Source organism: Zosterops lateralis (genome assembly GCF_965231275.1).
Source record: "Zosterops lateralis genome assembly, chromosome: 5".
NCBI lineage: Eukaryota > Metazoa > Chordata > Aves > Passeriformes > Zosteropidae > Zosterops > Zosterops lateralis.
In genome coordinates, this window is record NC_139766.1 from 66,780,385 (window position 1) to 66,852,473 (window position 72,089).

The window sequence follows — 72,089 nt, forward strand, 5'->3', positions numbered from 1 at the left end:
TTGCACGCATGCTGTGACATTCTGATGGACTCCTAAAAAAGCTCTGTTACAACCTGAGCCTTCTTCTCACCATCCCTTGAAGCCCTTAAAAGGGTGTAAGGCCCCTTCTGGAAGTGCACGGTGATAAAGATACTGGGGAAGTCCTGATCAAATTTGGTGTAAAATGTATGGGTGGCTTCATCCCAGGCTGTGAAAGGGAATTGCCACCCTTTCACAGGTTTCATTTTTGCAGCCAAGGTATTTATCCAAGGTCAGAGATCTAAGAGAGGAAAAGGCAGATACAACTGTCTTCAGTCCCTCATACAGACACTATAGTTTCTTCAGAGTTCTACTGGGATCACAAAAACCTTGATTAGAAGTGTTGATCTGAACACCAGCCCTGTGCAATTTGAGAGAAAAATGCAGATACAGTGAGTAATTCATACTAGTCAGTATTCTAAGGACTTGGAGAATGAAACTTCCAAGTTTAGAATTCAAATATAGAATCCAAACTGAAGACATATATAATGATTAAATCATGCAAGTTGGGAGGCAATAATCTGAGAAAGGACTTACTCTGGGTATCTCATTAAAAAAAAACAAATTTGGAGTGGAGCGGGGCACTTGCCAGCACATAGATCTAAATTTGGAGCTCAGCTGAAGCCATCCAACGTGAAAAATCAATGTCTTTTTGCTCATGCTTCCCGAAATGTTTAGGCTGCAGAAGATGAAAAGCAAACTCAACTTTTTCGACCATAAGATAAAGTAATAATAAAAGAAGACTCCAAAGAGGATGTGTAAAAATGACAAAACTAGCCAGGCTGCCACTTTCCAAAATGCTTTTTCATATGTGTGAAATGAATTAGGGATTTCCCTAAGTTTTCAAACTAATCCTGAATTATAGCATTGGTGGCAGGTGATAGCATCTCTCCCAGTAGGAACTGAATCAGAACAATGATGTTCGGTGACAACAGAAGATCCCCATACTTACCATTACAAATATGGGTTAAAATCTTAAAACTTTGACATTTATTTACTTTTTTATTACTGTCGCTGATGTTGTTGCCTCTGTACAAAAATTGTGGACCAGTTTGAGACCATCCACTTGAAGTCTGTTCCTCTTTTAAATGATCCACAATGACCATTCATCATATTTCATGTAATATCCCAAAATCACAGAATGGTTTGGCTTGGAAGGCACCTCAAAGACCATTTTGCTCCAACCCTCCTGCCAAGGGCAGGGCCACGTTCCCCTAGACCAGGTTACTTAGAGCCCCATCCAGCCTGGCCTTGAACACTTCCAGGGATGGGGAATCCACCATAATACGCTTCTCCTACTTGACTAGGGCAAATATTCTAGCTGTGTAAGCAGCCGGAGCTGAAAATGAGAAGTCTTACAGCAAGAGTGCTTTGCAAGGACATGGATATGCAGCACTTGGATGCCCACCCCAGCCTCGTGCCCCTCAGAATTGCAGACACCTGCCAAGCACTCTTACTGGAAGAGTGCTGCTCCTGCAACCTGGTCATTCATTAGCCTTTTGCTTCTCCCTCAGAATCTGCAGCAAGGGCTCTTTTAGTTTTCGGCAAAACTTTGAAATTTCTTGCCAAAGTCTTTCAATATGAATGGAAATTTCAGTTGTCTGGGAATAGACTCATATTTTGCCTTGGACCCTCCTCCTTTATGGATGCAATTTGTCTTCTAAAGTTACAGTTACCACAAAAATCTCAAAAAGTTTGTTTTGCAAAGCATGCCCCTGGTGGTTTCCTTACAAAGCATGAGAAATTATAACAAACCAAACCCTTACCACTGTGGACTTGAACACTGTGAGATCGATTTCTTGTCCTCTTTGAATAATCCAGGTTTTTTTCTACAATATCTAATTTCACAGATAGAGGTGATAAGGGAGAGATATGGAAGATTTACTGGTAAAACTCTGTCTCTCAAATATACCTGTAATGGTACTTGGGAGAACAATTCTACTACTGTTATTTTTTCTTTCACATGCAGGAGCAGTGGCAGAAATACATAATGTTATTTCACAGTTACATTTTGGATTTACTTTAATAATCTCAAAATATGTGTGACTTGCTGGACAATCCTTCCCAGAGATAACACCTTCCTGTCCGCCTGATCTTAGATATTTATCTTTATTTTTTTTTTTTCTTCTCAAACAGGCATGCTAAAGCTTTGTGGAGTCAACAAAAATTTGTCAGCATTTGTGTTTAAGATGTCTTGGTAGTTTTGCTTTTTTTACTATTTCAGACCAATTCTCTTTAGCTAACTTGTCCCTTATCTGCAAGCAAAGCAGTTCAATTTTGCAAGAATAATAGCAGAGACCTTTCTCCAGGATTTCATCACTCAGATTTTCAGGTTCCACTCTCAGAGAAATTAGTTTGAATGAGATAACTGTTACTATAATTACCATGTCATCATAATTTCTGGTTACAACAGCAACTAACTATCATCTGTACACTGAATTACAGCAGCATTACTGGGAGATTAATTTTGTCTTCGGCTTTTGGGTTTTTTAAAACCAGAAAAGTAAAATAGAAATCCAACACAACCAAAACCAAGAAAAATCCTAGCCTCCACTTGCAGGTAAGCTCTGAGGGGGCTAGTTTGCATTAGCAAAGTTAAATAAATAAACAGAGGAACTTCTGGCTTGATTCAATGAGCCATACTTAGACTCTTACAAAGCCACTGTTGAAGGCCTGTTTTTGCAGAACTGCCACACTCTGCAGGTCATAAGGACAAACTCGGTCCATAAAGGAAAGTATTTTAGGTTTAAAAAACAGAAGGAAGAAAAAAAGTGCTGATTTGGGCATTCATAATCTCTATGGCACTGCAAACTGAAAATGCAGTAGCTCAGGCAGCATGTTTTTTGTCAGACTGCTGGCCTGCTTTTCTTTAGGGGATCTGGAGAAGTATGGAGCTGTGTGAAAGGAATTCCTCATATCCAAAGCTTTCTGTCTTTGCAGCTCTGCTGATGTGGCTGTTCTGCACTAGTGTCACCTGGGGGCTGAATGAATGGACTAACAAATCCAAAGGGTGGAACTGGGGTGAGCTGGCAGCTGCCCTGCAGTACCAGGTACTGTCTCTCAGCAGAAATTGCCCAAAATTCTTATCTATTGTAAATTCCATGTCCTTAATTAGTGACACCCAAACCATCAGGATATGGGCTCAGCCTAGGTCTTGGTCTCAGCTGTTAACAGTGATTTGTGAGAGATCAAGAGGGCAAGGTCAGTGAGTCTCCTGTGAGACTTTTGTGGGCTTTTCTCACTATTCCTACATCTTCAGCCATAGTAGCATTTTTCTACAAAATCAGAGTGATGGCAGGAGGTAAGGTTGACCAAAACTGGGTTGGGGGTACCATATCAGGTGTTCTGGTTTTGGGGTCTCTGCAGCATTCCTTCCTCACAGGAGCTGTGACTAAGAGAGGATAATAAAGTACTTCAGTTGTCCAGTTTAAAGAGGAGACAGAGAAAGATATTTTTTCATTGTGCAAATTTTTGTTCCCCCTTCCTGAGGGACTGGTGTAATTAACATTGATTTCTTTTGCTTTCCATCTGTAATTGCTGGAGAAGCTCTGATGGTGGAATTTTAACCCTTCCATCTTTCTACAGCCTTTACACTGACCTTAATGTTTCCCATGAGAAATAAGGGAATTTACTTAATGTCTTTGTATGGGGCTAGCCATGGGTTATTGAAAATGACCTATAGTTATTGTGCCAATGAATAAAATGTCACAAGTAATTTTGGCAAACCTAAAGAGCAAACTAATTGAAGGACTTGTCATTGAAAGTCAGAAAAAATCATCTGTTTTTAATATCTACCAGGGCTCAAATTCAGCTTTTATTTCACATATAAAGACATTGACTCTGAAACATACACACTGCTTTCTAGAACTACTTATGGTACAATTTTTCAGAAAATTGCATTAAACAATCTGATCGATAATCAAAGTGATCCAGATTAAAACTTAAAGACAAATTGTTTTGCTAGTTCCTGCTTTGAAAGGAATTTTCAGCTTTTGAAAGGAACAGGCTTTTCTTAAAAAAAATATATATTTTTAGGGGATATCTAGAAAAGCAAGATTAGCAAAACCACTGTGCAACTGGTGATGTAGGATTTTTTTATTCCCTGGGCCACATGTGCCATGGAACTGCAGGAGTTCCATATCCTTAAAGATGGCTGGTCAGAAATCAACAAAGTGTAAATAGAGAACATCCCCTGATTAAGAAGGCTAAGGCATCTGTGTGTCTACAAAGTGATTGTTGCTGGTTTTGCTTATGGTACCTTTTAATGGACCTGAAGAACCAAGAAGCATCAGCTTTACACAGAAATGAACGTCTTGCAATGAGAAAATTTTTGCAGAGAGTGCATCTGTTTGCTGGTAAATGAAATCATTCTGCTACCTACACACTGCCCAGCACCTTTTGCTTTTTAAAATAACTTTGAACAAGGGCCTGGCTGATGCAGAATTGCAGGTTTTCATTTGACATGAAGTTTTCTGACAGTTTATATCATTTATTCTTTTAATGCGAGTCATGAAAATCAAGCTGTTACCCCCACCAAGATTTCCCAAAGAACAAAGTGTGAGAACAAATTCTTTCCAGCCTTACACCAAGGCAATGGGGCTGACTTTCCAGCGCCTGTATGATGTAAGCGGGAGTAGTTTGGCTTTTGTTGCATAGCGTGTGTATATAAATATATGTATGTATGTAATAGAGATGAATGTAAAAATGTCAGCAAGGGAATATTTTAGGCTAAGTGTCAGGAATTGTTTCTTTGCAGTGAAATCTTTTATGATGGAGAATAGTTTCTCCATTGGGAGGAATGGTGGGAGCTTCTTTACTCAATTAAAAACTGGACAAACCTCTCAGAACACAGCATGGAGCAGTTTTGTGCTGGCAGAGATATGAGCTAAGCACCTATGAGCTCTGTTCCACCCCCAGTTTCCATGAAAGATAGATGGATAGTTTGATAACCCTTGAGGCAGTTTTAGCAGCATAGTGCTAATGTAGCTCTTATCCTTGCCAGACCAAGTTTTCAAAAGACATTTGGACAAACTCTGTCTGAAGTGGTTCATAAATTACACTGCATTATATCAGCAAAACTCTCCTCACTTCAGGGAGGTGACTTCAGCAGCAAGAAGTCAGTGTGTCCACTGGGATTATTGTTTTTACTCCTGAGGAGTTAAACCCCTGTGAAAGATTTTCCTGTGTACCAATGGAAGAGAGGTTACCAGGAATGTGTTAAACATCACCCAGACTGAGCCTGCCTGTCACCTTCCTTTGCATTTTCTCTAAAAAGTGCTTGGCTCAGGGAATCCCTTTGGTGAGTGTTAGAACTGTCATTGTGCCTTGGCCCCACCACCACAGGAGAGAGGATTTGTTTGCTTGGAGGGGAAATAGGGAAATAGTGGATTTTACAGAATGAATTGGAAAGGAGATTACACCTGATCACAGAGGCAGAGGAATCTTAGAAATTAAATAAGAGCATACAGATGGAAACATTTCCTGTTGCTGGTATGGACACTTTTATAGAGAATTTAAGCCACCTAATACTTGCCTTTTTGTTAGGTTTGCTTTTCACAAATCCTCTAAAAGCAGTTTGAAAGTAGTGATGAGAACCAGTGGATGGTGTTTACAAATGGCCATGAAGGCAAACAGGGAAGGGAAGTTGTTCTGTACAGTGATTTCTCTTCATCAGAAGATGTCCAGGTTTTCTATCTTTTCACTTCAGGTGTTTGGAAGTGACAACTCTAAGTTATATTTAAGCAATATGTCTCACAGATAAATTCTGGGTAACTGATAGATGTTTTCAGCCAGAGACATTGTCCCAGCTTAGAAACTCCAGCAATGAGCAAGGAGAGAGTGGAGTGTCTGCATCCCTTTCAGTAGAGACTTCTCATTGCTACAGGACAATAATTAGTGGTTTATGCTGTGTTGTTTTGGTTTTGTTTCTTTTTTAAAATATTCTTATTAAGATTTTAGATGGAATCTTTCAAAGACTTGTATGGTGCACTTGGATCGAAGATTCCTTTTTGAATCTCTGAGCAAAATGAAGAACTGCTGTTAAACTCTGTCCTTGTCACTAATTCTGAGTCCACGGGCAAGTCTGTGTTTTATGTGTGTAGAGCATATGGCATATGACAGGGTTGTGCTTCTAAGTGGAGAGGGAAATCAAACGTAGTCATTGCCAGGAGTTCTGTTTAAAGTAGATCCTGAGGGGTGTGGGATACACCTGTACAGTAATTATCCATCAGAGCCCCACCAGGAGCTGCTTGAGCACAGGTGTTTCTCATGGTGATTTTTGTTCTCTCTTTCAGGTGGAGAATGTATTGGCTGGTGATGCTGCTTCTCACTCTGTCTCTCCTTTTCCACAGCTGATCTGGAGGTCAGGATTTCCACCATGCTGAAAGTGGCTAAAACACCAGGTAAAGATGAAATATGTTTTATTATTTAAACTATGTTTGGCCCTGGTTATTGAGGAACTGAAAAGTAGGTTATTTAGTGAAATGGTTTGATGGGATTGTATTGGGGTAGAGTTACACAAGGCCAGAAAGGCTCAGGTGAAGAGTGTGAGGTGCATGAGAAAACAAAATGTTTTCTATAAGATAATTTTATGGATTAATCTTAGAGTAAGGTTATTTATTTATTTAAATGAGAGGTATAGTTAATGATAATTAATTTTAAATGAAATCAAGAAGGGTAAAAAAGAGGGTTGCATTGGGCCCAAGTGAAAAAGAGGTGTGACTACTTACAACCTTTATTAGAAACATTCACAAAGCCTCTAATTAATCAGATTCAATGTTTAGAGCCATAATTCAGTTGTAGCAATGTTTCCAACAAGACCATTGCTGCTCAGTGCTGTGCCTCAGGTGTTTTCAGAGCAGATGAGAGACATCTACTTATGTAACTTCTCTTAACTCATAAGAGTACTTTTTTGGATAAAAAGAGGAGGAAATTTGAAAGATGAAGTGAAGGTCTTAATGAATAAATATTATTATATAAATACTCAATACTTATCATGCCTAAGATCTGACAGGACATAAACTCTGCTGAAAAATCTTGTTAGGTAACCTGCCAAAAGCTGAATATATCCTAATACGTCATTTGTCTTCTTACAGTCATTTAAATCCCATGAACAAATACAGGGCAAGAGGGAAAAAAAATCTTAGTCTGAACTATTTTTAGCTGCCAGTGTGTGGCAAGGAGATTTTTCCAGTGCGCTGGAGGTAAAGAAATGGACAGGGAGAAGGGAAGCTTGGTGTAACTCCAAAAATTCCTTTTATTTATTTATTTTTTAATGGCACAAACCAAGGACTGGAGAAGCAGTTGGGAGCAGGAATCACTCTGCCTGCAAAAAAGGCCTGGATAGGACCAGCACAAGTGAGGAAAGGAGGCATCCTTGGAGGGATTGGTGTAGCCAGTTCACAATTCTTCATGAGGTTATACTGGGAAAGTAATAAATATATGCATTAAAAGGACTACTCTATGTACAGCCTTCTTCAAGCCTCTTTCTTGGAGCAGAAATACTTTGTATTAAAGGAATTGTCTGAGGCAGCAAAATGAAGCACTTTGAGCCTGTTTTATGAGCCATCTCTGTCTCCCTCTGGCTCTCTCTCCATACATATCAGTGTGTAACCTATTTTAAGTGCACAGTGTTTGAGCTCTAATGCCATTTGAAAGTGTTACACTTGGCATGTCAGGATTTCCAGCACTCCAGATTAAAGCCTGGGTCCTTTGGAAAGGGGAGATGCCAGTCAATCTGGTTTGCGGCACAGGTTATGCACCATTTGTAAATTTTTAAATCATATTTCAGAGCTGTGAAATGATGCCCTTTAGTGCTCAGCCTGCTGTTTCCATCAGCTAACTGGCTCTGTTTGAGCACTGGGAAAGCTGATAATTTGGGGATCATCGCTCTCTCCTTCACAGAAGGCGTTGGGAATTAGGAGAATATGAACGGGGTTGGATGGGTTGCACATGGCTGCAGATTTCATATGGGCTGTGAGGCTTGAGAAGGATCACAATCAGCAGGCAGCAGTGCTGGGGGGCCCTGATTTCACTCACAGAAAGGCCTCCAGTGAAAATTGTGAGGTTTTCCTGCAGTGCGGTAAGAGGTGCCAATTAATCAGCCAGAGAGATTGGGAATCATCTAAATTAGAGGTTTGAAAATAATCTAAAATAAAATAAATTGAAAACACTTGGAGAGCCTTTAGCCTGTTGGGCAGGGAAAGAAAGCTTGCAAACAGGTCTTGTTGCTGAGTTGAAATGACTGGTTGTAGCATTCACTGATTCTAAAGTTTTGAGGGCTTTTTATCTGAATATGTTTTGCCTTCTTTTGGAGAGGATTTGCAGAGTGAAGAATTAGTCAATTTTCATAATCTCATATTTTAATAATAGCTGTCTGAACAGCTGGGGACTGTTTTGCCCTGCATGAGGAAGGAAATGGTACTGCTGCAAGGAGGAGAGGAATTCTGCATGGAAGGGAAGTGTTCTCAGCTGGAGAGCCAAGCTGAGACCAGCAGCCTGTGGCTTCCTGTAGACCATGCAGCTGAGGGTATCATTGCAATGATGCCACTATGGCACTGACAGCTCTCCTGAATTATTAACAAAACATGAATATCAAACAGATAAAGAGATTTATTTTTTTAAAAAACCCAACTGCTTTAAAGTGGAAGTGCAGAGTTTATAGTACAAGGGTTCCTGGAATATTTTCCTTGATATCTTCTGACAGCTCTTTTCATTGCTGCTGATCTAGTATTCCTTCCTCTTTATTGCTGCTGAAAAGATTGTTTTTAGGAGATAGAGACAAGCTTTGGGATTTCTGCTGGCAAAAATAAACACACAGTGTCCTCACGAAGTAATAAGTGAATAGGATCCTATTGTAAATATTTTGCAAGAGGGAGATGGGGTAGGGACTGAGGCACAAGGAGCAGAACGCGTTTCCTGAGGTCAGCCTAATTTAGTGCAATAAAAATCTACCAAATACCTAATGATAGATTTCTTCCATACCATAATGTATTTATAAAGATACTCCTGATACTTATGAGTTTAATGTTAAACAATTTAAAAAAAAATCTCTTTTTCTAATTTTTTCCTACCTTAGAAGATTGTATTTTAAAGTCAGCTTTAAACTGTCTTGATCTAATTCTTAACTTCATCACCCTCAAGTAACACTTATCACCACAAAGAAAGCTTTTAGTATTTTATAAAATGGTTGTTTTGGGAAAAAAAAAAAGAAAAAGAAAAAAAAAAAAAAGAAAAAAAAAAGAAAAAAAAAAAAAAAGATGTTTTTCCAAAATATCAGTTCAGCAACTTGCAATGTAGCAGTCTAAATTTTGGAGAGCATCAGGGACTTTGATTTACATGGGAAGCATTTTATGAAAAGTAATTTTAGGGTACCCTTAGCATTAAAAATAGCATTTTCAATATGTCTGTAAGGATAATATTAATATTAATTTGTTGGTGTTAATATTTTGTAAGTATTTTCCATCTCATCAAGTACCCTGAAAAATTATGTTGTCATTTCAATTTTTACCCCTGAAATTTCTTCATGGGCCAAAATATGCTGGCTTTGACTTAGGCCTGACAGTAAGAAAGAGATAATTCTAAATTTACCCCAAAATGACACTTGTTTTGCTCAGCTATTTCTCATGTGAAATATCAGTCTGGGGCCTGTTTTCTAATACAATTTGGCAAAAAACCAAGTTCCCCCTAAGGCTGGCATCCAGCTTTTGGAGATCAAGAGATCTCAGATCACAGGAGATAAAATGGTATTTTCACCCCTGCAGAGGCTGTTGAGAGGGGAAGTGACAAGGTGACTCCTCAGTGGGTTAAAAAATCAAGCTGGAGGTGCTGCATAAGACCCTGTAAAATTTAGTCAGATTAAATTATTGTTATTGCACCTCTGAACCTAAAATCTTCTAAGCAATGAAGCTAAAAAAAAATATCCCTAGAAAATCCTTCCTAGCCTGACTCTGTTCCGTTTCTCTCTGCTTTGGATTTACTGGGCTTTCTTTTGTTCTTTTTTTCCTCTGAGGAAATTCAGCTCTACCGAATTACCCTCAGTAAATCCTAAATCTACTGTGGGAGCTGGGAGAGCTGGATGAGGTGCACTGATAATGTTTCCTGCAGAGCAGGGAAGGACAAGGATGACACCATTTAGCACAGAACAAAGCAGCATCGAGGTTTTTAGTGTGGTTGTTGCGAATCTCTTTGGGATTCTAACTCTTTTTTCTTTTTTTTTTAATTATTTTTTTGTACAGTTAATCTGTGTCAGTGTTTGATGTTTTTGGTTAGTAGGTTTCAATTCTCCTCCTGTGTCAGCAAAGGGGTTTGTGCCAGAAATTTCAAGAAGCCTTTTTCAACTACCTGGAGTGGAGGGGGAAAACCTGTAACAGAGTAAAAAGTAGAGAAAGAATTCCACATACCCACCTAAATTTTTCTTATTCTCCAGGGCTCTCTCTTTTCCTTCTCTTGGTGCTGAGAATATTTTTTCTTTCTGCTGTATCCTTGAGTAGCTCTCACCTAATGCAGTTTATCTTGCTAATAAATTAGTTTTAGTTTTAAGTGTGTTTGTGACACTGCTGGGTCTTAAAATTGATGCTAAATGCCCACAGTTCATAAAACTTAATCTTAGAAAATGAGAAATTGATCCTCATCTTGTTTAAGTGCTCAGATACCATGGTGTGAAAAAATAGATAATAATTATGTGTGATTTTTAGTCCTGTGCTTTTATCTTCCCAGGGACAGGTACTTTAATTTTGTAACGAGTAAAACCAGAAAGCTTCAGTTTGGATTGACTTTCAATTGACTGGTGAGAACCAGGTAAGATTTTTGCCAGAGCTCTGCAGAGCTGAGAGATTTCAGTGGTAGCTGGAAATAGCATGGGGATGGTGGTTTTGAAACCTCTCCATTGAGTGGAGCATAAATAGAAAATATTGTCACTTCTCACTGTGAAGAACTACATCAAAATTTTCACTTTTATTTGTACAAATTTTCAGTTTTATCCTGGAAAGTTTTGTAAGAACAGTCAATTATTTCCATTTCTTGCTGAAACTGGACAAGTTCATGCTCCCCATTGCCATGGAGTGCTTTTGCTTTGGCAGGAGTAAATGCAGATAAATTTAATCAGCCTTCACATCCCTGTGAAGCTTTTGATTAATTTCTTTCTTGGGGTAGAGGAGCAGCTAAGAGCAGTTCAAGCAGTTCAGATCACTTAGTCAGGACTCTATCCTTGGGGCCAGAAGTAGCTTTTATAGGAAAACCTAAGAATCTGACCAGTGACAATTATTTAAAGGTGACTAATAGTCACCTGTGGTTAACAATCAAGATTCTGTGTAAGGAAGAGAGGATCAGCAGCTCTGTACTCCCTGGTCAACCTAGAAGGATTTTCAGGTTTTTGCAAGCATGAAAACAAAATTTTGAAATCTCTGAAACAAATTTTGAGGTGAAAGAGGTTGCATTTTTTTTTTTTCTGTGGCCGTCCAGTACCATGCTGGCTTAGTGAGGCAGTTCCTTGGAATGTTTTTTGTTTTGTCCTGGTGGTTTATTTTTAAGCTCCTGAGCTCATTTTCATGACAGTGTATGGACTCCAAGGTTTCAGTTCCTGACTGGTAATCACCACTTCAGGATTCATTTTTTTTTTTGTGAAGAATTAACACAGAAAAACATTAATATTTATAAATGTAGAATATAGCACATAGAGAAAAAAACCTGTCACCTTCTTCTCTACTCATTTAGGCTCACGAGTTGTCCCTACAGAGTTGGAGCTCGTCTTTATTGTCTTGGATAGGAGTCTCATATCATCATATCATTTTTCATGATAAGCTAAAAATGTATTTGGGAACAGAAAGACCTGTTTGTTCTGGAATAGGAATTTGAGGCTGTCTTCACTCAGCTGCAACTTATCCCCATGGCAAACACAGCCAGACTATGGGAAACAGTTATGTCCCTGAATCTAACACCTCTGTTTGATTTTATTGGGGTCTGGTCTTATTCCCCCAGCATCAAAGTGCCAGGATTCAAAATAAATACTGGTGAGTAGATGAGAGTGAAAAAAAATAAGCCAGAGGTTCTAAATTTGTTCAACACCCACATTGGAAAGCCAGAGCAACAAGTGAAGTTAAACAATAGAGATTTCAACACTGATGTGAGGGGCAGGAGGGGAGCTGGCTACAATTTTGGAGCTGCATCACAGTTAAACCCTGTTTTGTTAGGGACACAAGCAAGCTTGCTATTTTTTGCTGAAACATGGGATGGGAACTTGTAAAAAAATGTGCAATTTTTTTGTTTAGCTAAACACTTCCAAGAGCAATGAACAAAGATGGACAGCTATTAGAGGACTTTATGTATTTTAATGTTACAAGTGGGAACTGCAGGATTAAAAACAAAGACATCAAAATGCCATATGCTGGTTTTTGTCTGTTACAGAATCAATTCAGCTGCTTGTAACTTTAGGTTCTTATTACTGCAGAGGTGAAAAATGCAGCCTTTGTGGGCCTTGTAATCAGTTCCAAAACCTTGGATCCTAAGCCACGATGCACTTAAATGCTCTGGGATCCTTGCTCTTTATCTTCTTGGAGGTAAATCCATGAAAGAAAGTGCACTAATTCTTCCATATGTTTGGCCACGCTCATTCCCCTCCTGTTCATGAATGTTCCTCAATGTTTTCCCTGCCCATGGGCTCCCTTTAGCCCTGTGCTTGTACCTGATGGATGATCCTGGAATCTCTGTTCTCTTGGGCTCCCAGCCTAACCTTGAAGCCTTCAGGTGTCACATACATTCAGTGCCTTGGAATTTTTTTTTTTTTCCATTTTAATCATCCGTCATCAATCTGTTAACAATCCCTGCATGTTTTGTTTCATCTCAGGAAACATCTGGAATAGCCATACATATTTAGTGGTTTTTTGTTGAAAGGATTTTTTTAAAATTTGGTTTCATGTGTCATTTTTCTTCTTTCATATACCTTGCTTAGCTACCTATTTTAACTTATATATATGTTGGGTCATGAATTTGTAAAGTGGAACCTTGTTCTGCCATCAAATAATGTGTATAAAGAATTGCTTATTTACACGGCTTTTTAGAGTAAGTCTTCTGTAGTATTTAAGGGTTATTTGACACAACTTTTCAAAACCAGTAAATATACAAAAAATTCGTAATGTTTTAGAACTGACCAACTAATGTGACTAGGTACAGAGTTAACAGTGCAAATGAGAAAAAAGTAAAACAAAAAAAGCCCTGCTAGATAAAAAGCTGAAGGTAGAAATGCAGAGCTTATCTAAGTGCATCATAGTCATACTAGTTTTTGATTAAAAAATAATTATAGTGTCTTTTGTAGAACAGCTGATTTCATAGAACTCTTTGATGGGGAAAAAAAACAAAAACACAAGAAGTTGATTAAGAGTTTGTATCAGTTCTCAAGCCTTCAAACCCTGTTCTGGAGGAGAGTGCTTTGAGAACTAAGCTAAAATATAATAGATGATGTTAAATGGACCGAGAGGGGGAAGGTGTTAATATTTTCCTTGAAGTGATGCCACACACAAGATTCTTGCCAGTGCAAGAATCTAAAGAAGGGCCATAAAGAGGACAAAAATTAAATGAACTTTGGACTAGGGAATTGGGGAGTCCTATTTCTGACATGGTTTGCCCCAAGGAGAGGAGAGAGGGTGAGCAGCATCTGCATCTTGTGCTATCAAAGGCTTGAGAGACAGAAACACCCCTGAGCACCTCAATTTGATGGAGTCCCTGTCAGTTGAAGGAACATTATTTTAACCTTGTCACTGCCTGTGCTGCTGACACCATGGATGTCCATCTACAAAAATGCTGAGCCTGTGTTTAAAACTCTCTGAGAGCTCTATTTGTTGTGTCCCTTTCGTTTGGTGGGTTATACAGTTTGGTTTTTTTCTCCATGGCTCCTTTGAGGAGAGATGATTTTGTAATTTGAACCACAGGCAAATCAGCTATCACTCTTGGCTAGTGCATTTATGGGCTTTGGTCTTGAGTTTTTCTGTTTTCACTGGAGTCAGCTTAGGTTGTATTAAGCTAATCTGGTTCTAAAACTTGCTCATCTGTCTCGCTTGCTCCTATGTTTTAGGGGGGATCTAATGTCCCTGTAACCATTAAGATTTGGCCACGTCCTGTTCCGATGTAACAGCTCCTCGGAGCTGCAGGAAGTTTTATTTCTGTTGCACATCTGCAGTGAGAGCCAGGCATTTGAAATCTGAGCCCCTTAAGGGCCCATGTCTCGGAGATATTGATCATCTCCTGCAACTCTTCGTCTGCTTTCAATTCCCCTCACAGCCAGCGGGAGTCGAGGCTCTCTGCACTTTGCAGGATCAGACTCTTGGAGGAGGTTGTCTGCCTCTGCCTTCAGCTGGCTGGCTGATCTCTCATCAGATGGCTCCATGTGTTATGGAACATCCCAGATATTCCTGCTGTCAGCTGAAGGCAGAACAATATCTACATTGTCTGAGCTCAGGCTGAGAAGTTGCTAAGTGAGAGAGTGTCGTGGTTTGAGAGCAAAACGAGTGAGAGGCTCCAAGTCAGAAATACAATTTAATAAGAAGAAAGGTAAAAAGGTAAAAATAAAATAAAATAAATGCAATAACACAAAAGATCGCTGACAGAGTCAGAATACAACCTAAGCAGGATGGTGGGAGCAGTCCAGGTGAGGTGCTCTTCCTGAAGCAGTGATCCTGTAGAAAGGTCTGGTAGCTCTGGTCCTCTGGGAATCCAGTAGGTAAGGGCTGCTTGTACTGTCCCAAATACGAAATTATATCCAGGTGAGAATGCTTGGCTCCTCTCCCTGGGTGGAGCATCTCCCAATGGGATGAGGAGTGTGAAGTGGGTCCTTGATGGCCCATTAACAGAGATAACCCCTGGAGGGAGTTACCTGTGAGTCATGGGCCAGGCGTTGATGGGCCCTTAGCAGAAGACAGCCCAAAGGAAGGGGGCCTGGGAAAACACTGCCCCACTTGGTTTAACAGTTCATGAAGATGGTGATAGAATAAATACTTTATGTACATCCTACACTGCAACCCAGGACAGAACGAGCTGGAGTCGTGGATTTCTGCTTTTTTAGAAACTTGCATGTGAGACTTCATTTTAGAATATTGCTTGTATTGAGAAGGACTTTGGTCTTCTAGGAATTTTTTTTCTGTTTAGTTATTTAATAGTTAAAGCAGGTTAATAATTAAAGGTAGAATTAATTTCCAGGTGGGGCTTCTATCCTGCTCAGACTAGCAATGAAACAGGGAGGTGACTTGAGAACTCCACCAGCTCTCTGAGATGGTGGAGACAGCTCATGTGCGATAAGGTCCCAAAAGAATCTTCAAAAAGAATTGTGAATATTTAGTATGACTGGCAAGGAGAACTGCATCTGAGCCAGTGGGAGGTGAGGAGGGAGAAAACGTCACCTGAGCACAGCCTTTTTTTTTTAGTGGAGGGCTAAAGAAAAGATTTTTAAAACCAGGGCCCCAAATTCTAACACTTTTGAGGATATGAACCTTTTACCTGCTTCTCATAGAATTTATGAATAAAGAAAATTATTGACATTAACACAGGAACATTTTTACAGGAGGTGAGAGTGGATAACTGTGCATAACTTTGTTATAAATGGGCGGAGATAATATTTTTCTCCTTAAAATGCCTTTATTAATCAGCTCTTACAATGGTGGCTCGAGGGGTTTTGGCAGCCCGGTTTGCTCTTGAGGAGGAGGGTCCTGGTCAGCTCTGCAGCAGGAAGTTCAGCAGGGCTGGAGAACTCTTCCCTTGTCGGGAGTGTTCCCGGAGTTCTGAATTCTGTTTGTTTGCCTCAGGGTCTCACTTCTGGTTTGGTACTTTAAAGTTACAGTGAGTTACAAAAACTGGACTAACCAGTTCCACTGATGCTCTAGGGTATACATAGCCCAGTATTGGTTCTTGTGGGCTTAAATCTTACTTAGGTTTATTTTTATAAGGGGTTTTTGGTGTTAAAAAGGGTCCCAAGATGCACCTGGGATTTCTAATTTGCATATTCTACGGGGTCTGGGGCAGGGGCTGCAGCAGCCTGCAGCAGCTTTGTGGTTGTTTCGCAACAGTTATCGGCGAGCTGGTTGTGCTTGGGGAGCAGGCGTCTCGGAGGTTTCGATGGTGGCGGGGGGGTGTGTATGCTTTTGGCGGCTCTGCAGTGGGAGCGGTGTGGGAGCGGGGCGGGCGTCCCGTCGGCAGAGATATGCTGCCGCGGCAGCGGCCCGGCGGCCGCCCGGGGATGCGGCTCTCTTCACGGGAGCCCGGGGACGCGCTGCCTCATCGGCGTGGCCGCAGGATGAGGCTGTGGTGAGAACGGAGCGAGGCGGGCCGGGCGCTGAGGAGGTGCGGGGCCGTGCGGACTGGCTTCTTTGAAGGTAGCAGGCGAGCCCGCTCCCGGGGTCTGTGTAGGCTTTTTTTAAGGTGGTCTGGAGTCTGGGGGGGGTTCAGGCTCTCTCTTTCAAGGCAGCAGGCAGTCTACTCTGGGGTCGGAGGGAGGGGGCCTGCGGGTGGCTTCTAAGTGACCAGGTAGCCCCCCCTTCACTGCCCCCCCGGGGTGAGGACCACGGAGGTGGCTTTTTACTGTTACATTATAATTTAAGATTATTACATTTAAAATATTAATACACTTGTTCTATGACAATCAAGGGTTTCAACTTTTCAAATCTTTAACATTTCTAATTTTCATTTTTATCAACTTCATGGATCCTTTTTTCCTTACATTCTGTGAATAAAAGATTTTCTGAAAGGAGACTATCCTATAACCCAAGTTCTACTTTCTGCATGATTCTAACACTTAAACAGTGAATATAAAATAAAAAAAAAGCAGATAATTTAAGGCACATAAAAGGCTTATTTTTAGGAATCTGAAGCACCTTTCAAACGGAAATTGCACGGAACCTCAAAGAAGCAAACCCAAACTACCCTACAGTAGGAAATAAAAGTCAAAGGAATTATTAAACTGTTGAGCATCACACTTACTGAGTAAACTTCTTTCCTCCCCTACTTGCACAGGGCTGTTTTGAGTACACTCAGCACACACTTTATTCTCCAGGCCTTCATTCCCAAATGGGACAGGATGCTCTTAGTTGCCTTCCCAGTCAGAGCTTTGCTCTTGAGTTTTTCTGTTTTCACTGGAATCAGCTCAGGTTATATTAAGCCAAAGTGCACAGTGCATTGGACAGGTGAAAACTGGCAATTTGAAAGTATGATGCCTTTTCCAGAGACTGGATCTATCCTTATCCCAGGCAATTATTTCGGCAGTGCAGTTTCCGTTTTCCAGGCAGCAATGCTGCCAAAGATTTTGATCAGTCAGGGGCAAAAAATTCTGCTAAAAAAGTTAAAGCTAAATCAGAAGTGTGTTGAAATCAATAGGTGGATGTGGAACAGTAAACACAGAAAAGTAGAAATGTATCTGCTACATCTTTGCCTAGTTTTTGTTCTTTTGGTGCAGATATCTGCTGTGCCTTTGCAGATTCAATATTGATAGTTTAAAAGGACAATAACTTGTCTGTGCAAAAGTTACCTGCAGTCTGATGCACCTATTGTCAAGTAGCCCTTGTAAAGATCTCTGCAGCTGACCAGGATTTTTCTGAATGAGTTAAAGAGCTGTTGCATATTTACTGAATCTTCTGATATGGAAACTTTTCTGTCAGAGCAGAAATTATTTATTTAGGAAACCTCCTAACTCAATCTGAGTTTCCTTGATGTGGAAACAAGGGTGTGGGAAGAGTGGAAAGAGGAAATGGTGCATGTCAGTCTCCCTGTTTCGAAGTTTCCAGGGCATTTCCAGGTTTGCATGTGAAGCCAAGGATGCTCCTGGATGCTATGATGTGGTTTTAGTTACAATTGACCCTGGTGTGGGGTCCATGTCCTAGATATCAGTGCTCTTTCTTCAGAAATAATTTTCACAGTGGTTTTATGATTGCTTCACTGTCCAAAACAGTTATTCTAAACTCTCTGAGAAAAAAAAAAAAAAAAAAAAAAAAAAAAAAAAAAAAAAAAAAAAAAAAGGGGCTTTTATATAAAGAAAATATTTGAAAACCTAGGTGCAGCTCGGTCTTGCTTTTCCCCAGCAGGAAGAAATATTCCTGCTTTTAAACAGTTTTGAAAGCTGCAAGAAAGCCTTGGTTGTATTTCATCTGTCAGTGAAATTAGTTCTTGTTGTTAATAAAACCTGATCTTTTAGACTGGGTGTTTAAGAAATTACTGTGCAGCAAATATAACTATCAGTGTGGGAACAGGGGTTGGCATTAAACTTCTGTGTTTATCAGAACAGATACAGAACCTAACCACATGGAGAAAAAGGTGACTTTATTGGTAGAAATGTGGGCACTTCTGTGATTAGTTATGAGTTTTCTGGATATTTCTGTGATGCATTTTGGTTCCTGCCTTGTTTTAGGCTGTATTTAACTGAATTCATGTGTCTCTCTGATGCCCCTGGGACTATTTATTTGGGTTATTCATGTCCCTAAATATATTAAGAAGTCCTCGGGGAGGTGTTTCAATAACAAAATAAAATAGATTTGAAATAAACCTAATTAATTAAGAATTTTATTTTTCATTACATTGTATTGATGTAAATCAGATCCTGGACAGAAGTGGAAACAAAATGATAGAGATGGTGGCATTTCCTGTAAGATTTCTGGTATGGTGCTTGTCATCAGATAAGGAAGATCAGAATTTTAGCATGGCTATGTAGACATTTTAATATTTGAAAGACAACTCCAGAAAAATACACAGAGGAAAAAAGAGATAACAGCTTAAATAAGGAATCTTCCCAGTATTGTGTCCAAAGAGAAAATACAGCAAAGTTGTATTTGGGAAGTACAAGACTTGTTTTGACTTTGCCAAGTTATGTAGTACTTAACCTGGTATTTCCAGAGGAATAAGGGTGCTTTTGTTCAGGCAGTGGAATCCTAGCATAGCAGAATTTGGGTTTGAGTCCTGACTCTTAAAGATGTGAAAATTAGGCTTAAGGATGATTGTAGTATTTTGTTCATTTTATTGGAAAAATAGGAATCTAAAAAAATTAAAAAGGCGAAGTACTTATATGTTGTGATTAATTTGGGCCAGGAAGGAACTTTATCCTATGCCACACCTAAGGACAGCTGCTCTCCATCCAGCCTTCCTGGGAACACTGGTTTGGAAGAAAGCACCTTGATTGTGTGGGCGAAAACAGTACAGGATTAGAGATTTGGCTGGATCATAACTCGGGGCAGAAAATGCAGGTGTGCTTTTGTATATCATGAGAAGCTTTGGAGATGCTTCCACCCTTGCTCTTGTCCCTTAATGCAGCTCTCAAGGAGACACTTGTATGAATTTATTCACAAAACAAATGAACCCAAAAAATCCTAAAGCTCCCAAATCTAAGTTTCCAGAATTCCAACATTTTCCATGTTGGTCTGACTGCAGAGAGGCAATGCTGGATGTGGGCACAATGAGATGGGTTTTCTGTGCCCCTGGTGAGTCACCTCCAGGAAAATAAAGAGGGGAAATATGGCAAGTAGAAAATACCTACTCTTGGACTGATACACATAAGAAATTGAGTGTGCATTGTTGATTTGCTGTGGGGAACAGAACTGGGATTACTGTGTGGGTTTTTTTTAGTTCTTAGTGATGTAATCCTCTTAATAAAAATAACATTACTTTGAAGATCATCTTTGCATTCTTTAATAAATATGTAAGTGTTAAAAAGCAGCAGCCTATACAATGGTTATGACATGGCAACATTCATCCTCTGATAATGCTGAAATTCAGATCTTTCCTCTATGCCTATGAAGTTTAGGCTTGCTTTATATTCTTGGCTGTTCATACTTGTTTTTTGAGGAAGCCCTGACTGTGGTTGTCCATCACACTCACATTTTTAGTTGCTTGCAGTGTGAACTGAAGGTGCTTTTATTTGTTGGAAATGCTTTATTTGTCTATTTTTCAACTATTTTTTTTTAAAAGAACCCACTCACTTACTTCAACTCCACTATTTAAAGACAAAACAAGCTTCAAAACACCCCAAGCCACCCCACAAACTGCAAAAGGCTGACCAAAAGCTGGTTCACTCCACTTGTACATATGATCTTATCAGCCTGGCCTTTTCCTTCCCAGATGTCACAGTTTTATGATACTCTCATTATCCAGATGGTCTAAGAAGGCAACAGCTTCTGGGAGGTAAATGCTGTTTAATTCTCCACATCCTGGGTCTGTGAAAAGAGAAACTGGTCAGTAAAGTGTCTGAATATTGGAATATTCATTTGGGAACTGAAGCCTTGAACCTTCTGACTGTGCACTTGACCAGATGTGGCCTCATCTTTACAGAGAGCAACCAGACCACCAATGAAATTATTCAAAATAAGGCTCAAGAGTGGCAACCACAGGACTGCTATTCTCATCACAATGAGTTCGATTTTGAACATACAGTGAGGGTTTAGTTCTCTTTCACACTGAAATATAATGGGTTTGAAGGGAGGAGTTTTTTTCTCCTTTTTTGTAGTTTTGTTTTGTTTGGGTTTGTGTTTTTGGGTTGTTTTTTTTTTTTTTTTTTGTGAGGGGGTGTTGGGGTTTGGTTTTTTTTTTTGGTGGGTGTTTTTGTTTGTTTTTCCCAGAGAAATACCTGACAGTGAACTTGGTCCTAATTTTCCGTACAGATATTTTTGGGAAGGAGAGGTGATTCAGCACAGCTTAAGAGAACCAATAATTGGGCACAAAGGGCTTAATTAGTTTTGTTCCTGGATGATGGTGTGTATAGCATAGGAATCTCACTGAAATTAAAATCAAATATCTGAGAGCAGAGCTGACCCATATAAAATAAGTGTGGCCTCCCTCCTAAATGCCAGAAGCTATTGGACAGCTTTCAGAATATCTCCTTGGAAATGACTTTAAGTCAGCAAATAACCAGACAGAGAAGTAGTTCAAATTACCTTGTTTTTTTGTAAATGCTATATTAGTTTTTCTGGAGACTGAACTGCATGCAGCAAAGTTTGCTATCCAGCTGAATTAAGTTAAAAATAGACTAAGGTAAGCAGGTGCCATCCCAGTGGCGTTCTTGAAATAGCACCAAAGTACTCCAATTCTGGGTTTGACTGCCCCAGTCCAGGTCCCCAGATTTTTGATATAAAGCTCTGCACAGAGTTTGCTGCCTCAAAGACTTATAGGTGATGGAAAAGTGCTTGTCTGCCCAGGGGAGTCACCAGTCCCAGAAGATCTCCCAGGGCTGGAGATCTGGGGAGAAGACCCTGTGCAGCTGACTGGATTTTTACAGCTCTCATTTGGGAAAAATACAAAAACAACAACAACAACCACCCCAAAAAAACCCACACCAAAACAAAAGACCAAAACAAACAATCTTCTTAAGGTGAAGTATTAAAGAAAAGAAACAAGGTTTTTGGGGTTTGGGGTAGGGGTTTTGAATATCAGAAAATCATTAAAGTTGACATTGAGGCTTTACTGATACTCAATTCTAATGCTTCTTCTGTCTTTGATTTTTCTAGTAATCTACTTTCCAGCTGACCTTTCAATCATCTAGCTTCTGAAGTATTTTCCTGCCCACCACCTCTATTTTTTTAAGTGTAAGAGTGTGTGAAAAATTGCCAAGAATTGAAAAACAACAACAACAACAACATGAAGCTGAAGTTTTATTTGTGTTGCTAATCAGAATGAGAGCCTTTAACACTGTTGCTAGAAACACTAGCAAAGTGTAACTTGAAGATATTCACATTTGAAGGAAATAGTTGATATGCACAGCACAACTGAACAAAAATCCTTTAAAAGCTGTGAAAGAGGCTGCTGTTGATGCTCATACAGGCTGATAGCCAAGGCCTGAAATTATTAAGAGTGTCTAGCAAGGCAAGGCTTCTAAATTACTGAGGAGACAGAAGATGAGCAGAGAGAAGAAAGTACTTTTAAAATCAGTCGATCTGCTCTAAAGCCAACCTGAGTACAGATGGGAGGAACTAAAAGCAGGAAGGAGAGTGTTTGCTGAAGTGTTCTGAACAAGAGCAGGTGAGTTTTGGTTGGGTTGGGCTGGGTTGGGTCACAGTTGGTAGTGAAGGAAGCTGAGCGTCTGATGAACTCAAACCGGCTTTCGTGGTTATCCTGTGCAGAGCCAGGGCTTGGAGTAGCAGTGATCCCTATATCCTTCCATCTCAGGATATTCTGTTTTGTTTGGGTAAAATTGAGTGGTGAAGGAGCTGGGAATACTTAGAGAGTGCTGGAAGGTCTGAAATTTCAGGAAAAGGATAGTGCAGTGATGGGACTCATTGTGACCCACCTTACAGAGCTCTGAATTATCTTCTAAGAAGAAAGTGAGATGGAGGATCATCCATGCAGCTGTAACTTGTGCAGCAGCTGTGGGCAAAGAGAAAAAGGTACCTGTCAGAGAAATATAAAGCTACACAGAGAATGTCTGAAACTCTGCTAAATTCACTTCAGAAAGATTTGTAATTTCAGATTCACTTGCACAGTGCCCATCACTGGGTGTATTTTGGAGAAAAGTGGTATAGTGGTGTTCCCATTTCTGGCTAGGAAAGTCTCTGAAATAAATATCAGCTATTGCCTTCCCTCTGGCTGTTATCAGTGTTCTCTGGTGATCATATCCTAACCAAAGTGTTATCTTTTCCCTTGTAATTCAGTGACAGAACTGTAGTCTTCAAGGAAAGAAATCACTTTTCACTCTGGGAAACCAGAATATCTGCCTCAAGATCATTGTTTAACTTACTGATGGAGATATTTTTGTATTATTTTAATTTATGTATTTGTTTTGTCTTATTGCCATATTTAAGTATATTTCATAATTATTCAGTATTATTTAAACACTAATTATAAAGCACAATGCTTTTATTAACACTTTTTGTGACTGCATAAGCTTTGGACTGGGATAGATAATATAGTTTAAAAATTCTAAATTAAGATTTTTATGTATTACTCTTGTTTTTGACTGAATCTGCCTGTTATGATGTTGGGAGCTGCAGATCTCATTGGAACTGATAAGCATGAGAGGTCAGTTAGAAAAATGTCAGAAGCACTTTATCTTGCTATTGCTTAGGCAGCCTCTCCCTGCAAATGCTCAGAGCACCAGGCCGCATGAACACTGGATTCTGAGGTTTTCCCTGGGGTCTGAGTACATCCAGGGAATATTTTTAGTGGAGGAGAATGTCTGTACAGACAGAGGAGCCCATGTTGCAGCTGAAAACGAGCCCAAAAAAAAAATCTTAGCACTGATTCTTCCTTCAGAGAAGAGCCAGCACAAATGAGAGAGGTGCTCAGAGACTAAGGGAATGCAGAGGCAGCATTTGGGGTAGAAGATCTGATGGAAAGAGTCTTAGAAGTATAAGCAAACATTCCCTATCTCTTCCTGAGGGATCTGTCCAGGGATGAAGGAAGTGAGGGCTCTGTGCACATTTGTTTCAGCTTAAGTGGGATGGCATCAAAGAGGAGCCTGATGCCGTGGCCAGCTTCGCCTCCTAATTCTGAAGACATTGAAACTCTGCAGATATTGTGGCTTGGTCACCTGGAGCAGTTTTTCAATTTGTACAGTTCAAAATTAAGTACAAGTCCTGCTCACACAGGAGCTGTGTAATTTTCCGAGGTGTTGGGAAATCTTGCTGTAGGTCCCATGTTTTGAATTCCATTCCCAAAAATCTACCTATTTTCATGCTGCAGAGCCAATATGCCTCTTTTCAGCCTAATGTTCCCTAGCTGCCTTTTTTTTTTTTTTTTTTTTTTTTTTTTTTTTTTTTTTTTTCTCCTGATCAACCTACTAAATGCAGTGGGCTTTTTTGCTTTACAGCTAATAGTTCTTTAAAATATTCATTCTTTAAAATAGTAATTTATTTTTTCCAACCATAAATACACCACAGCACTAGAAAGTGCTAAGTGATAATTAAAAGGCATATTGCAGCTGGAACTGATATTTGGTGCATTAATTAGATCCTTCCTCTCATCTTATGGCAACGTAACTGAACCATGAAAGGAAGAACACTGCATTAGCTCAACTAAATATACATCAGCTACTCAGCAAGGAGGGGCTTTAAAACTCCTATTTTCAATTCAAGGCTCCAAATAAGTAAAAGTAAATGCAAGTAAATGCAACAGAGGGCTTGATCTGGTTAGAGAGTGCTATTTATTGCTGGGGAGCAATAAATAATAAATTCAGGGAGGGCACTGACCAACTTTAAAATATTAACTTGAGCAACAGTAGAGCCCCTGGTGTACACAAACAAGCATTGTACTGATCCTTGGGTAAGAGATAAGGGAGAGAGATAGAGGAAGAATTATCTCCAAATGTGGAGAGGAGGAGAAACAAAAAACACTCTCTACCAACTGAGAAATTGGAGGGATGCAATGGGAGATAAAAATAAGTAAAAGCAATTGTAGCCAGTAAATAAAAATGACAGAGGAGAGGTGTCAGGGCAGATGAAAAGCATTTGGGGAGTGCAAAGCTTGGTTACAACACTGTGCTGTAACCCAGCTGTATTTTGAAGGTTTGCTCATGATCAGCACTAATCATAGGAGTAGATGTGTCAATGTTGATGATCCTGATGACTCTGCAGGGAAAGGCAGGAACTGAGATTAAAACCTGTCTCCTGCTTGTCTAGCACCTGATTCAGGAGACCTGTTTTAATTTTAATAATCTATTTAAGAAATAAATATCTTAATTTTAATACTTTGCTTTTTGGCCTAATATCTTGAGAAAATAGAGCTTTGTTCACTTTGTTTTGGGTGTTTGGTTGCTGGGTTGTTTTTTTCTTTGTCACTTTCTGTCTGTTTGCAGGTCTCCCACAAAAACAAATATGTAAGAATGCAGTCCCTCCTAGACTTTTAAACCAACTATCCACTCTTGGCAGAGAATTAAGGATCTAGAGATATTATTATACAAAGCAAAAGATAGCTGAGACCAAATATAGCAAAGATATTGTAGTAATGCCCCCCCTTGAGGGGAAAAATCAGGAGTACTTCATCCAGGCATCCCAGAATGAGTGTGAAGGAATAAGCACGGAGTGAAAGCCTATCCACAGAAAAAACTCTTTGTGAGCTATGGCCTGTTAGCAGAGAATCCATTCTGGATTCCTTCTTGTCTAACGAGCAAACTCAACTTTCCTGTAGCACAATCACAGAAAAATGGTGGATTGTAGGACAGGCTTCCAAGGAAAAGCTGCCAAAAGCCTGCATCCTCTTAGTTACCCCTCACTGTATGATATGGCACATATCCCAGTGCCCATCTTGTGTGTTACCCTGAGCTTCCAAATGGGGTGTTCCTGCAGGTCAGGTCTTCAAAAGGCTCTGATCAGAAATTACTTTTAAAAATACCTCCGGTGTTCTTTCCCTAGAAAATTTAGTTGTATAAATTTCTGTTTGGTTTTCACTTTTACATCTTGAATTCTCCACCTGAAGACAGAAGAATTAAAGGAGTAAACCATGGGGTAAGGTACCTCCTCAGGTGAGACAGAAAAAAATAAATAAATGGGTCATCCAAGGGATTAAAGAACGAGTTGGCTCTATAACCCTTGGTTTATAAGGTGCCAACTGTTAACATGAGGGTTGCCTGCAGCTGTAGAAGGATTTTGTATTGCTGTGGTGGAGTGCTGAAAGAAGATGGTATAATCAAAGCATAAGGGCCTGATCCCTAAAGTAAAAGTTAAAAAAAGAAAAGTAAAATATACTCTGTTTGTGTAGGCAGGACCTGGGATCTGTCTTCATCATTAATGTCATGCAGATGGTGACACCCTAGGAAAGAAGACCTTTGAACCATGTGTGTCCTAAAGCATCTTTTAACTCAGCAAAAGCCATCATTACTTACTCTGTGTGCCATACTTTCATATTACTGGCTGCCAAACCCCATTATGACTAACTGATTTACTGTGTGCAGATGTGGTGAACTTTTTCATATCATTGGACCAGATGTTTCTGAAGCAGAGGTCAGCTGTGGGACTTGGTGTATCAGTCTGGTTTTGTGTAGCAGTACAATAAATCAGCTCTGCCCAAGTGGTAAGCACTGGGAATTTGAATAAACTCTATCAGTTGTCCTGTGTTGTGCTTTTCCTCATAAAAACTAAGTATCAGGACTGATTGAGGACCTTGAGTTGTTCAGGTGCCTTTGAAGTGGAGAAAAAGGCAAATTGGAGCCTGGCATTGCCATCAGCAGCACTTCTTGTGGACTTACAGCTGAGGAAATTCTCTTGTGCTGGTTTCAGAGGCCAAATGTCCTCAGCCTTGTTGGAACACACTGATCTTTGTGAGCAGATAGAGAGTAGATTCAATGTAAGTGCTCTATTTCTAATGCTCATTTGGGCAGAAAAAAGAATGCGAATCAGTTGTAAGTCTGCATTTGCAAGATTCAATGAAAATGTGTCTTCAACTTGTCAATGAAAATTATTTGTTCAAGTCTTCTTAAGCCTGTTTGAACTAGGAGTATTAATATTCTGGGAAGGTTCTGAATCCTGTCAGCAATATCAAAGGAGTGAAGTCTAACAAGACTTTAAAGGTTTCGGATTTAGGAGAAGAAGGTAAACTGGTATGAATTGGCAGTTTCGGAAACAGGAAAATGCAAAGCTCCAAGGTGACCATCTCATTTCAAATCTGGTACTCACAGAAGTCAGCTGGTCCCTTTCCTGCATGTGATAACTTTAAAAGTAAGTCAATACTGAATGAAATAAAGGTGGTTATTTTATAAACATGTGGTCTAGCTAAATCAGAAAATAAAGATTTGATGGAGAAATCATTTGGTGAGGGTCTGTACAGGAGGCTATGTGTTAATTATTATGCAGGAAATCTGACTAGATAATTAAAAGTGTATTTCTGGCCTGGAGATGTATGAATCTGTCCAAAGAACACTTTTTGGCCTTGTTTGAGGTAATTTGTGGCTCCTTTGAACTCCCTCAGACTGAGAGTAAGTCTTCGTTGTGTTTAAATCAAACAGGAATCACTCTTTATATATATGACATAAACAAATTTCAGTATTTAAGAGCAAATAAACATGTATCCATTTATTTTGAAGACAAGGTTCTTTAAATTTTTCAAGGGAATATTTACAATCAATTTTTTAACTTCAGTGGATTATAGTGGTATAAGAACATACAAAATTTATAGAACATAAAACTTCTCTCTTTTTCCCCCCCTTTATGTCCGTGTAGAGTAATATAGATCAAACAGGGTTTAAGGATAAAAGTGATTGTATTTTTAAAAAAGATGATGACATTTCCAGATAAATGCTGAAGTGAATTAATATGCCCACTTATGTAATTTTTGTTCAGCACCACCAGGCCACTTGTCCAAGATCATAGTCATCATAAACAAGATCATAAGGCTTCAGGCATGATTTGAATCATTCATTTTCCTTCTGGGACTGTATGCAGTTATCCTTAAATAAAGCTACTCAGGAAGTGGCCTGCTTTATGTATACATATGAATCAAATGGAAGCTGGAGTGCTCCATTTGTGATCTTGAAATGGTAACTTATTGTTGGTGACTAAAAGAAGGAAAAAAAATCAGGAGACAGTAAAGGTGGTACATCTGTCAAATATTTTATATTAAATATTAAACAGGATTCTCAGGACTTGAAGCATGTTTGATCTTTTTATGGTTGCAGATACTAACTGAAGAAAAATAATTGTCCTTTAAAAAGCAATGTTTTAATTTATTTTAAAAATATGTACTTTTGCATTTGATTTGAAGACATGCATTATCTTAAGCTTTGCTAGAGGCTTTGAACAGAACAATAAACAATGAAATATATAATTGGCTCTTTCCTTGTGATTTGTCCTAAAAATATATAAATCTGTAGATATCTGTAAACTTAGCCGAGAGCTAAGCCATCTGAGAAGTGCTGCTAGTTTCGAATTGAGGAGCTCACTGGCCACCTTAATCTTTTTTTGGTGAATGTAATCTACCTATAAAAAGAGTACGGTTGACACAAAAATTATTAAGTCCACATTCCTTTTATCTAGCTCTTTCCATTTGGGATTAGAGCTCAAAGAGCTGTGGAAATGCTTTCTAATGAGATTTTGAAATTCTTGTAGCAGGAAAATCCTTGTAGCTCCACAGGGAGCTCTTCTCTGGGAATTTGCTGGAGTATAACTCTCTTGATTTCAAATAATTCTTTAGAAACATTAAGGATCCTAATATCAGTTCAGGAAAGAGTGTTCTCAAATCTGACAGTAAAATTGAACAGTGATTTTATCTGACTGTGGGTAGCATGAGGTCTCAAAGTAAAAAATGTTTTTGCACCTATAAGAATTTTTTATGATGTCATTAGGAATTCCATCAGACTGAATTGTGTTATCAACTTTAAGTTTTATGCCCAGAGATTTAATGTGCTGATAACAAATTAAACAGTATTGTTGCCACTGAAGTTAGTACTGACAGTTGTGTGTCAAGTCCAATATTTGTAGTGACTTGTAAAATATTTGTAAACATGAGCACCTGAAATACCAACAGTTCAAGGAATTTCAAATTTGTGTGTAATTAGTTGTTGAGTTTAACACATGTGGACATTAGATTTCCTGCAGTAGTTCCAGAACTGCTGTGATTTCTTTGTTTGGCACCTCTGACATAAATTCTAGGAGGGGAGGAGGAGGAGGAGGTGTTTCCTCAGGTTCCTGAACAGAGTCCTCTCCAGCCCCAGGCTTCAGGTAACTTTTGCTCTTAGAAATTCAATTGGGAAATAAATTATAAAGGTCATTACACAGAGAAGAATTAGCAATCACCTTCATACAGTGTAAGCTTATGGAAATTTATGTTTGTAAGTTTGAAATGGCCACACTCTGTAAGTTCTTCAGGTTTTTGTAAGTGGGTATCTTTAAAGGGGTAAGGAAGAGCTGGACATTGATCATTAGTACTGTGGATTTTTTGGATTGATAAATAATAGGTATGTGAATTTTACAGAAGTTGCCTCAGAATGCAATGTCATAACTTAAGAGATTTCACAGCTCCCTCCTGATTTTCACCCATCCCCTTCCTCCTACTGGCTAATGACATGGTTTATGGATATAATAAAAGGAAAGTTTGCTCCTATCAGACAGACAAAGGAGGGAAGAAAACCATTCCTCTGTGAGTGTGGTATCTGCATTAATGGTTCTGTTGATTTTGTCACAACTCTCTTTCCACAGCCTGATAGTTCCATGTGTCCTCAGACCTGATGATGTTCTGTCCCAGAGCTGGCTTTCTAAGGCCTCCTGAGTATCACCTGCATTTAGGAAAAAGGAAACAGTGCTTGAGGATTTCCTGCATGGATTTGATCTTGTCACATACTGTTTGCCATAGGCACATAGGTACTATCAGCTTCTCTTTGGCTTGCCTCTAAAAAACTTCTAAGTAGTGCAATCAGGGGCAATTACTGCATCATTTGCTTGTGTTTATAACATATTAGAGCTTTCTGGGCTTAAGCACTGCAATCCATCCTGGTTGCTACCAAGTAATCCTTTGCAGACTTATAAATCAAAACTGTGGCTGATTTTCAGCAGTGCGATTGCCATGTTTTGAAACTTCTCTAATTAAAACTTTATGAGCAATTAAAGAGCAGAGAGCGTTTTCCCTGCCTTACAACTGGAAATAAGCCATGGTAGTTTCAGCAAAAATGAACTTCTTTTCTATTTACTTTTCTTAAAACCTTGACATTTGGTGGTTTCAGGCTTTCCAAACTGTTTACCACACTTGTCTTTGAAGCTCTCTCTTCTGGTTGACTTAGCAACCTGAACTTAACAAATCAGACTGCTTAGCTGGACCTTCTGAGTGTGCTGCAACTTCAGGTGCAACCTTCATCAGTGGTTTTGTGAAAATAAGGGTTTCAAATAGAAAGCTTAGTGTTCTGAAGTAAAAAGCACTGCTTAAAAAGGGTTTCTGGGATCAAAACATGAATGTTACTCAGATTTGTGGAGGAAAGGTTTCTAGAAGCCTGTAATGAAACTCAGGATAAGAACAATTACAGTGAATGGAATTAATATGGTTTGTTAACTCTTAGAATAAATCCCTCTGGCAAGTTTCTTTAAACAATATGAAAAGGAAAAAACAGTAAGAGTTCCTGCAGAGGCTATTAGGGTGAGCTTGTATTTTGGGTCACTTGATAAACCCTACAAATAATACCTGCTCTTGATTAACTTTCAAATCAGGTCATGTGTAAAATGCCAACAGTTACTAATTTTTGGTGATGACAAATAATTACTTTCAGTTTAATTTCACACAAAACTCCAAGGCAAAAATGAACTCACTTTGAAGTGTTCCATTCGATGTCAGTAAAGATATCAACGTAATGCATAGAAATATTAAGCAGCATAGTTCCCCTTTTACTGTAATTTTCAGTTAAGCAATTATAGTTCTGAAAATAGGATCTGGAATGAGAAGAAAACAAAAGGACTTATTGAAGAGGTGTGGTTCTCTGGGATGTGCAGGATATATAAATTCTTGTATGTGATGTGATCAGTGTTTAATTCCTACTGTAATGTGAATCCCTGTGTATACTGGAATACCTATTCCTCAAAAAAACCCAAATTGAGTAAAATGAATTAATTTTTTATGACTTTTCCCAATTAATACTTTGGTTGGTGTCATGCAGGAAATGAGTATATGGAAAAGCATGAATTTGATCACAAAAAAAAAAAAAAAAGAAAAAAAAAAGAAAAAAGAAGTAGAAATCAAATCAGAGCAGAAGGCACGCTTTGACATTTATTAACATGCAAATGAAAGATATCATTGCACAGAAGGGATAGTACCAGAATGCCAAGTGGCAATTTCCCAATATATGTTATGGGATAGCAGTAATAATCTGCTCGTTCAGTGGGAACCAACCAGTCTGGAACCACAGAGATTTGTAACTCTTTGGGAAATGTGTGTGCATTACTAAAAAGTGCATTACCCTAGCTATGCCCTTTGGTAGGTATTGAAAGGCAGGCTTAATTTCCTGACTTCTCTTGTTTGATTTTGCATATTTAATATCTATATAATTTTTTCATTGTCTTTTCAAAGGTTGCAAAATAAGGGAGGACGAGGGGGTAAAGCAGGTAGTAGGATCATCCTACATAAGTCACTGGCAGGTTTTGAAGGTGATTGTGTCACCTTGAACCCCACAGGAGTAAAATGCTAACTGATGGGTGGGTTTTTTTAAGTGTACCTGCCACTAGAGGGGAATGGAAGCACATGTTTTGCCCCTAGAAAAATGATGTCCTGATTACAGCCTTGGGTCTTGGAAGTGCCTGTTCTCTCACAGTTCTGTCTGTTTTTTGTCTTTCCAGTCCATTTATTCTCCTCAACTTTGGTCTCCACTTCTGTCCCAAAGTCTCTCCCATTGCACTATTGTTCATTTCCACAAATTGTCCTCTTGCATCATCTGTGATACCCTTCCTTTGGTCTCAAAATTTTTCTTCCATTTCTGCCCTTCTGTCCTCAAATCCTGGTTCTGCATTCTTTCCTGCCTTGTGCTTCTAAGGTAATTCTGTTCTGCATGACCCCTTCCCTTCCCTTCCCTTCCCTTCCCTTCCCTTCCCTTCCCTTCCCTTCCCTTCCCTTCCCTTCCCTTCCCTTCCCTTCCCTTCCCTTCCCTTCCCTTCCCTTCCCTTCCCTTCCCTTCCCTTCCCTTCCCTTCCCTTCCCTTCCCTTCCCTTCCCTTCCCTTCCCTTCCCTTCCCTTCCCTTCCCTTCCCTTCCCTTCCCTTCCCTTCCCTTCCCTTCCCTTCCCTTCCCTTCCCTTCCCTTCCCTTCCCTTCCCTTCCCTTCCCTTCCCTTCCCTTCCCTCTTAAATAAGAGGTCTAAAATGGAGAGATATAAAAAACTTCACAACTTTTTCCATGGTAATAGATAAATTTAATTTTTTTTTTTAAATTAGTGAACAGTGTCTAATATTTCACCATGAGGCAGATAGATATCCAGAATTTTCAGCCCAGTGACTCATGTTTGCTGATCTGATAAGCCAGACCTGACTTTCTGTAGCTGTGTGAATAAGGGCTAGAATTTTCACAACCTAATATATGCTGTTCACTGCTGGTGGAAAAGAAGTTGCTGAATGATTAATGAAGACAAGTAAGAAAGGTTGAAACGGTATTTGTTAAAGTTTCCTTTGAGTTATGAAGCTCAACATTTGTTAAGATAGAAATGATGTTAAAGGGAGTGACAGGATCAGCAGTTATTAATCACCTAAAGCAGGAATGGTGCCACTATTTACAAATATTTAAATGAGTTTTCAGGATACACCTGTCAGGCTGAGATTACCATCTGGTCAAATCCCACAAATTTAGCAACAGAAACAAGCTTTGTGTTGTGTGTGTGTGTTTGATGATTAACAAGTGAGTGATACTGAGCTGTGTGCTACCCTGAGCATATGCCAGAAAACCCAGGGAAATCAATATTACAATCCAGCCATTCATCTCCTCCATAGAATTTCTCACAGTGATGCAGTGAGGGATGAGGAATGAAAAGCTTTTTATCGTAATGAGTGTCTGTAAAAAACATTCATTACCTCTATCATGTATAAATAGACCTGTATTTTTCATAAATTTCCTTGACCAAAGTGATTGACCTAAAACCACTTGATCCCAATTAAGAGTGACGAGAAGGAAGTGAGTAATATTTTTCTGTGGCTGACATGGTCTACCGTGATTTATCCTGAAAAAAAAATGCAATACTCCAAATAAACCTTAGACATTCTCACACCATGGCTATAAAATAGCTGATTGAGAGTGATTAATCCCACTGATACCCTGAAATGATAAAAGAATATATTTTATAGCTGCTGAGGCCTCATTGAAGTCATTTCTCCAAAGAATAAAATGATGGACTGTATAGATGCACTGCAGTTAAGAAGAATAACTTTTGCCAAAATCTTAGGTGAAATGAAAGAGAAGAAAATCTGAATGCTTTTGTGAATTTATGAAATGTTGCAAAGCATTTCTTGGAAATTAAAATGAAAAAGAAATTCTAAATGTCTAAGCTGTGTAAATATATTGAAAAATAAAAATGTGACAAGGATTAAATTAACCAGAGCCATCTTTAAAAGTGGTCTCTGAAGTATGACAGACATATTTATTTTTATATGATTGTTTTCTCTTAAACAAGTTAAAATATAAAGAAGGATGAATTCTTCCTACTACTGTGTCCATAAAAGGTTAGGTAACATTCATTAATTAGACACTGTCATCTGTTCTGTCCAAAATCTGCATTTTCAGGACTGACATGAGCCTTGAGGATTTTGTAACTTAACACTAGTGAGAAAGGCATCAGGTATGAAACGAGGTTTTATACGTGTTTTATACATGGCTTGATAGATGGGCCATCATTAAAGCAAACTATGCAGGGTGGCAAGTTCAACACTTCCATGTACTTTTGTCTGCAAAAAAGCATTCAATTCTACCTGCCCTCAGAAGTGTGTGATGCTTTTAGGTGCCAAGGCTTTCTAGGAAAGTCCCAGCAGTACCTCTGTTTCTGTTTCTAGACGTGCTCTCAGCCACCTAAGTTGAATGCTGCTGCCCCTAATTCCTGCCTAAGTGGCAGGGGCCTCTCAGTGTACAGCTTTGGTACTTCACACACCTCACCTTCAGGAGTTCATCTGGCAGGCACACACAGAGCATGACTGAATTGCACACAAAGTCTGCATTTTGGCATTTTTGAACGGTTGCATGGAAGGAGGAAACCCCTGTTACAGCACCCAGCTGAAATCTGATCTCTCCCCTTCTAGGGAGGGTGCTATAATCATTACAATATGTGTATTCTAAGATTGCTCTTAATTAGAGTCCTCTACCTAAAAAAATGAATATGCAGTGAAGAGCAGTGTGAATTTGCAGTATCCTTGCTACCCCGAGCCACCTTTCCACAAGGGAATTAATTTACTCATTTTGTTTTCAGGAAGGTGCTTTTTACAGTGGCTCTTGACTTGCACACTCCTGTCACACAGAGCCTCTGCTGGCATCTGATCTGGAGCTGTAATTTACTGACCAACATATTAAACTCTGCCTGCCTTACCTCGCCCCTGAGTGAGAGGAAAGCCAGCTAGCATTGATGAACTTGTGATTTCTCTCCTTCTCTCCTTCAGGTTATGAAATATTATAAAGAAACACAGGTATGGTAATTAAGAAGAGTAGTTTGTAAAGACCCATTTTGGTTTGGAGTAGTCACCTGTGGTTTGAGCAGACCATTTTGACTTTGCACAGGGAAAGATTGAGAGTTTGCTAAGAGATATTTTTCAAAGCCAGAACTGTACAGTGGGGATGAAGTGTGTGAGCTCTTCTACCCTCTTTCATTGCAGGATCAAGTAGGATAATCTGAGCACGTTAAAACATAATATTTGAATCTTGTGGAATAATTTTGTTTTCCCTGAGTGAAGCTGGAAAAATCAACATTTTACCATGATATAGCAAATACAGCAATTTCAACAGAAAAAAAATACATCTTATCTGATCAGGTTGTGCAAAATCTAAGGCTTGGTTATTTTGCAAGTCCTTCATTTATGAATGTAGCTATAAAAGCCATCTGTTAAGCATTCATCCTTCTAATATGTTTTAATTTTAAAGACTTATATGCATGCTACTGTGAGAAATTAAAATGTTTTAATTATGGCTAATCATTGTGCCTTCAGTGAAACTGCTAAGAATTTTAACATATTTTAGTACATATAGGTATCAATCTACACTCTCAGGTATAATCAATAGCCTTAATCAATATCCTGAAATTGTAATGAAGACATAGAATATAATTGTATCATAGTGTGCAGTTTTGGGACCATTACCATGCAGTAGTTTTTAATTCTGCTCTGGTAGTTTGCTCACCTGTTACTCAGCCAGTCATAGTTTTACAGTCTCTTGCCTTTCCTTTCTTTCTTTTCTCATGCACTCATACTTTTCTTATAAGTACATTTGAGGAAGAATGAATGTGTAGTGTCCCACCTGTCTCAGTGGGAGCCCAACATAATTCAAGGAATTAGCAGTTAAGGTGGCCATACTTAATGCAGGAACTATGAGCAGATGCCTGTTCTACTCAGGCCTGAACACATTAGACCTGCTATCATAATAATGCCTTAAGTTTTAACTTTCATGTTTTTCAGATTCTGTGCTGCCTAGAGGTGTAGTTTTGAGCCTCATAATAAGAGTTAGTCAGCCCTTCACAGAGTAGGGAGACAAAACAAATCCTTTTCCTGCTGAAGACCAAGGACAATAGTTACAAGTTTTCAGGCCCAAAAGCATAAACAATGGTGGACCGAAGAGAGAAAACAAGAAGGATGATACAACACAACCTGAAGCTGTAATTGGACAATTAAACCCCAATATACGAAAGGAACAAAACTTATAAAAGTGTGAGACCTCGTAACCCATTTTGTGACCATTTTGAGTCCACCTTGGGTGTAGTTCTGGCCAGGCTCTTGTCCTGCCCAAGGTGTACTCTAAAGGCCTTTTAATAAATATCTACTTTATTCTCTAGCTCTGTCCAGTTTCTGTTCCAGGTCAGCCTTCCCAAGGCATCAATATGGCAGAAAACCCTGCTGACCTCTGTCATGTCTGCAACAAGGTTAAGTGGTCTAATGTCTGTTTAAATCTCACGTTTTATGATAGAGAAGATATGTGCTTGTTTACTTATCTGTTTTTCAATTGTTTGCCCTTGGAGGGGAGGGGTAACTGTGTAGAAGTCAGAAATCTCTTTCTTAGAACTAATATTGCAGTCACTGGTGAGGCTACACCTTGACTTCTGTCTTCAGTTTTGGGTTCCTCTCTTCAAGAAGGATACTGGGGTGCTGCAACCTGTCCCAAGAAGGGCAGTGAAGGTTGTGACAACATGTCTGATGAGTGGCTGAGGGAGCTGTGGATGTTAATCTGGAGAAAAGGAACACTGGGGGGACCTTGTGACCTTCTACCTCAAAGGCAGATGTGAGGCTTGGTCCTGTTTGCCATGTCTCAAGTGAAAGTACAAGTGCCCAGAAGGAATCCAGAAAGGTTCTTGTGGGATCTGGCAGAAGGTACAGAGGTCAGTGAGTGTTTATTTGTAAAGGGACCCTCCTTAGGAGTTGTCCTAATGTGCTTAAATTGGACTGAAGGTTTTGGACATTTCCCAGTCTGGGTTACAGAATAGGGGAAAAGGAGCCCTTTATTTGGGTTATCTCACGCTCCGTGGCAAACACATGGTTAAGTAAGAACTGTGGACTTCTGTTCACATTCAACTATTTCAGTGCCCTTGTCATCCTTTCCTCTATTGTCAGGATCAATGTGGGATGCAATGATTTAGGAAATGGCAGCAAATACTGTGGTTGAAATGCTCCTAGACTTCAGTGCAGGCTCTGCAACAGATCATAAATGTCATGATCGTATATCGAGTATTCTAAAATAGCAGATTATTTTAGGAAATAATATCAGATTGTGCATTTGGAGATCAGTGCTTGCCCAGAAGAAAAAAAAAAAACAGCCCTACAATTATGGCTGACCCTCCAAATTCTCATATGTAAATGTCATATGAATAATGTTCTTCACATGAATAATCTCAGGAATGACTCCTCCATTGTAATTGGCTGCGGCACAGTAATGCCAAAATTAGTTGTTTAAGCTGGGAGTCTTTTTGCAGTTAAGCTGAGTTGTTCCCTAGCTCTGCATTGCCCCATCTGGCTCCTGATGGGATTTGTGCTTTGACATCCCCCAGAGCTGGAGATCTCCAGGGACCCTGGGGAGGAGGCTGGCCCAGCAGGGTCATGTTGCCCCACACAGGCTCCTGAAACTCTGATAAATGTGGCCAACAAAGGCAAATTAAGGGAGAGGAGAATTTTGCCCACAGCTATGGAGGAGAAGAGTTAGCTCTTGTTGATTTAGCTCAGTGGGAAGCCACAGCGGTACATACAACATGTTAATGCTAGGGTGTTTTATTGTATCACTCTCATGCTGTGTTCATTTGTAGGGACAACATGACTTCCATAACATTTATTTTAGGGTCATTTTATTGCTTTAATAATGCAGATTTAGGTTGTAATTAAAGCCTGTATGATTTGTGTTAATAGCTTGCAGCTTTGCTCAGCATATGTTTAGATATTATAAAACTGCTTCAATAGACAATGAATTCATTTGTCCCTTTCATTTATTAAGATGCATGTGCACTTCATCTTATTTATTCTCTGTGAATTTTGAGTGTGGAATTTAATCATAAAGTCACATAGAGACACATGCCAAATTTGGGGCTTGATGAATTATGACTGCCCTTTTGAAAGAAAGAACTAAGAACACAAGAAATCATAATTGTATTCAATATTAAAATAATAATTTTTTGCCTATTTAGCCACATCTTAACAATTAACCCACTACTCACTTACATGGCATTGTTAAATATGTTTCTGACTAGAATAAATTTATATGTTATTATGGATTTCATGCTTTTTTCTTACTAGTCTAATGGATGAAATTCTTTCCTTTAAAACTGCACCTTTCAATTAAAATTGATTATTCTTTTCCCTTTTCATTATTTGGTATTCTTTGTCTTCTGACATAATTCTTACTGCACTTTATACAAAGGAGCAGTTTTGGTTCCCCTTTGTTAATTTCCAGTATTTTCTGACAATGAGCTTATGTCGTCCACATCATCTGCTACAAAGATTATTTTCACTTCCAGTTCCTTTAAACTGTTTCTCTTGTAACAGGACCCAGGCCCAAGAGGTGTTGAACATTTCTGATGAGGAATCAGGTACCTCCAACATTATGTGACTGCAGAGTGTACTCTGAAGCAGCTGAAACAATATTTGGTGAGGATTTAACAGACTTTTTTTGTGACACCTAAATGTCATACACCAACCCAAAACCCCCTTCATTAGTTTTGTTTTCCATCTATATATTACAGGGAAGAAACCAGAAAAACATTGAACCAATGAGTTTTTCTTTTCCTCTTCTTCTCTATTCCTATTTCCCATCTTTTGGGTTGTTTTTTAATTGGTTAGTTGGATTATTTTTTGTTTGTTGGTTTAGATTGATTTTCATTTTTTTGCATCAGAGAAAGAATAAGGGAATTACATCTCATTCCTATTTTGTTTTAGTAATAATCATTCTAACACACTCTTTTTTATTCCAATATGAACAGCATGAAAAACATGAACAGCCACAAACTACTTTTCTTGCTCTGGAGCATCTCACATATCAAAATGTCTCATGAGATAAACAGGTAATTACCATGACCTTCAAAACTAAGGGTGTAGCTATTTGGAAGGGATATTTTCTTATTGGTTGAAAATCCCAGATCAAATTAGCTGGAATTTTGGGATTGGCAAAATCAGGATCATAATTTGAATCTTATACAGTAAGTATTTTTATCTCTTCCTTATGTTCCCCCATAAATTTCTCTTTATAATAAGAAACTAAGAAGCTAAAAGGCTTTCTATGGCATTTTGCTTTCATGTCATGGTAGAGAAATTGAGAAAATTTTAAATGTGTTTTTACCGAGTATTAAAAAAAAAAAAAAGCATAATTACCATAACAGCTTAACTTCCAAATGTTTTTGTGTAGTCTTCTGAAAATAATAATCTGCAAACCTATTTATTCTTCAAGTTATTTTCAAAATGGTCTTAAATACACCATCCTTGTTTACCAATCCAAGTATTTGCTGCTCTAACAATAAGTACCAGGTCTGAAGAACCTTAAAGGAAAGGGCTTGTGCCTAAGACAATCTTTTCCAAAACCTGAGTTATAACCTGGGCTTCTGGGTTGGTCACATTTCAGGTCTAACTGTATCACTTGTCAATGTTTCACTGTCTAGAGGTGTTATATTGATATAAAATAAACCTGTCTGGTTGGATTTGACTTACTTTTTTTCTCTCTCTTTTTTTTTTCAGAAGGAAGAGTGAGAAAACAGTTTGAGCCACTGGAGAATCAGGCAGCATGGTTGCTGTGCTAATGAAAATTTGGAACACCATTGCAAACTGGAGTGTTTGGCAGAAGCAAGAATTTCTCTGTGCTGTTTATGAGGTATATAAAAAGGTCAGTGTTATTTTATAGATTTTTACCCTTAGCAATTTTTTTTTTTTTTTTTTTTTTTTTTTTTTTTTTTTTTCTGGATATGGAATGTAATTTTTTGATTGCCTGGTGTGTTCTGGGAAAATAAATTGTGTTTCAAAATTCCAGACACACTTTGACTGTATTATTAAGAAAACATTGCTCCTGGAATAATAAATGGTGGGGTTATTTTAAGCAGTTGTGTTACATTTTCTAAATCTGCAAAAGAATCAGAACAATAAAAGAATGATCAAGGCTGGGTTTCTTTTGTTTTAACAGGCAGGTCACCAGTTGGCCTACTGGCAAAACTCCATTCATTGTAAGGGACCTACATGAATTCCCAGAAGTTGCAGATTTGGGCAATAGTTTCTTAAGTGTTTCAGAATCATTGTCTTTCTTTTGGCACTGCCAACAGTACCAATTACAAGATCATTTTTGTGATGCTAATCTTCCTCTCCATAGATAAAGCACAATAAGTGCTCTTTTGGGCCACTGGACGAGTGACATTGGCCAACATGAGCCAGCATGAGATAGTGAAGAGAGACTCTGAATATGATAAAAATACACTGAGCCCTATTTCAAATACTGGTAGTTTGTTTTCCAACTGAAATTCAGGTGTTTTAAGTGCAATATTCAGTTGCGAAGAGGATGATGTCTTCCATTTGGGAAAATTGAAATCTCAGAGTTTGGACTCCTCTCTTTCTTCATCTTCTTAGTGATACTTCAGAAGAGAAAAAAATAAATCCTGAAGTTCCATTTTGCCCTACCAGGTACTTAGATTTTTGAGAAGCATTGGTACATTCTGAAATGCAGAGCCATGTATAAAATGTCAAGTGTAGACAAAGAGCTGCAAAGTGTTGGTGGCTTCATAAGATTGTATTCTTTCCTTGCTCTGACTCCTGCAAAGAAATCTAACAATTCTCCTTTTGCTATCAACTTTTTTTTTTTTTTTTTTTTTTTTTTTTTTTTTTTTTTTTTTTTTTTTTTTTTTTGTCTAGGTAGAGAACTGAATGTAAAGCAACACAATTAAAACCTACTGATTTAAGCAACATCTTACTATTTCAACAGTGGAACGACTGCACTCCCCCTGTGTGGCCTGCAGTCCATAGGTATAACACGGTTCCAGCAGCTGTGAAAACACTCTCCTTTCCCCATGTTTAGATACCTATCTGTGGATGGGGAGCAACAGAGGAAGTAAAAACTCCAAGAATATAATGAAGGTAGAGAATGTACAGTCGGCACATTTCTCCTGAATCTTGCTAAGTGAAGCAAGTTTGAAGACTTGTCCTTTTGTCCTGCCAAGTTTATCAGCCTGAACTTTCTCAAATATTGTGTGTGCCTAATTTCATTCTTCTTAAGACAGGCCTCTCCAGTCCTGTGAGGCTCAGGGCTCAGGAGGGGCGAGTTCTCCTGTGGGTCCTTGAAGCTCAGGGCTTAAATCTCCCTCCCATAGCAGCTGGTGTGATTTAGCCCATACAGAGGCATAGGTCACAGGGCTAAATACAAAGAACACCAGTGGTTCCTCAAGAAATATATCGAGTTCCAATATCTGGTTTTGAGTTCACTTGAAATGCACAGTGGGTACAGAAAAGAGTTTTCAGGCTTAAATTAGGAGTTAGGCTCAAGTTACCCACCTGATTCAGTAGATGTTAGGGAGTTTCACAGCAGGTGATCAAGTTAATCAAGATTTGAGAAACGTAACATGTAAATTTTCTTTACCATGATAACATGTCCTTTCCAGAAAAAAAAGTTTCTGGAAAAATACTTTCATTTTGTTTTTCTCTCAATGGTATATTTTTTGCTTTTTGAAAAAAGTGATCAGTCTGAAAAAACTACAAAGCTGAGCATGACTTTAGTAACTGAATTTAGAGATGTATTTGAAAGGGCATCCCCCCTTTCTTCTCCATTTTTGCTGCCTTTTGTAAATCAGGTATTGGAGAAATGCCTTGAAATCATTCTCTGATCTTCAGGCTAAAAAATGTGTGGCACAGAAATCCTGGTGGGATTTCAGTCATCTGATGTGGATGTCAGCACAACATGCAGCCTCCCCTTTGGAGAGGAGCTGTTGTCAGTACCTGCCTGGAGATGAATGAACAGATCATCCAGGCATTTTGGCATCTGTCAACCCCTGGGGCTGCTACAGCATGTGTGCATTTGCCATTCTAGCCTTTGAAAGCAGCTACTGCTGTTCTGTAATTCACAGCCTATTTATTGCTAGGGGACGTTTTTCTTTTCATTTATTTTAATTTGTTTTCTTTATGTCATTAAAAGCAGTAGTGAGGTCTATAAAACAAGCAAAAGCTTAGATAAACACCACAGCAGGCTGGTGAACTCTTTCAGGGACCCAGTTTTCATCCATAAATTATAAGTAGCTACTCAAACTACAGGATTTTGGTATGAGCTATGTTATTTTATCTCTCAGCTGCAGATGACTTCAAATCACTGTCACCTTTGCAGCTGGATCTATCACATAGGCAGTTGATCATTGTAGGTCTTTTCCTACTGAACTATTCTATTCTGTCTTCCCTCCCATGGAGGTAGAATTCCTTCTCTTGACTCTGACTTTTCCACTCTCAAGTCATGGATTTGATTGTCAGTCACCTTAGTCCCTTTTAGTATCTGTTTACCAAATACCTTCTACCATAATTCCAAATTCTCATTGCAACTTCATATTTTATAATTATTATTTCACAAATTTTCCAGGCTTCACAGGCTTTGTTTAAAAACAAACTTGGCAAAACACACAAAAAATAACTCAAGCCCTCTTGCTGCAACAAATAGACCTGTTGAGGGAAGTATTTCATGCCTATGTCAGCCGAAGAATGAATAGCCAGAAACTTTTCTGTGTTGTGTTACTGATGAATTAATTGAACTATTTTCAAACTGTAGGGATTGGATTCTTACCATGCCAGTCTCACTTGAATTTTTTGGTACTTGTTCACTGCACTTTAGAGTTTAGGTACTACTTTCAATATCTGTATATTTCTCATGTCCTTATCATCATAAGGTGATATGGATGTACGTTAATGGTGGCCATCTAATATCTTGAGAACACAGTGAGATGGATAATCTGATGATATTTTCTTCATGCAGTAAAAATTACAGCAATACAGTGTCTTGAAGGACACAAGCCAAGTAACTGCAGGATGGTCTCAATGTTTAATGAGTAGCATGAGCTGGCATTTGGAGGGGTAGCACAACCCAGAAAGGATCATTTTAGCCTAAAATGGCAGAGTGCCTGCACCATTCTGGAAAAGATGCTGGGGACTGAACCAGTTATTTTGTCACTGGGTCTTAAAATGGGTCTGTTTCGGGGTGTGGAATGGTCTGAGTTGTTATCAGCATGAATTGTGAAACTGTTTATCTGGACAGCAGAAAAAGCTGCCTCAGTTGGGTTGAACACAGAAGTCTGCAAAGGTTTGGGAGATTTCCCATCTCTTTGTCTTCTCCTCAGTGTCCACCTTGTTCCTGTCCTCATGTGCTACCATGAGCACAGAGCACAGCAAGTGTGTGGCACGTAGCACATACTCCCAGCAGATGAAGCAATCAGCAACATCTCTACTCCCTCCAACTCTGCTAGCCAAGGCTTTGCTCAGCTCATTGTGTCCAAGTCAGAATTCCCTCATCTGCTTGGAATTCTTGTTTTAAAAACACAGAAGCTGATTTTAGAAACACTAAAGCCAATGAGAACTGAGAGAGCGCTGCACCTCTGGGAATCCAGCCCACATCCCTTTTGTTTTGAGTGTAGGATCGATCCTAAACGAGAAACGTTTTGTGTTTTGGAAACTAAGAAAGAGCTGAAGCAAACTTCTTTATACTTGGCAAAAACAGAATTGCTCTTGATGGAGACCAAGCATGGAAAATTCTGGTCTGAGAGGATTATGTTTGTCAAAGTTATGACAAGTCTGAACAGAAAGTTTTACATAGAAACCCCTCTCATTTTACTGTCTACAGTGACAGTAGAATATATTTATGCAAAAAAATAAAATATGAGAAGTTAGATTTATGCTCACTAAACAATTACTAGTAAGCAAAAACCAAAACCAGATCATCATAATGATGTTTTTGTCAAGCATAACAATTTTGGTTTGGCCCAAATGCACAGATACAGATTTGGACTTTCTGTCACAAGTTGCCAAACATTTGTTTTCATTTATATCTCTGTATTTGTGCATGTGCATATTGACAAAGGGGATTTGACTCCAAGAAGAACAGAGTTATTATCCAAATCCCAACACAAATCCCTCTATTGACTTCGCTGGGAGTTGGATCAGCACCTTGGTGAGTGTGTTCAAAAGAGAGTGTCCAGAGTTGAGCTATCAGTTCTTCATCCAACTCTCATTGAAAACAATTAAGTCTTTCCATTAACTTCAATTACTCTTGGATCTAGGTTTAAAACCCAAATTTTGTCTAATAGGACATATGGAGGCTATCCTATTAAGCATGTTTCAATCACATAAGGACACAAGAATTTAAGGACAGAGGGCTGAAAGCCAATATTAACTGAATATTGGAGGTTAGAAAAATGAAAATTTAGTGATTTTTAAAAAAGGTATGGTTGTTGCAATAAACCATTAGTCTTCATTCTCTTTAAATCATTTGTTTAAACATAACTGAACTGCAGCTGCCTTTTCGTCACTTCTGGTTCAGAAAAGCATTCAGACCACAGCTAATCAATGCAACTTAAGTGTCAGCATAACTCCTCTCTTAAGGAGGGGAGGAATTAAACACATGCTTTAGTGATTTCCTGACCTGAGGCTTTTATTTTCCTTCTGTGGATATTAGTGAAAGTACCTTTTTGTTCATAAGAACATTCATGAAAAGCACATTTTGAGCCTCTGGCTCAGGTTGGCTTAATCTAATCAAGGAAGAGAAAGCTGCATGATGTGTATTAGGTAACCAGTTGCACAATTCGTGGGTGACCATTAAATCATTTCAGATAGTAAAAGTTGTACTAACTTGCAGCATGCTCTCAGATAATTCATAAACATGATACAGAGCTGTCCTCTACTTCTGGATGTTCTCTCAAGGAGGAATATTGGAAGACAAACACAAACTCCCAAAAGAGACTTAAGATAGACTGTTTTATTATAAGGTAAAACCCTCCATAATTCCCTCCAAATGTGAAAGAAGCTTCTATTATCTGCATTGCTCTGAAGTTTTTTCTGATTGAATACAATTACATTCAGGCTAAACAGACCTCCAAACCGTTGTGCTTAAGCTACACCTGTAGAAATTACAAAAGTACCAAAAACCCTCACAGACACCTTCAGGTACCTTTCAAACTCTATTACCAATTTTATTTATGTGAGCTCAGATGAATATGCCATTTGTGTGGGAAAAAAAGGGTATATTGGTGAAACACCTTTGAGAACACACAGGAAAGCTTTTTTTTTTAAATGTTTTATATGTTTATGTGCATATTCCATATGTTCTACTTAGGCAAACATTTAGGCAGAGATTTCTGGATCAAATGACCTCATTTAGTGTTTGTAAACTAAGCTATCTAATCTGGCTCAGTGTCTTTTCATCATATGGTGTGAGTCAAATAAACTCATCTGCTGCTCAGGCTAACAATTATAGAGTGTTTTCAAACTCAAACACAAGCTCAGGTCAGGCTGGGGCCAAAATGGAGCAGAGACCCTGCAGAAGAGTGCTTTGGGCTCCTGAACTCAGTGCCATGAGATCACTCATTTTTCATTCTTCTGCAGGAAATGCTTAGCTCAGTTTACTTCAACTGGCTATAGCTGATGCCAACCTGCCATCCAGAGTCCATAAACACCCTGAAAATAGGGGAACTCCAGGGGTTGCTAACTGGCCCAAGCCTCTCTGTGCACGTCTCACAGAAAAGTTCTCTTTATCACTGCAGAAAAACATCTGCAGGGTGCTTGTGTTACTATGGCAGTAGGTAGAATAGGCTCAGGACACAGGGGAGCATAAATATACTGATTTCCTTTTTCCTTTTGAAACACCTAAACTGCTTCAGCCTTCTTCTACCCACATGTGAACAGAGAAAAATACTTTCTTATTTTCTGTTCAGCAGAAGCCAGTACATCCAGTGTTTTGGAAAAAGAATTTTGTAGGTTACTTGAATCAACAGGTAGGGCACATCATTTTATGGTGAGGCAATCTTGAGTGTAAGTGGCAAATTTTACTTTCTTCACCAGTGGGATGGCAACTCTGGGAACTGGATCAACTAGGGTCACAGAGGGAATCAAGTAGATTTATTAAAGAGCCTGGCTAGATATAAACTCCCTCCTACAGAGGATCTATTGAAGAGCATTCTGTAGTTTTTCTTCTACTCAGCTGAGCATTTTTTTTTCCAGGGTTTGCAGTTTCACGTTAGTCTGTTACAGCTACAGGGGATATTAGTCAGTATTTCTCTGAAGTTCTGTTTCAGGTCAGAAAGACTAATCTCCAATTAATCCCTGTCAAGTGCGAGGTGTTTTTTGAAGACTTACAGCCAGCCAGTGGAAAATAACAGGCATTGGGATGTAGTGGACTTCAGGTTTCTGATCCTGGGCTTTTCCTTTCAACTGCTGAGAAACCAGAGATTTACATCCTTGCCTGTTTGGGGAACAGAGTTGCATATGGAGGCCACACGTTTTACTTTACATTTCTCTTTGGACCTTTTAACGTGTACCCGCTTAAACAGTGTCAATGGGTTTGATTCCATAATCTATATGGAGCCTGGAATGAGACAGAGCTCTGTTTGGCCCTTTGCCACACAAGTCTGGTACTGCATAAATGCATAAAAATTACTTGCATGCAAGCCTGGCCTTGGGCTAGACTCCTCCAGAGGGAAGGAGATTGCAAATCCCAGCAGACTGTGGACACTTGTGAGCATTTCTTCAGCCTTCTGCAGCATGCTTCTCCCTCTGGATGGTGTGTGAGGGAGAGGATCTGCACTGGAACAGTGTAGTCATGTTTTAGAGGGTGTAGGGAGAGACCATGAGGGATGAAATAGCTGGAAAATTGCAGTGAAATGAGCCCAGTGAAGAGAAATTTCATCTTAATCCTTGAAGGTTTAGGATAGGAGCCTGTTACTTTAAAGTGCAAAAGAATCTGATCATGATTTGACATTTGAGACAGGGGGAAACATGGTGTGTTGTGGTATACCTTTACTAAAGTGCCTTAATCTCACCCTAAAAATGCAGAATGGTATTACCTGTAGGTAGAATAAGGACCAGGCTGAACTAGCTCCTTCTAAACTTGAAGATTGAAATAGATTCCAAAAATACTCATCTGGGGCAAAAATAAAAGTTATTCCTGGGAAAGACAGTTTTATGGCAAGAATTATGTGCTTTTTTAGCTAAAGACACAGTGTTTCACTATGAGAGTGGCTTAGTGAAGGTCATCTACAGTAGACTACATCATCATCCTCCTAATTACAGAGGATGACTAATCGTGTATCCTCCCTTTTCAATTTGAAAGTTTGCTTTTGAGCCAGCGTGGGTTCAATGCCAGATTTTCCCAATGTCTCAGAGTTCAGTGAACCAGCATTTAGATAATTTCTTTGTACATCTCACAGTGTAACTTCATCATAACTTAGCAGCAATATCATGATACAGTTGTACGAAAGAAACTAAAATATTGGACACCTTGTGTGTTTGGTGTAGCATTCTATGATAGATTTGACATCCTCTCTCTTTATTTTGTATTATATACAATTATATGTAATTGTCTTTATTAGGATCCTGAGATTTTGCTCAATTCAGTGTGCTAAGTGTGCAGTACTCTGTGGAGAGGAAAATTCTTTTCCTTGAAGCATGAAGTGAGCACTAGAAATTACCTCTGTTCATTTACATGCTTATGAAATAATACAGAGGAAAAGCAAGTTTTCCCTTCATTTAGGAGAGGAAGCTGCAGTTTTTACTCCATCTTCAGTCTTTTGGAGAATTTGTCTTTTTGGGGAATGCACTGTTGTGATTTATATTTCCAATTGTCATTAGTATGCCTATGTTGTCTTTTCTTTAGTAAAATGTGGAGGGATTTGTATAATTGTCTTATTTCAATCACACATTTGACCTTGGATTTAGGGGAAACTGAAGAAAAAGGGAAAAACTTCTAAAACTTCTGCAGTTCCAGCTCTATTTCTATTGTTCTGTCTATCAACATGTTGCAAGCAGGAAAAAAATGAAACATCAGGAGCAAAGAAGAGAGGCCAAGGGTCTTGCAGGTATGGGACAGGTAAATCTTATGGATTTTGTTAGAAGCCTGGCTTATCCTCATTTAAACAAGAAAGCTGAAGACATGGATGGAAGTCATGCAATTCATTTGATATTCCCTTGTGTTGTTTTTTTTCCATTCTCTGCATTCCATGGAGTCTAACTAGGGCAGTATTTTCCCTGGGAAATGTGGCAATTATGTCCATGCACATTTAAGATTTGTTTTAATTCTTTTGAATGTAGCTACTGTAAATACAAGGATTTTCTTCCCCTACTGATTGCATGTGATGACACTAATTTGAAATCTAACAGCCCACCAACTCCCTAAGATTTGAATGCTGTTAAGGGAAAACACTGCCTTACAGGAGGTCAACAATTCTGAGAGTTTCAAGGAAGGTGTTAATATTCAACATAACAAAAAAAAAAAAAAAAAAAAAAAAAAAAAAAAAAAAAAAAAAAGGAAAATCTTGGCTTTACTTTAAGAAACAAACAATGTAAAACAGAATTGACAAAATTGAAGGCAGAATAAAATGAGCAAGATTCACAAGTTTTCTTGAAAGTCTTCATGCAGATAGACATACATGTGACTAGTTATTGAGACTGACATAAATAGCTGATGTGAATGTGGTGATGAAAGAGATGGAGATCAATAACAAGTCACAATCCCATTATGGAAGTAATGCATTCTGCATCATGTTCAGGCACATCTGTCACCCCAAAGAATGAAAGCTGGTTTAAATCATTAGGCAGAAGCTAGCATCTTGATAACGGCAGCCCTACTCTGCTTCCCAGGATAATTATTAAACTGACCAAAGCATTTTGTGGATTTGATGGTCCACTGAAGATATAAACATACAAGGGTTTCTGCAAATCATCAGTGAAATGTTATCCAGCTTCTGCAGTACTCAGCCACGAACACTGCCAGGAATGCTCATATCAAATTAATTAGGAGAATTGTGAAAACACCACCAGAAGGGACCACACGAATGGCTCTCCCTGCAACATGGGACTCCCGAGAACTGAACTCACTGCAATACTGTGAACAGCACTATGAATTCTTGTGGGTTTCTCTTCTTGTTTCTTACAAAAATGTATGTGCTGATCAGTGTCAGCTCTCCATGTATTACCCATAAAGAGCTTTGGTCCTTAAAGTTACAATTAGCTTTGAACTTTTCAAATGGTTAGGATGTGCTTGTTGTCCTTCTCTTTGAGGCCTCTCAGAGGCAGCTGATCATTCCTGGAGGTGTTGCACATGACTTCTGTGTATTGCTATGCTATCAGTCAAACACATTTTGCCAGATAGAGAAAATACAGATCACAAAGAGGGCTGTGTGCATTTTCCTTGAACAGTGCTTAAAACGTGTGTGGAGGACAGATAGGCAAACAGCAAAGCTACTCTGTGATCGAGGAGAAGTGCACTGTGGAAGTCCATTTGCTTCCTTTGGTTGCCCTGCAATGTGAGATCATTGGCAATGAAGCAGTTTTGAAGAAATCACTGGTTATGGTGTTAGCAGATTGGGTTTTGCCTGCCCAAAGAGATGCAGGACAGGAGAACAAAGAAGGGGTGGAAAGCTACACTTTTAGAACTGTCTCACTTATTCCTTAACCATATTATAAAGGTCTGTTCAATACATCTCCACTTGCATGAGCAGGCATGGCATGTGTTGGAGATGGAGCTGAAGAACTGAGAATGCTGGCAAGCCAGGCCCTGATCCTTGAGCAAAGTTGTCTATAGCAACAGGTAAAAAAAAAAAATCAGTCCTCTTCTATTGTGAAATGCCACAATGTAGACAGAAAGTTTGAGAAAAACAACTCTCCCTGACAATGGGGACATGGATCCTGACCCCTTTTTCACTTCAGTGCTCTCTGACCCTGATTTTAGTACTATGAGTATTTTTCTTCTGCAAGGAAAAAATTACACAAACCACCAGGACTTCTCCTAGCAGGGGGAGAAAAGGGCATCAATGGCATGTCTTGCCTTGTGGTCTGTCACTGATGGTTTCATTGGAAGTTTTTATTGGAAAATCTGTGTAGGGGGAATAAAAACTCCTGCAAACAGCTTGCCTGATACTTCATCTGTAAAGCATACAGTGAACAAATCTCTGTCCAGTAAAAAGTGTTTCTGAACTCTCACAAGGTGTGTTTTGTTTGTAATCTTAAGGTCTAGAAATACCAAATCATCAAGTCTGGTGCTTAACACTCTCCATACCAACAAAATATGATTTTAGTCTGGGAGCAAAATAAGGATTTACAAAGGAAGTGCTGACACAAATTTAGAACAGGATCCAATAAAAACCTATGGCTTCTGGTGTGCAGAAAAGTGCAGAAGGTCACAGCCCTTGTCTAAAGTGCCCCCACCCCCAAAAAAACAAACAAAAAAATTTGTCTTTTTGGAATGTACATAGATTTTTGTGGCGCCAAAGCCAAGCAAAAGAGGGAATAATCGAATTTGGCCCCCAATAACAGCAATGTGAATGTGTTCCTCTGTGTGTTTTACAACCTTTTCTTGTATAATAAGTGACATGATATTACATTCTGGAGTGTAAGAAACAGTATTTAGATACACAATATTAAGGAGAGAAATAAGATTTTATGAGTTAAGTTAGGGGGAATGACAGATGGAGGAGAAAAACCAATTTATTTAATGTTATCTGCACTCAAAAAAACCCAGAAATTGGGATGTGTTTCCTAGCTGGTTTTTCAACCAAACACAATCTGTAGCAATGGTGTGCTGTATGGCAGGAAATTATCTGAAATAATGAACTGGTCAAGTACACTAAAACTGATACCCTTCTCATCAGCATCCAAAATATGAAACCTGCCAAAAAAATTCTAATTGCAACTTGCTCTGTCCAAATTATTTTATTACTTGTCAAGAAGGGCTTTGAAATATTTGGCAGTCTTCTACCAGGAGAAAAATGAAACAAAAGGGAATGAAGTGGAACACAATAACGAAATATCCCTGCCCCCTTGAAAAATAGCAGGTTTGGGGGTTTAGTCCTCTCATGAAGAGCTGATAACTCTATAACCCAAACTAAGTAACAAATCAGAAATAATTTATCAAGGATAAACAAAGTGGACTCAGCTAAAAAACCTTCCAAACTCAAAGGTGTTTCTTGTTAGAGCAGCTGCTTTAATACTGTGATAGTCACAAGGTGTGTTGATATTGAACATGAAATAAAAAGAATCTTGCCATACATTTACCTTGGTACATAGCTATGATCCATGGAGTAATGCACAGAAATGTCACCGACTAAGCCAAATCAGAAGTAAGTAATCATGATGTAACTAGAGAAGAGCTTCAAGAGAGTTCCATGAACTTGCATTGCAGCCCCAGGCAGCAAAGACCACAGTCCCTGTCTCTCTGTAAGAACAGTGAGTTAAATTATTTTTCATCTTTTCATCTGGGACTAGTCCACAAAAAACTATAATCCATTTCTTGGTGTTTTTTTTTTTTTTTTTTTTTTTTTTTTTTTTTTTTTTAATTTTAAGGATTCAAGGTTCTATTCACTGCAATTTTTCTTTTTGATATAATAAAACATACTGAAAATAACGTCCAGGCTTTCATACCCGTTAGGCCCTTGGTGTTGTATTTTAGGGGATACCTTTGACCATAGCATGACAGGGTGAAGGTGGTGTTTCAATGAGGTGATTTTGACATCATTCCTGCCTCTGACTCTCACAAATAAAATCCACAGCAGGTTTGAGCTGTGCAGGTACATTCCAGTTCTTCAAGGGCATCATCTGCCTGTGCTCTGCTGCCTTGGCCACAGCCCTACAGTGTCTTCCATTTCCTGCAATACCTCTGGCTCTGTCAGGACTGAGAGTGGGAAGCACAAAGTGTTTCTGGATCTGGCATTCCAGCACCAGTGAGGAGGGCACTCCTGCAAGAGGAGGGAACAATGCTGGCCACAGCCAACTCCCTCCACCTTTGCAGCTCCCAGAGGAGGCCAGAGGGCCAAGAACTGATTAGAGGACCCAGGTCAGAGATTTGTGAACTCTGAATTTGGCAAGCAAATGGAGGAGGAATGGATTCTGCAGTATTGTGTTTTAAGATGCATTTATTCATAACTGCGAAAGCTGCAGACATATTGTGTTACTGCATCAGGATCTTAAGCAGATGTTTAGATTTTACAGAGAAGGGTGTCTGGAGACATTTTCAGTTTTCCTTTAGTTTTAAAAAAGTTCATTGTTACCTTTAGTTTTACATACTAACACCTACAGGGGGACAATCTAGTTCATTATGTCAGATTGCTTGAATATAAAGATCTTTTAAATTTTTTTTCTGAGTAGGCTAAATAAATCAAGGTAAATGTATTGTCTCCTGTCATGACAGCAAAGCCAATATGTGTTGTTTGCAAGGAAGATTGAACGAAAACAGTAGAGGAAACACTTAGAGTATGATTTCTCAGACTTTTCCATAATGTGATCATAACTTAACAGAAGGATTATGTAATTGATCAGTTTATTTGTTTCATCGTTGCTTGGCTTTCTCTAGTTTCCATATACATTTACATAGCAGGCTTGGTGAAGCCACACAAATTGGTGTTTGGAAAACCTGTGCTATAGAGAAGGAGTAGGGTTCTCTTAGTTTTCTTGTCATGATTTATTAGGGTTGGGGTGGTGTTTTTTTTTTTTTTTTTTTTTTTTTTTTAATAGGAAGGCCATATCAATGATGGCATTGTCCCCATGAAACACAGTGGGTCAGTGATCTCTGCCAGTCTCCCTGAAGCAAAGCATATACACAGGGAACATCTATCTGCACATTTTGGTCAAACTCATGACTTTTGAAGACAATCTACCAGTTGTCCACACTTACCTTGTTTTGATACGTGTTGGCAAAGGGTCTTGGAGAAAGTGGACGAGATTCCTTTCTCATGAAATTATGCTGGAAGATACACTCCAGCACTGCAGCTAATGCATTCCAGCTGCCAAAGGGCTTTCAGGCCATGGAACCTGACTGGTCCAAAGTTTAACAAATAACTAACCAACCAAAAAAAAAAAATCTGCAAGACTCATATTCCTACCCCTCAAGAGCTTAGTGTGTGGACTTTGGGTCCTCAACAGCAAATTTTTTCCTTGAGAAGTCTTTCTGTTGGTTGTATTTATGCTTATGCTCAGATAAAGTTGCTTTTAGAGAGCTCTAGTTTCAACTTTGAGAATTTTTTTGAGAATATTTCTACTCAGAGTTTGGTGTCTGTGTTGTCTGCTTTTCTAATGTGATTTTGAATGATTGACAACTTGAAGCTGTCTCGAAGAAGAAAAACAAACTTAAGGAAAATCCTTCAATTTTTTTTCTATCTCTATTTTGCCACTGATTTGCAAGACACAGGAAAGAAATCTGTAGAAAAATATAAAATCAAGGTTACTCTATTCTCCAGTAAATATTTAAGTGATATTTTTGATGGAATCTGATCTGAGACATACAGGTACACCTTGATTAGATATTGTTTGGAGGAAAAAACTCTAGACAATGAGATAGTGTTTCCAAGTACTGGAACAATATACATTCCCATTGAACTTCATGATATCCCACACAAGAATAGGAGCCTGCAAAGGCAGATGCTATTGTAAGGTCTGATCCTAAAATACTGAAGAGGCTGAGTCAGGGGGTGTGGGTGAGCACCCAGGCAAAAATATGTGTTCTCCTCTCTTGGCCTATGTCATAGACTTTTTGTAATCTCTGCTGCTCACGTCACAATGCAAACGGATCACGTTTCTGTAGTTGTGGTTCTTTTTATTCTCTCTAAAATAAGATATGGTACATATTTCCAAGCCTCCATGTGCCATGTCAGCCTTCTTTTGCTGGAGTCAAGTAATGAGAAAATATTCAGGATTGTAAATTAAATGGCATGAGAACTGGGATCCCTTTAAATATTTTTTTTAATTTCTCCCTATTCTGGCACAAGGCAATGTGTTGATGAGTCCAACAAAAACATGGAATATACAAATATTATTTAACGTAAGTTATGTGGGTCCCAAATTCCCAACAAGATGCATCAGACATAATAGTTAGCACTTCATATCCTTACAATGAAAAATAGTGAGAGCTCTAAAGCTGAGATTATCCTAAATGATGATTATTCAAGCTCTTTAGATCTCTACCTGCAGAGGAGCTTGTAGAGTCTTGTTGCTTCTGAAAGTAAGTACATTGTATTTAAGTAGTATAAATATGGAATTAGGAGTGTGAGAGCAGGTATCTGAGACTATCAAGTTGGTGTTTTTCTTCTAAATTTTGCCAGTTACAATTTTGGAATAGTGCTATGACTTCTTTTGTTCAAATTCTGTTCAACTGCATTTAAAGAATCTGCACTTTTAGTCATGGGAATAATTTGGTTTTAGCGAGCAGTTGGCTTGAGTTGTTACTGATGGAGTTTTATATATGAAAATATAAAGCATCTAGTTTATTATAAATGTAAAGTCCAAGTGATTTATAGCCAGTGTCTAAGCCATGATTTAAGACCTTTTGATTCCTTACCGATTCTGGGATGGTTTGGCAGGTAGTCAAGTCCCTGATTAAAATTTGAGCAATCCATGTTTTAGCCTATGTCTCTCTGTCTATATCCTAGTGAGAATGGAAAGACCAGTAAAGGTAAAAAACTGTCAGAAGAGGTCTTGTCCTCGGCCTTCCTGAAGGAGACAAATGGAAAAAGAGAAGGCATCCCTGGTTACTTTTTGCAAGCTTTTTAAGCTGTAAAGTAAGAGCATGGTCTTGACCCAGCTCTGGGGTAGCTCCTGGAATTCCTTGCAACACCTCCTCTGTCCATTTATCTGGATTTCTTAAAGGAAGTTCATCCCAGGTGCTGTCACCTTGTGTGAGAAATTAACTCTCCCAGACAAGAGATTTGAAATTTATGTCTCAGCATGTAGAACATTTGGTTCACTGAACAAGAAAAAGGAAATGGGTATGGTGCTAAATAGTGGGTACTACAGAACCAAATATCTGGGCCACAGATTGTAGTTGTATGTATGTTCCATATGGATGTCTTTTAGTATGTATTTGTGTATGTGCAGAAATATATAAATATATATATATATTTCTGGTGTATATCAGGCACTTGGCCTGTTCTTTGTTATCTTTGTTGGTTGACTTTTCTGTGCAGTAGGTTTGTCTAACATGGGTTTTTGCAATTAGTACTGGGTACTGTGAGAGCACCTTAACCTGGGATTTGGTCCATCATAACATTTTGGATCTGAGAAACTAAGATCTGAGAAACTAAGAAACATCACATGAAAGCAGGTGCCATGAATGCTACTGATATATTTGGGCTGATAGGGAACTGCCAAGTTTCTTGTTTTCTCTTGTCAAGCTCCCTGTACCAGGGAGAGTTTTAAATGGCAGAATTTTAGGACTCATTTTGTGTATGTGAAACCATATATTGAGGAGAAATTTGATGTAACTGCAGACCAATGAAAATATGTGACAGGAGAGCTTGAATCTAACTTTGTGCAAAATAAAGTAATGTTTCACGAGAGACAATGGAAAGAGAAAGGATACAATGGACATGCCAGTTTCTTGTGAAACCAATAAAAATTATTCATTCTTAGATAGCATTTAAAATACTTCTATTAAGTAAATGGTTCCTTGCATTTATACTAGCTGTGACCAGCCCAGATAGATGCATTTTAACATGCTATGAATGTAATCACCCAATTTTGAAAAGGCAATATTTATCCTATTTTTAGATTTTTGTTTGCATAACTTCTCTGAAGAGATGATCATGTAATACTGGTTGTGCTGTATGCCAGAGCTGTGGGATCATTCCCAGTCCTTTCCTTACATCTTTTTCTGATGCCTAAATTCCTATTTGGGAGAAAAATGTCCCCACATATTATAAATATATAGCCCTGGAAGAGGTTAGTGACTCTATGTAGTCACTATTTTTACCCTGCAAGGGGTAAGTGGAAATCCTCTGGGGGTGTGTTATGTATGTGAATGCTTTGGACTTTTGCTTACCACTTCAGAATAGTTCCTTGCTCATTTTCTCTAGCCCACTGCTTGTAGATCTTTGCAGATTTTAGAGCTAAAAAAAGCCTGCAAGACTGTAAACATAGTTAGTCATATGGGAATCTATCAATCTAGTACATCTTGGAAATGCAAACCATATTTTGAAGGAAGATGATAAATGAGAAGACAGTATGAAGCTAAACCTAAGATTGCACTTGAGGTTTGCTTAGTCCTTATTTGGCAAGCACTTAGATCTTTTCTTCTGCTGATCCACATCCATGGTGCCAGCTGTGTGACTCCTTTTCCATGTTGTATATTCCTCCTGTAGGTTTGCATTCTTTGTTGAGAAAATCAGGAGAACCAAAAGGGATGAAGGGGTGTTATTGTCTTGTCTTCTGTAGGCAAGATAGAAGTTTTATGTGTGTCTGCCCAGTTTGAGAAATGTCTGCTCAGAAATAGAAGGGTGGATAAGAGGTGCTAAAGAAAAATTTCACACATCATGGGGAACATTTTAGGCCATTTCCCCTGGAATACACAAGTTACACCATCTATCATGTAGTGTCTCCTTATTCTTTCTTTCTTCCTGAATCTCTCTACTTGACTTTAGTTTCTTTGTTTATTTTATTATTAGGCACTTTTACAGGAAACAGGATTTATGGTCTCCTTTTGCTAATAAATGTTAAGGAATATGACTTAAACTGGAGAATACACAGCAGGAGATGATGAGCTCTTAATAAACAAATATCCTGTTTTCATGCAAATATTCTTAGTAACGCAAACAAAACAAAGCAGAGGAGGAAAGGCAGCCAAAGCGTTATACAAGCTATGTTGTAATTAAATAGGAGGGATTTCAGAATTTTCCAGAGGGCAAGAAGAGTTTCAAGTTATCCTTCAGACTTTTCCAATTCATTCCTTCAGATGGTTTCGACCCATAATGTTGGATGGAGGGTTGGAAAGGAAAACTGGAATATTGACAAAGTAACCTGAGAACTCCACAAAATTCTCAGTGCCTTGTCCTGTTCCATATCTTCTTCTCAGTAAGAAGCTCTGACCTTAGAACTTGGCAGACTCTATTACTTGAGGATTTTGGAGTTTTTGAGAAGTTTCTAAGGTCATGTTATTGTCCTCATTCTGGTGAGAATACCATCTTCCTCCACAGCCATAAACAGGATCGTATCTGCAAAAGGTATTGACTTAGGTAATTTGCCTCAACATTGTGTTTAACACTGATCTGTATTAACCTGCTGGAATGAAACTTAAAAGCTTTACTGATGGTGTAATAGTGGCATGAAGTCTGGGGAGTGATTAATGAGAAAGGAAAATCGAGATCATCTGGTCATCTGGATGCAGCAAATAGAGTGTCTGAATATGGCCAAATACGTCTTACATCCACCAGCCAAGGGGACAGCTCTAATTACAGGAGAAGGGTCTCCAACTTGGAAAGAGTAAATAAAGATTTGGGAATCAGAATGGATACTACCTGATTGCTACCTTCTGGACTACTGCTGTGGCCAAAAAAGCTGATCTGATCCATACACAAATAAGCAAAGAAATCCAGGGTGTTGATGCAGTGTCTGTTGGGTTTTAGTGTGCCCCAACACCACAAATTCAAGTTGGATGGTCAAAAGCTAATCAGAAAAGAAATGTCAGGATCAAGGGGGGGTTAGGAAACATGTGTGTTTTATATTTATTTTTATACTGTTTTTCCTTACTATGAGAAGCTGAATATGTATTTCAGTCTGTGCTTATGCATACTTCTAAGGTGAGCAAAACTTGAAAATCTGGGTGTCGTGGTTTGAAAGCAAAACGAGTGAGAGGCTCCAAGTCAGAAATATAATTTAATAAGAAAAAAAGGTAAAAATAAAATAAATGCGATAACACAAAGGACCACTGACAGAGTCAGAATACAACCTGAGCAGGATAGTGGAAGCAGTCCAGATGAGATGGTCTTCCTGAAGGAGTGATCCTATAGAAAGGTCTGGTAGCCCTGGTCCTCTGGGAATCCAGTGGGTCAGGGCTGCTTGCACTGTCCCACATACCAGCTTATATCCAGGTGAGAATGCTTGGCTCCTCCCCCTGGGCAGAGCATCTCACAATAGCATGAGGAGGGTGAAGTGGGTCCTTGATGGCCCATTAAACAGAGATAACTCCTGGAGGGAGTTACCTGTGACTCATGGGCCAGGCGTTGATGGGCCATTAGCAGAAGACACCCCAAAGGCAGGGGCTTGGGAAAACACTGCCCTACCTGGTTTCAAAAGTTCATGAAGATGGTGATAGAATAAATACTTTGTGTACATCCTACACTGCAACCCAGGACACTGGGTTACCAGTGTAGCAAAGAAAGCTGTCAGAAGATCCAATGACTTCATGTTGATACCTGGATAAATTTAGATTTGAAAGGAAATGGACAGTTTTAGTCACCATTGGAGAGATTTTTCTGAAGGCTGTTGCGGAGCCTGCCACACTGCTAATTTTTTACATCAGAATTGTGCACTCTTACAGAAGAGAACTAGAATATTCACATTCATCCAAAGTGTGTGTTTTGTCCTTTGGATTGGCTGCACCAAAATCAACAATTAGTGTTAGTTTTTGTACACTTTGGATCCAGAGACTGACCCAGACTTTGGGCTCAAATTAATTCCTGGACTTTTATGGCTGGTCCATGTCTTGCTCATAGCTTGAACCAAAACTTAGATCATGAACATGCTTGAATTTCAGAAACAGTAATTTCTATAGCCAAAATATGCAGCTGGCTCCAAACTTTCTATTGTGTCAAAACAATATCTGGCTTCAGCTACCCTTAAACATGGGCAAAGTCTGGATTTGAACTTCACAGCTTCAAAGCTTCTGTTTTATCTGTGTTGCCCTCACAGGACTGCAGGCATATACCCTGAGTACTGCTTTTTAAATGCCACATAGTTACTGACTTTGGCAAGGGATAAGGCCTTCTATTTGCTGAAATGACAGAATCCAAACATTTTAAACATTTATCAGTTTATTTCCAAAACATCCACACCTTGTTTGGAAAGAGCATAGGACAGATATAACTCACTGATGTTTTTATATCATCACAACATCATCTTCATTCTTTTACTAGCTTTCATTTATACTAAGAGAAGGAACTATGTCTAAAAATAATAATTTCTTGGAAGTTTGTTTTTGCAACTAAACTAAATTTGTTTCAGTCAACAAGTGATGAGAGCAACACCTGGAAAAGCTTAGTCGTGTGGTCAAGGTAGTTGTAGGTGGAAGAGGAATGTTTAGAGGCTTGAAGCTGAGATACAAACTCAACTAGTCTGGAGCATGGAAAATGGATGAACAGCCATCCCTGAGAGATACATGTACAGATTCCCTCACTGGGGAATTCCTTCCTCTAAAATTTGTCCTATTTTGAATATTAAGAAAAAAAAAATTATTGCTTGACTATCTTTCATTTCAAAAAACCAGCTGAGAATAATAGAGGCTGGGTCAACAAGTCCAGGCCCCTAAAACTGAGGGCCATATATACATGGAGATGTTTAACTGAGATGACCTAAATAACATCTACTATGGCTGCAGGTGCCATGGCCTCAACAAGCTTTAGACATGGTAGAAGACAGCATGTCTTCTCTCCTCTTCTGCACTCTCTCTTCTCTGGTGGCCTCTTGCCATTTAAGTGACAAAGTTTATACTTGGTGATTAACCTACTGACAGGCATTTTAGCCTGGGTTCTTGAAGTATCAGCTTGATACTTGAAAATTAAGTTTCTTATACCATCAGGTACTAATGGCTATTAAGAAACTTCCTGGAAACATTATTTTGCAGATTTTGAATTTATCAAAGTACACTGATCTCTAAAGTTTTAAGACATGGCGACTTAGGAAAAGGCTTCTTTTTGCAATCTAGGCCATAATAGTTTGATGCATTTCCTTTAAATTCAAATTAAGAATCCTTATGCTAACATCTCCCTTGCTTTCACTTTTTAAAGCTATAAAATCTATTTAATTCCTCTTGTCTCATTTAATTTCTTTTCTTGCAGAAAGCAAATACAAATGCATTATATATATATATCACTATATAGTCCTGATGATTTTATTTTCTTATGTTACTGATACATATATTTATTTGCACTTTTTAATCCCCAGTTAAAGGATGAATATTGTTTCCTCTGTGACATGATTTTGATTGCCAGACACCATAGTACATCCAGTAGAAAAATGTTGCCATACAGAATTCAACTTTGCTCCCTTCCCTATTGGACTGGAAAATATTTTAATGACTTCAGTTTTTTAAATACTGCCAGGACAACTATGGGCATTGCATGCTTTCAAAAAATCAAATAAAACACATAATTTCAACTTAACCTAAATTTTAGTCATATAAACATTTGATTAGGAATGAGTAAAACCTTAAACAAGAATGAAAAAATGAATACAAAGCATCTGTTACACAGTTTATGTAACTTGACCTGCAGTAGATTTAAGTTCTACGCTGAGGTTTATATAAAATTGCATGTCTGATTTAAAGGGACATTATCCACTTTAAAAATTCTGTATTAATAGAGCTTGTAAGTGCCAGGTGCCAGGGATTGTTAATTTTTCCCTTCAGTGTGTTCCCTCAGTTCTCCTCCATATTAGTATTCAACTTGCTCTTGTGGCAGAAGATCTCTGCCCATGGCTTCTATGTCCTGCTTTGCACTTTCGTAAGATGTTCCCAAAATGCTGGTCTTTGCAGTAAAAACATCAGCTGAAATGCTACTTCCACTTTATTTCATCCATTTTTCTTTGTAAAAAATTGAAAATAAGTTTGTTGTGTTTTGTTTTAAATTTCAGATCAGCAGCTTAAACGGACTGAGATTTCTTTAAGCTGAACTTCATGAACTGTTGGATTGTTTTCCACAAATACTTATACCAGAGAAGATGCATTTGGTGTTTGTTTTCTATCCTCTCAGAAAATGTATTTCCCTTCCGGTAACTTGGAAATAGACTCCAGAATACTTTGTCCAAATATCCAATGTTAAATTTGGCCCTTGGAATATGCATTCCAGTGTAATTTTTGTGTGGCAGTTTTTGTCATTTGGTATAATGGCTTCTGGACCTACACTTGGAGCCCAATGCTGATCTCCATGTCAGCAGTGGAAAATGTATGTAACCCTCTTGAAAACAGATGAAGATCTGAGCTGGCCCTTTGGTAAAAAGCTGCCTGTTTTGGAGATCATTATATTTTCAGGGTTGTGAGGTATTCTGCTAAGGTTTAATTTCTGTTTAGGGAATCTGTAATAACCTTGATGTTTTGCTTGATCTGCTTTCTTTAAGAATTGTTGTACTGACTCCCTGGAGCCCATTCAAATGCTTTTAAGCGCTACTTTTTCAAGCTTTTTCTTGTTAAGAAGATGGTCCTGCGTGGTCACAGGGGTGATGTGAGGGCTGATGTTCAGGGATACAGAGCACTTTGAGTGTGCTTTGATTCAACATGTCTAATACTCTCCTCTCTTCATCTTGCTTTTTGAATATGTCAAAAACTCCCGTCTTGCTTGAAATCTCATTATATGATGTTGCTGTTTGCTGGATGGTTTGTTACTCTCAAGGTCACCCCAATATGCTCTTACCCCATGTCTTAATCAAAGCTAAATATGTTTGGAGAAAGAGAAGGAAACATGTCTGCAGACACAAATTTCTTAAAGTTTTGGAGTCTTTTATTCCATTTTTCAACATTCATTTTTGTGCCCTCAAACACACCAAAACTTTTCTACAATTCACTCTTTATTTATTATCCTGTTATCTCCTCTGGTGTCCCTGACTCCATTTCACCTCCAGAATGAACACTATTGTTAACCTTTGAGTAACTGTCCCTCCTTCCTCATTGATATTCTCAGTGAGTTTTCTGGCACTAAATAAAAATTTCTTATTCTCCCCTTTGGAGGCTCCATCTGCTGTTTGTTTCTCTTTTCAAAGCAACCTCTTCCTTTGCTCCCTCACTGTGTGGACCTGGGCAACACATTTAATATCACTTGTCTTCCCTTCACTTAGAAACATCTCTTTTTGAAAGCTCATCTCTAATACCCATATGAAACCACTGAATATTGGGCACAGATGACAGCAGCCAATGTTTTCTCTCTTATAGAGTGTTATTCATAAAAATAAAAAACTTTATATCATATTTGTGCATTGTATCTGCATTTAGATATCTGCATTTATATATTTATGTATCTGTTTTTTAATATTGATGGATGTGGTCTTTTGTGTCTGCTAAAGAGGATGGGGAAGAGGGAAAGGCAATAAGGAGTCTTTTTTTTGTATAAGAATTATCAAATCTATACAGCTCTGCAGATGATTCAAGAAACAGAAGGGTAAAGGCCTATAAACTGACAAAAAGTGATAGAGAAGGGAGCAAAAGAGGCACAGATTGGTTGTTGTCTCTTCTGATTGAAGAAAGAAGGCTTACAATGCAACTGGGACACTGTGGATGCTTAAAACTGACTTGGCTTTGAAAGGCAATCAAGTAAACTCATTGGAGAGAAAGAAAGACTGCTCTGATTGGATTCTGGTAAGGGAGATCCTGTTTCTCACCACTGGAGATTGTGAGTGCATTGGGGAAAATCCCACTTCATCCTCCTCAAATATCTGCTTGTGGGCTACAGGGGGACACAAGAGGCTGGCTTGAAGAGAGAATTAGTTTCACCCAATTTATGTATTGCCCAAAGAATTTTACTTCTTTTGCTACCTCAGTTGCTGAATTGTAAATTGAATTTTGAATTGTAGGCCCAGTTTTGCCAGAAAGCTCTAACTTAACATAGGCAATTCCCATTGTCTGCAGGGTCTAATACCACCTTGTGGTTTATGCTACTTATATTGGTTGTTCCTGAAAGGATGTATCGACATTTTTTTGCCTTCCCTTCTCTGCTCCCACATGTTTCCACTGGGCAATTTCTCCTGCCTGTTGCATCTGTTTCCATCCTTGGAATCTGGCCAAGCAAGCGCAGTTGATTTCTCTTAAAAAATGTCTTCACTCCTCAGTTTCTATCTGGTCTCCACCCTCACACTTCCAAACTATGCATTCAGTCACATCTTTCCTCCTTCAGACTTAAGCCAAAGTGTCATGGAGGATAAAAAGTGTCATTACAAGTTCTCTTCTTTAATTGCAGGAAATGCTTTGCTCAGCTTGCATGTTCCATTGAGCTGAGGAGTCTTCAGGGAAATGAGCAGTTCAATTCCAACTTCCAGTTCATGTTGGACTTGCTTAAAAAAGAACTTTTTTTTTTTTTTTAAGGAATTTGGGTGGGCTAAGTATAGGCAAATTTTTACAGGTGTAGTTGAAAGGCCATCCTTGACACAAATGCAAAGCTTTGTTTCACAACCAATTTAATTAGCAAAGCTCATTAATTTTTTTTTTAGCAGGAGCAAAAATCCCATGTTTCCCCCTCTCTGTTCCTTAGAAACAGGTAAATGTGTTTGGCTGAATCTCCCAAAAGTTTCGTGAAGCAGGCCCTCTGCTCTGGGAATAATCAGTGCCTAAAAGTCACATTTGGCAGAGTCAAGTGAGGGACGTTGTCATAGGAAGTGCTGAGCTTCTTTAACATTCAGCAGAGCTTCAAGTCTCAGTAGTAGTGTATTTCCCAGAGCAATGTAATGTCTGGAGCATTTCTGAAATTCTGGGTGTAGCTTTGAAATTAGATAGAGCTCTATAAACTGATTCTTTTGAAGACTTTTTTTTTTTTTTTTTTTTTTTTTTTTTTTTTTTTTTTTTTTTTTTTTTTTGTAAAGTCTACCTTGAAAACGTTAATGAAATTTTCAAAGGTGTCAGAAGAAGATGTGTCTAAAGTTTTCAGACACTTGTATTTCTGGACAGTTTGTCAGCAGAGTCCTTGAAACCCCAGGTCCCAACATTGGTTACATGTAGAGATTGCACATGAGGGTTAATCATTACACCAAAATAAAGTTGCTAGATTTTTTTTTTCTTATATTCGGCTATGAATCATGTCTTCATGTCAATTAAAACCATCTGTGCATGTCCATTTTCAATTGATTTATAGGCTTGCATCCTCTTCTCAAACATTCCAAGGAATCTTAACCTGGTATGTAGATGTTCTTCATTTCTCCATAACTTAAAAAAAATACTGAATTAACTAAGTAAGGCACATTCATCCCAAGGATTTTATGTGGTAGAAGATAATGAGAGCCAGTTGTGAAATGATGTGATACTGTGGTTTAGAATTATAGATGGATCAGTGGCAAGGCCTTTAGATGAGGTTGCCTCAGTGTGATAAAAGAGTGGTGGGAACTTATCAGACATTCTACAGAAATCTCCTTTTTTTTTTTTTTTTTCCCCTGAAGAACTGATACAAAGCCATTTTCTTGAAACTTAGCATCTGTGAAACAAGAAATTTCTTATGGAAAAAAAAAAAGGTGCACTCCATCAATTCTTACAGCTTGTCTCTGTGCTGTGTAGAAGGGAACAGATATCCTTGACACAGGGTTGGCAATGGCTTTGAGAGCCATTAGAGCTGTGCCCTGGCAGCCCGTGGAAGTCTCACAGTGGAGCAAAGATCCACCTGCAGCCTGTGAAAGGCTCCATGTAGGAGCAGGTGGATGCCCCTGAAAGAGGCTGTGACTCCATGGGAAGCCCTCCACCTGTTTTGTTTGGTGAGATTTCTTTGTGATTTTTCTTTTTATACATCCTCTGTAACCTGCAGAGACAGTAGTACATGGCTGACTCATGAGTCAGCAGCTGGTATTTCAGTTACTGTCACTGATGTAGTCACAACTTGTGTCAAGTATGACAAATTCCTTCAGTAAGTGATACATAAATAGTAATCAGACCAGCAATAAAACAAGAGCTGTTTCCTTCCTTTCATCTTATACCTTTCACTGTGTCGAAGAGGAAAATTCTGTGAGTCCTTCCACTTCTGATCTTTTAGTGTCTTTCTGAGGTTCTGTTGGAATGTGATAATGTAAGAATCCCTCATTTCAATATCAAAGAGGAGAGGACATGTGACACTAACCAGCATCTCTCTTTTATTGCAAGATTTTTACATGTTTTGGTAATTTTTGGTCACCAGAATAGGACAATCATATAAATCATAATGTCAAAAAATAATATAAAAATTTAGGCTCTGGAGTTTGGCCATAATAGTAATTAATAAGGTTTTCCAGCTGAACTGTGTACCTAAACTTATCCATTGATTTAAGTGGAAGCTTACGTGCCTATGGAAAACTTCCTAATTGTAGTTACAACTTTTTAATTTTATTTTTTTTAATATATGTTCCTGAATTTTTACTTTTTTAATATTTCACTTATCTTCATTAAGCATCCCCTTGTGTGTCTTTAGTCAATATATGCATTCTGCAACAAGAATTTATTCCTAGGAATTTTTCCAGATTCACAATCACACTTAAGTCAGCACTTTTATCCTTAATTTCTTGAGTCATGTGGTAGGGAATCTTATGTTTGACATCATGGAGCTCAGTGAAACTTGGCCATTGAAACTCTGGTTCCATTGAAAAACATCTGGAGGGAAACCAATAGCCCAGTATATATCCTGTTAGGCTACACTCAGCATTATCCAGCCTCCTGGTCTTTCTCTTTGAGTTCTGCCTTGTAAAAAACTTGGCTGTGCTCACAGAAATGTACAAACATGACAACAAAATGGATGCACTCCATGTTCCTAAAAATGTCATATCTTGGCTGTGCTGAAAGTGGGTGTATGTGTACTTGCTTGGCTGTAGCAGTGACAGGTTTTTATGTTGCTCTTTATCATGCTGATGCTGAAGTTAAAGACTGAAAAGCCCTACAAAAACATCTGGTTCTTTTGCCATTACCTCTGCACACTTTTTTTCCATATAGTGTATTCCTCATGTTTTACTTAAATAGTTCAAATGGTCAAGTTTTTTTGTCAATTCTTTTGGATCTCTCCAATAATGTATGAAATGGCTTGCCTAAAACTAACAAATATTATCAAATTAGAGTTTCCTTTTCCGTTCACCATGTTCCAAATTAATGATCTGGTAATGTTTACATTCTTTATTTTAAAACAAATCAAGGAGTTGATTGTGGTTGTAAGGTTGGGTTTTTAAATTACTTTTTAAGAACAAGAAGAAAATGGGGAATAAGATTGTTCAACAGAGTTTCTGTGTTTAGATCTGTAGCTAGTTAAAAACATTGTTCTGTGACTGGTTCTGAGAAACATATATCTGCCTTTAAAAGTACTTTATACAACTTTTGAGTCATACAATATGAAAACAGGGCAGAACACAAGACTAAACGGTAATCCATCACTTTTTTATCCCTGTGTGGGACATCATAATCGGGAGATCTTTGGAGATAAATTTCTTTACTGGTTCACAAAAGCTGACAATTATTCGAAGTTCAGTCTGGCGATAGAGAAAACCTCACTGATTTTTTTTTCATGTTAAGTTAATATTTACGTTAACATGTCTCTTATTTATTTAATTACCTGTAAATACCCATTAAAGAGGTTTCCTTATTCTGTGCACGATATTTAGCCCATCTCCTCTGTTCTGACAAATGTGGATTTGAGCTCTTCCATTCTCTGTTAACAGCTCCCAGCATATTGGAATTCTTCCTTAAGGGAGAAAAAAGAGAGACATTAACAAAAGTTTTAAAACCATTGATATCGACTTTAGACATTTCCCTTAACTCTATACGATCTACAGAAAAGTTAGCTAAATGCTCCTGATCCATCCGTGTGGGATTCAGTCCAGATCCATCAGGTGTCTCTGACAGGAAAAAGGCTAAAACCAGACATCTTGACTTTGAAGCCAAAAGCAGCTGATGTCTTTTCACACGAGCGAGACAAACATTTCTATTCATCAGTGGCACTACAATCATACATATGCATGTGCACGTAATTGGGATTACAGGCGCTAGTTCTCATGTAGTGAGTGTTGGTGGGGAGCTGGCAGCAGCCAGCTTTCACTTTTCTGCTTTTTGTGCTCCTCCTTCATCTGCTGCTCCTCAGGCCTCTCTCCACTGGGGTACAAGGGACCTGGGAATAAATAGAGGAAAAGTACCAACATGTGTTTAGTTTTATTAACCAAGCAGCAAAGTCAAAAACTTCATGAAGCTCTCAAGAGCAGCTGGAAACATCAGGACAAAATTAAGTGACATCGAAATACCAAAACTGAAAAATTACAATAATTAATAGACGTTTGAAGGGAGAATTGTTGCTCTTCCCACTGAAGCAGCGACGGCTGTGTAGGTTCATTGTGGGCCAGAAATTGTCCTCTGTATTTTGTCAATTTATCAGTCATATATGTTCATAGTCCAAATATTCAGGCTATTTACTGCTGACTGAAAAATTCAATGTAATGTAAAGAGTAATGACATTACATTACATTGTAATGTAATGTCATGTAAAATGTACATTTTGCTGTACATTTTACAGTAAAATGTACAGTAAAATGTTAGTATTAAATCTAACTTAATGTTTTTCAGCTTTATCCAGGATATCCTGTAATCAGATGTTAATAAGTTTGAGGCGTGGTTAGAGCAATGCACAGAGAATTTCATCCATTCTGTTCTAAAAGCAAAGTTAACTGGAAGTGTAAGGGGCTCCTACTTCTATCTGTGGTCTGTCTCGAAAAGTCAGGAAAGACAGTGCACAGAACAGAACGAAAAAAAATCTGCTGGAGTGGAAATCAGTCAGTTCAATTATCGATAACCGGGAAGAATGGAAAACTGAGAGAGAGCCAACATGATGAATGCAGCTTGCTCTGCGCAAAGTGAGACTTTAATCAAAGATAGTTAAACCATTGTTTGCCCTTCACATTCCTCATCAGCATTCTGCCTTATGCAGTGGGAACATCCATTAATTACAATGGGATCATTACTAGGTAAAAATTGTAACCATGGCTATGGGTAATGCGCGACAGCTTGCCATGGTGCTCGCGGAAGACCTACCGCCACTTGTGCGTGTCATCGCTGCATTCAGAGCCTTATTCCTGAACTCTGGTTAAATGCTGGGGAATATCTTCCCCCACTATTCTCCCTCTCTCTCTTCTCTGTCTTGCCTGCTTTTATTTCCTGTGAAGATTTGGACCTCTGTTCTTTGCATCTCCTGCCATGGCTCAAAATACCGCTTCTTGGTTCTTTCAACCTGCCACGTCCAATAATCACGCACAGAAAATGCTTGTGCAAGCCAGTTGGCTTGGATTTCTGTCTTAAGGGAAGAGTGCATCTGTTTTTTGGATTAAATCATGCTTATACAGTCGTGCTTATTCAGTTGACAGAAAAAAAATGCATAATTTAAAGCTTTTATTTGCTCTTGTGCTCAAAGATATCAGAGCCTCAATTCACCCTCATTTTGTCCTTCTAGAGCAATACAAAATTAGAGTTCATTATGGTGATCCAATCTCTCCTTTTGTCTTGATTGCAGACACATTAAGCTCTTTGCCAGAGACTCGACTTTCCTGAACAAGCCTTTCAAGTCTTGCAAACTATCTGTTGTTTTCCCAGTAGGCTAATTAGGGTGGATTAGTGCCCATCAGATATGCCCTAGGGATGAGCCAAAAGCTGAAGGGAGAGGTGAATTGCAGTGCCAAGAACTTCCACCTTTGTAAGGCCTGAGACACCAGGTAAGAAGCTGAAGGAGAGCAGAGTACAGTTGCAAAAGAGATTGTGTTCCCCGGCAGGACAACACCCTAAATGTGGAACGTGATCTTGTGACTAGAGCTGTTGATTTTTTGCTTGGCTCACTCCAATAGCATTTGTTTTGTGATTAAAATGCAGGCAAATTTCAAAAAAAGTGTGGCTTTGAATACAAAAGGTTTAGTCAGAAAAAGTCAAACTGGAAATGTCCTCTTTGGAGAATAATAGAAAAATATTTCATTTTCCTAACCAAAAGAATTAATAGAAATCATAACTGTTTTGTGATTGATTGATTGATTGATTGATTATTTGTCAACCAGAGTCTGTGATTTCTTTCAGGACAAGTTTGGCCAACATAGGTTTCACTCAGATCTATTCTTCCCAGTGAGGCTGAAAGGAAGACTTAATGAAGAGACCTTTAAACTGTTGCCCCTGCATTTCTTGTTTTCAAGTGTTTGAACCTTTGCAGCAGCTTTCTCACGCTGCTTCATGTAAACAATATGTATTCTTAGAACTTATCAGTATGTTTTGCATAGTTGTTCTCTGAGAGGAAAATTTGACTGATGGTCATAGTGACCAATGGACTCAGGGGGTTGTAACCTCCTTGGGCCAATCTTGGCCCTCTGTACAAAATGTATATAAGTAGAATTGGAGTCAGATAATAAAGAGCCTTCCATGTTTGATCTTGCTGTTATAAACGCAACGGCAAATATCGGATTAACAAAGAAATAATTTATTAATAAAACAATCCCAATCACCGATAAAAAGAGAAAACCACAAATGGGATTCACAGCGCAGCACCGGATGGATGAGAGGACCGCACTCTAAGGCACGGTTTTCCCAAATCCACACGGAGCAGGTCGCAGCTCGGGGTTTTTTAGGGGTTTTCATGTCTCGAGGCGGAACAGGTGCCCAGGATAGTCCAAATAGTCCAAATAATTTTCGGATGGGCTTCCCAGATTTGTCGAACTCTGCAGATCGTATTCCGGGAAGGTCCTTTCACATGTGGATGGAGCTCACCGGCCCATGGTTATTTCAATGTGTATTCCTCGGCGGGGAATACTCTTTTTCGTTTGGAGAGGAATTTCACTGTCTGGGTGCGATGCCGATTCTTATCTGGGTTGGCTAGTGTCTTTGTTTCTCGTGATGGCCCTTGCCCTGTTCTTTTTGTCCCAGGACTGAGGATGGTGGAAACCTGGCTGGGGAAAGGTTTCTACGGACCATACCCTTTTCATATTTTATATTAACACCAATCTAACATATCTTGCTATATTCTTTTATCACGATTCTTTTACCCAATGTCACATTTATCACACTGCTGCTGCCTGCTGTCCTCTGTGAGGGTCCACATCCATGTCACAACCTCCAAGGGCAGGGGTAACATTAAACAGCTCTTAGAAAATGTCTGTTGGGATCCTGGTCTTATATATGATAAGTTAACCGGAATTTCTCTGTCATTTTAACAGTCCTCATGGTCAGCAGAGGAAAAAAAGGAGCATCAAGCACATAACTAGTCTCTGCTTAAATTAAAATAGGTCAGATCTGGAAGTGTTTACTCCCCTGTTGGCTAAAGGGGCAGTTCTGATGACTGGCTCACAACCAGACATGTTTACAGTGACATTTGAAATGTTATAAGAAGAATCCTGCTTTTAAATCCTTTTGAGGCTTTCTCAGTTTCAGAAACAAGCAAAACTGTCAAAGGAAAGGTATTAGCTTAGATTGGTTCCACACTCAGGAAAAGCCAGCACTGTTTTGTGGCAAGAGTGTGAGAAATCCTGGTGTTCTGTGGAGAAGTAGATGCTGACAAGATCCGTGCTGCATCTCTGTGCATTAGTTCCAGCAACAAGTTTTGTGCCCTGATTCTCAGAAATAAGAGTGAAGGCTACATTGCACATAACTGGAGAAAGTATTCACAGTCCTAGGCTACATTTGAAATAGAATTAATAATATTGTTCACTAATTACTAAGAACTGGCCAGAATTACTACATTATGTTTAATAAACAGCAACTAGAAAAAAGAGTTGAAAAAAAGTTTTCTCCACGTTTCCCCTCAAATGCCTGTAATGGATTGAACTATCCAAGAGAGTAAGGAAAGTTTTGACAGAACAAAAAGGAAAATTTTCTCAGCTCTGATAGGTATATTTGTCTCCAGCAAGTAACTTCAAGATTGACAGCATCTTGGTTTGCGTATGTTTGACTGAAACATGGTGACAGGTAGATGATCTCTGAGATTTACAAAATAGTTGGTAAATTTATGGAGGTAAATCTTCCAGGCTCTTGCAGCATCTTGCACAATGAGCCTTTGCCACTGCAGATTCTCTGAACTTTTCCTCTGACAGGCTGGCTCCCACCCCAGTCCCGAGGTCTGTACCTGTCATGGGAAAAGATTCATTAGCCTGTGATGTGCAGTAGCTGTGGGATCCCTTTGTACAACCTCAGCATCCTGCCTTGAAGAGTGAGCACTGCAGCAGTTAAAAGTTGTAAGTTGGGCCTCTGCTATTGTGAGTGTTTTATGAAGAGAAAAGTGTCTGTTATATTTTTGGGGTTTGTTTTGGAATCTCAAAGACCTCTTAATTTGGAAATTCCCTCAGTGGCTGTATCTTCCCCCCTCCCCCAGTGATTGTAAATGGTGGTAGTTAAAAGGAAATAAGAAAAGTGTTCATTGTTTATAAGGTGTATAGAGCCAATCATCATGTTAATTACATGTCACAGGGTAATGAATAACCCCTCACTTTTATCATGTGGGGAACAACCTGGGGTTCGTCAAATGGGGCTTTGTGCTTTCAATGAGCACCCCCAAACAAAACTTTGCGCCACTCCAATTATGTGAGGACAGACTCTGGTTCAATGCGTTCTTAAGTGTTAAAGCTTTACAGCTGTGGGAACAGCAGTTAGACACACAGTGTTCTGCAAACACCAGAAGTCTAAGCTAAAATGCAAAGCATACATTTTGTAGTGCTGATTGGCTTTGTAGTACTCGTGCATATGCGCTGAGAGCCTAGAGATGGTGAGAAAATAAGTTAAAAAAAAATAAAAATCTTCAGAGCTGCAAAACTGTTATGCATGTTATGATTGTAACATATTATTGTATAATTGCCTAATTTTGCAGCTTTGGAGAGTGTTTATGTTCTCAAAATTAATTAGTGTGGAGTGTAACTGCTTTTAAAGACGCCATTCCTCTCGAAACTATGTGGTTAGAAATGTATGCCTCAGTGAATGTACACATCATTATTATTGAATATAAAAGTTTATAGTTCATTACATGGAAAATTGCAGTCGAGGTATTTCACAGCTTTAAGAACAATTATTATCCTTGACTGAATTATGGAATGATTTTTTTTGTGGGTCAATAAATTGATATAATTTTTTATTTGAAATGCATTCAGATAAATATTTATGCAAAAGATGAGTGAAGTCAGTGATTTAGAGGGAAAGAAAATTAGATGAGAAATTATGAAAAAGCAGCATAAAAAAAGCTTAAAATTACATTTCTGGAAAATACTTCTTACTGCATGGGGAAAAATATGTCTGTCATACTCTGAACCTGATAAGATTAGTTTTTGTATCCTTTTGAGGGGCCTATAATAGTGAAGCTTAGAGTTAACCCTTTATGTTAACCTATACAAGTGAGGTTGTGATGCACACAGATAGAGGGAAGCAACTTGCATCATCTTGTGAGCAATGATGTTTAGGATTATGTGGAGCCCTGTGACTCCTTTTTCCTCTCTCCAAATCCTGTAGGGAGTCCTTAGTGGCTGAGCTGGTCCATGCAAACCCTCATGGTGCTGAGCCAGCTGGTGTGTGTGTTCCCACAGCCAGGAGATGGGGACAGGCTCAGATATGATGCCCCACGTGCAGCTGCTGTGTTTGGTGTCTGCTTTCAGCTGTCTTCATGCTACACGAGAGATCCCTTCACTCCTGAACGTGGCCTCGGCGATCCCTGAGCTGTTTCCTAGTCTTGCTGTGATAGCTGTTGGCAGCCAGTGGGGCTGCTGGCAGGAGCAGGACATTTGTTCCTTCTGGTGATGGACGATTTGTGAGTGCCTCCGTCTTGGGCTGCTCTGTTTTTCCTCTTGGAGGGCTCCTGGAGCAGAGGAAGATTTTCACACTGCTGCCTGACTCACTTCTAGGAGATGTGAAATGCGCTGCCAGCTCCTCAGTTTAGGTGAAAAGGCAGCTTCAGCGAAGTACACAAGCTTTGGCATTGCAACTCCAGATTGTCATATTATCCCCTTTGCAGACAGAAAATCACAGAATCATTTGGGGTGGAAAACAGATCATCAAGTCCAAATGTTCTGTCTCAATCTGAACTAATAACTCCTGAGGCCTCAGATCAGGTTGTTGTTTCCTCTTTCTTGGCCCAGCTAGGCTTTCTCTATATCTGCAAATCCCTGGTTCCTCTAATGTCAGCTCCTGACATTGAAACCGTTCATTTTCTTGCTTTTCAGTTAATAAATAAAAATGTCACTAGGTG

At 38.8% G+C, this 72,089-nt stretch overlaps 1 long non-coding RNA gene across 2 annotated transcripts; it reads right to left on the bottom strand.

Annotated features, from left to right (window-relative positions):
- Nucleotides 1-26,980: 26,980 nt before the first annotated feature.
- On the bottom strand, nucleotides 26,981-52,098 carry LOC310909582. 2 transcript variants are annotated; one of them, XR_014590110.1, is made up of 4 exons: nucleotides 51,902-52,098; nucleotides 50,287-50,446; nucleotides 30,192-30,311; nucleotides 26,981-29,170 (listed from the first exon to the last, which is right to left on the bottom strand). It is a non-coding gene; the product is annotated as an uncharacterized lncRNA (long non-coding RNA). The 2 variants fall into 2 exon arrangements; XR_014590111.1 differs by lacking the exon at nucleotides 50,287-50,446 and having other exon boundaries at nucleotides 51,902-52,090.
- Nucleotides 52,099-72,089: the final 19,991 nt, after the last annotated feature.